Genomic DNA, 72,089 nt, shown 5'->3' with positions numbered 1-72,089 from the left:
AAAAGTATTATCGATTTTCGTTTTTTGCAAGACATATTTACTCGTTCGCTTTAACCATGACATTCAAGCATCAAGGGAAGTTCCAGATCGAGCTGCTGTTGTGTTTATATGGAAAATTTCCAGTTATCTCGCTGAGACAGAGCGGTAGAGCTTAATGCCTGTCCTTCCCCTAACTTCGTCAAAATGCTAAAATACTAACTGAAAAGTGTTCTTCTCCGATTTTAAGTCACATATCTTTCAGTTGGCTAAACCTCTCGTGCCCAATCTAAACGAGTTATGCCTAAAAGTTGACAACTGTCTGTCAACCCATTCACGCTTAAAAGGACACCTATAATACAACTTTTTCAAGTGTACATTTCTGGACTTTGTCGCTGACTTTTATATTTGTGCAAGGAACGCGTCTAATGAATGTCGCATTTGTGAGAATACCAGAAGATCAGGGCAACAATCTATCAGCTACAAACAGAAGCATTTAGGTTGGAAAATTGAGGGGGAGGGGTGGAGGGAGGAGAGGTGTAAGTAAAATGCAACCTTTTGACCCCTCTCCCCTCTCCCTAGCCCTTAGGTATACATCTCTCTCCTTCATCTGGTTTAACACCCCGTGCCATTCATTGTCTACATATCTTCAATTTCTCTCTCACATTTTAACTTTCTTTTGTGATTACTCATTACTGATTACCCGTTTTTCTCAGGTAAAAGACAATCAGCTTAGGTTATACATCACAAAAAAGCTGTATCAACACTTAAACTAAGAAATGTATTGGTTCAGGGAAAACTTCATCCCTAAAAACTTAACGTTCTCATAGAAAACTTTTGAAGGTCATTTAAAAATGGAATTTAATAAATTGAGAAAATTAGGAACATCTGCAAAGCTACTTCAAATGCTCTTTGAAAAGACAATGACTATTAATGTTACCCCACATTTCACAATTTTGAAGTTGAATTTGGACCCCCCAGTCCATATCCACTAGCGAATATGGACCCCCCTCCCCTTCGCAGATTTATAACCCCCTACTCACTGTTTCATGTAGCCCTAGCCCTAACCCCAACCCTAAACTAACGGCCTAAACCTAAACCCAGCCCTAACGCTAACTAAACCTTAACTTTAAACCCTAACCCTAACCTTATCCCTAACCCGAAGGTTTAACAAGTCAAGAATATTCTATGTAGTTCAGTGTTCTATGTCAGTGTTTCAGTCTTCCTCAGCTCTGTTTATTCTTCTTTGCACGATCGATGAAATGAAAAAAAAAAAAAAGGAAAAAACAGCTCAGCTCATTTTTCTGCACATTATCGCAAAATACAGGACAGTGTTAGATAGCTCACGAACTCTAATGGAATTCTTAAAGCCCCCATAGAGACATCCGGTTCCTAATAACCGTATTTGAATTTGGCTCTCTATTTCTGTTCATATTTCTGTTCAACTGAACTGAAACTTTATTTTAAAGAGGAAACCACATCACCCTTGGGTGTTCAAGTGGCCAAAAGGATAAGAGCATTACAAGACCTGTGGAGCCACCTGATATCTTGAGAATGATAGCGGGACTCCTACGCGCGCGAAGCACGCGTGGGGCAAAGCCCCATATCCATGGAATATGGTCAACCTCTTTTCGTTTGGTTGTCAGGTGACTGACCGAGCGTACGTTCGTACGTACGCACCTGCCCTCTGTCATGTATGCTATCACGAAAATTCAATATGATCAAATTTGAAAATGACGTCCGAGCGGCTTACCCTCAAAATTTTCAGGTCGGAATTTTCGTTCATTTGCGATCGAGTTAGACCTTGTGGAACTCAGAATGTAAACTATTTATTTTTATTTATTTATTTAATCGCTTTCACCATACTTACAATACTAAAAGGACTAAAATATACATATGAACAAGACACAGAGGAGAACGGAGGACAAAGGTGCGGGACACACAACAGAGCGAGGCTCCAAATTAAGTGTGCCCTTACGAGAAATATACAAATACTAACTATGTAAACAACAGACAGTGTAAAAAGTATATAAAAAAGTATATACAATAATAAAAGCAAAAACGAAAACGATATGAATAAATCCCTTATGCGGCCGATAGAAAGTCCTAATAGCAACAGTTACCATCTAATAGAAGATCACGTGACCTGCTGCATTTGCAGCAGATCGACTTCCAGGTGTTGAAGTTAGTGACGTCATAGTTTGTACGAAAAGCAGCGGAATAGCGTTGGAGTACGTGAGATTTAAACTGATTGAGAGAACTAATAATACGAGTGGATACAGGTAAGGTATTCCATAGTTTAGCGACACGATTAAAGTAACTAAATTGAAAGAGCTTTGTACGGCACTTAGGAATTAGTACGTCTAGATCAGAGCTATGACGAGTAAGACGAGTGCCTTTGGGCCTGACATAATCAGCTATGGGTAAGGTGTAGTGGCCAACGCGACACTTGAAATAGAAACTTAAGTCTTTTACTTCGTGCCAGTATGTTAACGGTAGCAGGTTGAGGCGGGAAAGCCGCTCATGATAAGAAATATCCTCTTGCCAGTGCGTGTTTAAGATGAATTTTGTTGCCCTGCGTTGAAGACTTTCTATTTTTTTTATGCCACCGATCGAACTGGGAGCCCATATCTCGCTAGCATAGCCAATATGTGATCTGACAAACGTGAGATATAGTAATTTCCTATGATCTGTAGTGAATGACGAAAGACTGTTGCGTCGCAAGAATGCAAGCATCCTATTGGCCTTAGCTAATATAGTGTTGGTGTGAGTGTCCCATGTGAGGTCGGAAGAGATAGACACTCCGAGGTCTTTTACTTGAGTGACGTGATTAAGTGAGATGTTGTTCAACTTATAATCGTAGCGAAGTGGGTAGCGCTTACGTGTGACGGTTAGTACCTCACATTTAGAGGTGTTAAACTTTAGGTGCCAATTATCACTCCAGCCCTGCAGCCTGTCCAGGTCTTTTTGGAGTGACTCACAGTCCTGTAGACTATCAATGACACTGGAACACTTTGAGTCGTCGGCGAAGAGTGCAAAATGATTCTGTATCACCGGCGGGAGGTCGTTCACATAAACTAAGAACAGCAGAGGACCAAGGATACTGCCTTGAGGGACTCCTGATGGAACTGGGGAACGACTAGAGGTGAAACCGTGGACCAAGCACTGCTCACCACGTCCATCTAGATAACTCTCAAACCACTGGAGAAGTTTCCCACTGACACCGTATGGGGAGAGTTTCAGAAGCAACCCTTGGTGGGAAACACTGTCGAAAGCCTTCGCGAGGTCCAGATACACTATGTCCGACTGCAGGCCCTTATCAAGAGACTGGCCAATCTCGTGATAGAACGTTAGAAGCTGGGTGACTGTAGATCGACCCTGAAGGAAACCGTGCTGTGCATTGTCAAACAAAGGACAAAGAAAATCATTAAAGTGCTTGAGTATACATCGTTCTAATACTTTGGACACAACGCACAGTAGAGAGATAGGTCTGTAGTTAGTAACGTCCTCCTTTTTTCCTTTCTTATAAACAGGAACGACAAGTGCGTTTTTCCATTCAATGGGTAGTTTACCCTCCTCAAGAGATAAATTAAAAAGGGCGCAAAGAGAAGGTGTTAATTCCCTTGCACACGTCTTTAGCACGGTTGTAGGGAGACCGTCAGGGCCCGGAGCTTTACTCGGGTCTAGATTCGAGAGCACTTTGTAGACCTCGTCCTCGCACAGCACTAAGCTGTCGAAGACGGGCAACCTGCCGTCGGGCGGCGTAAATGGCTTAAGGGGTACCTCAGGCGCATGCGTAAACGTAGAATAGAAAAACTTATTGAAGGCTTCTGCCATCTCCACCCCGGAGGATATCTGACGTCCACCGTACGTAACATTAGCTGGTATAGAGTTTGACTTGGTTCTGTGGCGGAAATAACTCCAGAAGCGTTTTGGATTGGCTTTCAAGTTGTCGCCGAGAGAAGTGAGATGTTCCCTTAACTTCCTGTTTATCAGTGCCTTAGATACTTTTCTTAAAGTCCTGAACTTTTCCAGGTTAAAAGCGTTGTTGTGTTTCTTCGCTGCACGTCTGGCAGATTCTTTCCTCTTCAGCAAGTGACGAACTTCTTTGTCAATCCACGGAGGTGTGTTTAAGTCCCTGACTCTGGCCTTAGGGATATTAGCATCGATAACATCCAGAAGGGCGGATTTCCAAATGAACCAGCAGGCGTCAACATCAGAGTCACGTAATACGCTATTACTAATAGCAGAGCTCTGCATAATCTGCAGTTTGAGGTTCTCGAAGTTAGCTGATTTAAATTTATAGGCATAGCGGGCAGGTTTCTTTACCCTACGAGGCCTAGCAACCAAGTTAAATTCAAGTAGGTCGTGATCGGTCACAAGGCCAGCCAGTAGAGGAGTTAAGGTCGCAATGTTCATAATGCGGTCAGGTGCATCAGTTATTATTAAATCCAAAATATTCTCCTTGCGGGTCGGAAAAGGGTTCACTTGCAGTAGAGAGTGGTCGAGTAAAGTTTCACAAAAAGGGGAATCGGCAGAGTTCGTAAAGTTCGAAAAGCCGCAGCCTTCAATCCACTTGATGGCAGGATAATTGAAGTCCCCAAGAATTAAGGAATCGCTCTTGAGGAAGCGAGCAGAGATATTGAGATGAGACATAAACTCCGTGACGGAGTAAAAATCATAGCTTGGTGTAGAGTCAGGTGGTCTATAAATAACACTGATTAATAATTTAGAAGAACACGCCAGGTTTAACTCGACGCATAACATTTCGAGCCCTGTTTCTAAGTCAGATCTGCGACGGCAATCAAGATTGACCTTTACTGCTATTAGCACGCCCCCGCCTTCACGTTCAACCCTATCGCGTCTAAAGATAGTGTAGCCGGCATCCAAAATCTCAGAGTCCAGGAAAAAATCTTTGAGCCAAGTCTCGGTAACACAAATGATGTCGTATTCGTTAGTGTAAGCCAGCTTTTGAAATGCATGAATCTGGCAGAACGATTCGCTGCGAGGAGACCTGTGTTTACTTTTTAGGCTTTGTGCATTAAATGAAAGGCATTTTAGGAGACGATCGTTGGTGGAAGGGCCGGGATTAACAGACACGTCCCCGCCTCTGAGAAGAAGCCGCCGCGATGCGGACGAGTTGGGATAGTAAAGACACGGAGCACGCTTTTTCTTGATCTTCATGTGGTAAAAGCGGGAATCTTTCAGCGGCAGATGGAATAAATGTCTAGAGTAAAGAGGAATGCCGTGATGAATTGAGCGGCAACCAACAATGCCGCGATGGACAATACCTCCAAACGACCAGATCAACGATGACAATAGCTCATCAAGTACGGAATTTGTCCCATTGTTCATATGCAAAATGGTTGGAAAACCACGACGCACAGTTGGAAAAGAGCAAGAAATAAATGTTGAATTTTCTGCAAATACTGTTGAAGTTCCAGCCACTAGACCCGCTACAGGAGCTGTCCAGGATCTTAGCCATATTCGTCTGTGATGTAGACTGCCGAAGGACCAAAAAGATAAGAGAAAAATAACAAAAACAGCAGAGCTAAAAAAACTTGAACCAGTGCGAATCATCACTCATTAGAATATTCTGCTTGGAAAAGAATGGATATCAAGGTCTTAAAGGTGACAGAATAAGCTCTCGAGTCAACGACACTACGATTCTCTAAGGCGATGCGAATTATGGACGTACATACATACATACATACATACATGCATACATATATACATACATCCATGCATACATAGATTTATTTGATAAAGCAGCCAAGGGCTGATGTGGACCTGCATCCAAAATTTATAAAAAGTCCATATGCACATATATTATAACAATATTGGTGATAAAAGATAGTCAAGTAAAAAGAAAAATAAGTTAAGATTATATAAAATGTAGAGGATAAAATTAAGTTCAAAATATACATAGTCCTTATGTTTGTTAACTCGAATGAGAGCTCTGAATGAGAAATTATTGATCTCCTTGGAAAATCTACGTAAAATTTGCTTGAAATGGTCTTTACTTATTGTATCATTTATATTGATTAATCTATTAAGAAATGTCCAAATTGTTGGTCCCCTGTATGGAATAGATTGTTCGCCGATTTCATATTTTACACGTGGAATAACAAATTGGCCGCCCCTTCGAGAAGATCTACTGCCGGACTTTAGAGTAAATAAAGATGCAAGGTTATGAGGAGCAATATCTATGATGACATCGAAAATGAACAGCAGTAAACGCCTATTGTAGAAGTATGACATGGGAAGCCAATTAAGACTTTGAGGATTATCTTGTTCATGTATTAGCCCAGCTGCTCTTTCATGTATAGGATTCAAGGAGTTGAGCATAGCAGTACTACAACCTCCCCACACACCTATAGCATATGTTACTGCTGGTATAATGAATTTGAAATAAATTTCATCTAATACTTTAGGGGGTAATTTATTTCTGCATACGTTTTAAGGTACCAACTTTTTGTGAGAAGTGTTTCTTTATATGGCAAATGTGCTTTGACCAAGACAAACGTAAAGTGAAAACCGAACTTTCGGACTTCAAGCAGGGCGTAGCGACGATTTGACGATTCGATGGCCCGGTAAATATTATGTTCGAGTAACAATGTGTTCAAAAAGATTTGTTTAATAGAGGATTTCGCGTCAAATCGAAGTTTTTTCAGAATTTTCAACATAACGCTGCGCAAACTCTGGCCTTGAAGGCAAGTAAACAACTATCTAAGCATGATAAATTTTACCGCGTGGGCTTTGTACACCTAAGAAACTCGTACGTTTTTCACTTCTAACAGCAAATCAAAAACTGTTTTGAATAAGTCTGTCGTCCCGAAATATTTCTTGGCCATTTTAGTCTTACTTCCTATTGACAGTTTCTATCTAACTTGAGATCTCTTCAATCACGGACAAATTCCATTTTGATATAAGAATAACTTCCCAGCATGGCGCGACATTTCAAATACATCATGGGTCACGGGGATAAGTTTTCTCAGTTTATAATCTCTTGGTGTGGTGTGCTCAGGGAGTAATCATCATTTCTGAAGATTTACGCCTTAGTAAGGTTCGAGAGATGATATTTAGTAAAATATTCAAATTGTCGAAAATACTATAAAACGTAGCAGAATAGAGCAAGGAAATCTTCGTAGATGTAGAGACTTGAAATTGGCTGTAATAGACTCATCACAATTTTCAAAGCCCGCGGAAAAAAAGGAAGAAAAATAATTAAACATTCCGTATTTCCAAAAGAAAGATCGAAGGCTTAGAGTCCTTATTTCGTGCTTTCCAACTCAAATATGCGAATCAGTTGGTTCCACTGCCGACAATGAAAATAATATGAATGCGTTAACCGTAAATTGGCCAAAACATCATCATAGAAATCGTGTGAAAGACATTTGTAAATTAATTGCCTCCTTTCCACAGGGTTAGGATCTAATTTTGCATTACTGCGCAGCACCTTTTTACGAAAAATTGTTACGCTATTTCAAATGCTCCTTGACAAAATGACTGTGTCCTCAGTTCATTTCTTAATGGTAAAGGAAATGCCACCAAAGAAAGCACGAACCCCCTGTGGATTCTCAAAAATAGGATTGGCCAATGGCTAATACATGTTGCATGGATGGATGTCTGATATATCGGCTCCGCGTGATCAACGAAATGTAATAATGCAGTGGACACGTTTGGCTCAAAATAGGAATCTCTTGCAGTATTAGTAGCTTTACTTCTTACCCAAAACATTTCTCACCACTTGAAGGTATTGATGATAACGATATTGCATTTATATGAGCAATGCAGCTGAACGCCCGTTACACAAACTAACTGCCATCATTTGTTGACAGGTACTTGCGCAACAACCAGTTGGAGGACTTACCAAAAGAGATATTCATGAAGAATACCAACCTAAGATATCTGTAAGTTAAAAGTGAAGACTATTCCTCATAATTTTAGTCCTGCAGGGAATGTAAAAGGACAATGCACAGGGAAAACGAAAGTGTTGAAGAGATAGTTGTAACAGTTACTACACTGAGATGATCAGACATATTCACCAAAGTTAAAAAAAATGTACTATTGTTCAAAATAGCATATTCATAGATAGGGCCACACTTTGTAGTCGTCAATCAGACAATCGTTATGATATACGTATATCAACCCAGTCCAAAGGTTCTTAGCCTAGTTACCCTTCGAGTTTTAGGGTAGAAGGAAGGAGGCGGGATGAAAAGTTGCGTAGTCACTCGAGGCTTATTTCTTCCATCCTAGGGGGGAGGAAACTCGTCCACTTCCGCTTAATTCTGCCGGCGTAAACTCTCTAGCGTCCTGTTCGGGGTAAAAGGCTTTACGGGTTACCAGGACAAGGACATGAAATGAATAATAATTCTCTTTCTGCTGTGTATTCAAAGTATTTTGTAGGGGGCATGGGCTGAAGGTTCAAAGGAAAAGAGGCTGTAGCCCAATATCTCTACCAATAGAAAATGAATTACGCTAATCAGTAACGCTTCAGATATCTTGTGACCAAATATATACGTAAGAGGTACTTGAGTCTTTCAATTTTACAAGAAATAAGGTGACCATGGTAAAAGGAGAATCAATTTAAATTGAATAAACCTATCTGAGACTCTCATGAGAAGAATATAATTAGTAATATAAGAGATATTGGTTAAGAACATTTTCATTTCTCAACTTAGAGTCAGCCCAAGGACATATAAACGGGGACAATGACACTTACAGTGTATATATCTAGTAGAATGTCATCCAATGTTACATCTTTCATATTATATTAGAGCCGTGATACCGCGTGGGATATTTTGTTTTGGTTACAATGCGAACAATTTTTCGAATAATATTTCCTTACTTGGTAAAAAAAATATTTAAAGTGATGACCGAAAAAAATACAGCGTGAGAAGATTAGTTGTGTTGGGTATCGGAGTTTTCAGAAGACACGGAAAAAAAGATCACCAATCATTTGGGCTCGAGAAACTCATAAGGGGTGGAAGAGGGGAGTTTTGCGGTTGGCAGAGCAGAAAAAGGTGACTTGTTTTCAAAAAAGAATGCAACATAGTGGCCCCGATAATGCTTGGGCAAAAGAAACGATAGTAGGCAAAAGGAAAGCTTCTTGATTACACTTTTTTCAGACTCTTAACTTACAAGGCAAGAAGAGCTTGGTTACCTTGTTTCCTTTTATTATAAGTTATTATGTTGTTTTCCAAGCCTTTTCCTTTTAAGTTTTAATTTTGCGCGGGGCGGTAGAAACATTCAACGTATTAAAAAGGTGTTCAATATTGAACCAGAAATATTTTGTTTAGATTCAGGTGTAAATTTAAAGAAAATTGTTCAAAAGCAATAGCGGAAAAAAAAACCAGGATAGTAGAAAATATGACAGCAGCCATATTTAAAACATTTAAACTTTCTGCTTGTTCTGATTTAGACAAATCCGTGTTCTAATAATCTTCTTATCCACCCTTAGGAGCGGACATCACTAATCTTAAAATATGCAGAGTTTGTCTAATACAGCTTGAATGCAAAGACTACAATGTCAGGTTTTTTATTTTATTTTAAAAGCTTGAGCTAAGTTAGCAGAGATACAAACTTTATTCCCTCCCTCTGTCTTGCGAAATAAGCCTGATCGTATCATATGAATCTGTGCGTGCGCATGCACAATAAAACAGGTTTTATTTAATCTTCAACAAACTATTTTCAGTATACGTTTCATATGACTATTCCAATATTTCCCGCTCCAAACCATTGCTGTTAATTTACCCACCCCTTATCCCCTACTCAGTGTTGCTTGGATTATTATGAGAACCACAATGCATGACAATGATGGCCTCATTTGTACAGAAGAACGTTGATGATACTCTTGTAAGAATGTCAAATACTGATGCTGCCACTAAGTTTCTTACTACTCTGAATGGCTTACACTGCACTGATGAGGCCCAGGTCTCGCATAGTAAGCGTTGCTTCATACTCTTGTAGTTTGAAGTTGGTTCTGGTGTTTTTCGAGGTCTGAGTTGGATAAGTGAGTACCTGCCGGGAGGGAAAACTTGCGACTTTTTCCTCCCTGGCAGTGGTTCTTTTCTTTGGTTCCGTTTTGGTCGCCCATCCCTTTTTTAGGATTTCTCGGTCGATCCGAACTTGCTTTCCTTTTTGCTTTTTCTCTGTTTCGGTCACCCATTCCTCTGACTTGTCTTTGGGTTGGGTCCGAGTTTCAGCATGGTCGTGTCCTTTAATAGGACCATCGACGTTGACTGTCAGGGGCTCCCTGAGGAGGTACTTTTCTCGGAAGCGGTTGGTTTGTTGCTGGGTTATTTTGACCGTGAGTCTGACCATCGGGTGGCTGCGGTGCAGGCATGTCCTGGCCGTGTTGCGAGAGTCACTTTTGCTGAGAACGGCGATGCTGCTAAGTTATTTTTTGAGGAGCTAGGTGTCATCAAGTTGGGCGATGTAGAGTGTAGGGTGGTTAAACCCCCTCCTCCTCCTCCCCAGCTTACTACTGTTGTAGTCTCTTGGTTTCCCTTTGAGGGATCAAACGACGCCATCAGCACAGCTTTGTCCGCATATGGTACGGTCAAATCTGTTCGCAATCAGGTTTGGCCCGGAAGGCCTTCAGTGTCCACCGGGTCACGCATTGTCCAAATGGTTATTAGGAATGTCATTTCACCGTTTATTTCTATCCGTGGCGTCCGCTGTAAAATTTGGTATAGGGGGCAACCCCTCCAGTGTACTACTTGTCATAAAGTTGGTCATAAGTCGGCGGAGTGTCCCCTTAGGGGCAAATGCTTCCGATGCCGTCAAGGTGGACATCTAGCTAGGAACTGTCAGGCGACCGTGGGTGCTCAACCTGCTGTAGACACATCAGTAGAGATGGACATACCCTCGTCTGTAGCTCAAGAAAATGATGTGACAGCTGAGACAATTGCTCCCGTCCCTAATGACGTTGTTGCTGAGTCTGAAGAGTGCGATTATAACCTTGAGGCCAGCGAGGTTTTCCAACCTGCACATCGGTTGACCAAGTACCATCAGACAATGTCTCCCGTAAACGCGCTGCTCCCCAGACTTCTCCGGTTTCAAAAGGAACTGTAAAGAAGCCTGCTACAACGGATACAACCCAGTCGATTTCCGTACCAGTCGCTAATAAGATAACCGCGCCACCCTCCGTTACGTCGGTCATTTCTTCCAAGTCCAGAAGTGAAATTCTCGAATTGCTATCCGCACCTCCTGGCCTTTTAGGTGATAGAGTAGACCTCCTACGGTTAACATCACACCTTCAAGTTCCTCCTGGTTCAATTGCCTTTGTTCTCAACCCGCAAAATGGTCCTCCTAGACATGTGCTAAAGTATACTCCTCCGACATAGTTTAATATTAGTTTAAAAATTTAAAACTTAAAAATGAAAACTAAAAAGTAGTTTAAGTTATTTAAGTTATCGAGTGTGTGTGTTCAATTTTTGGTGTGAGTGTGTTAATTTTTGTTGAGGTGGGGTTCGATTCCCCAGCGAGTTTGGCGTCTGGTGACCCTCGTTTCTGGTGGACCCCAACCCTAAGGCATTGCACGCAAGCCATGGGTGGGATTAGTCCTGTTGGTCGGCGGGCATTGCACACGCCTTTCATAGGGGGCCCGGCCGTCCACCTTAAACATAAAAAAAAAGAATGTCAAATACTGATGCTGCCACTAAGTTTCTTACTACCCTGAATGGCTCACATCCCAGTTTACTGTTCACGATGGAGCTTCCTGTTGATGATAGGATTCATTTTATCCGCATTGATATCATCAAGAATGGAACAAAACTTGAAACTCAAGTCTATAGAAAGCCAACTAATATTGCCTTGCTTTTACAATTCCACGGTCATACTGACAAACGCTATAAAGACTCTTTATTAAAGACAATGTTACACCGCGCTTATGCGCTATCCTCCACCTTAGAGGCTTTTAATGAAGAGAATGCGCCAAATTGCGCTCCATTTTTAGCCGTCCTGATTACCCTTGCAGTGTTACAGATTCTGTTATTTCCAATTTTGTTTCTCGTAAACCTTCTGTAGAGACAGCGGAGAGAAATGCTGACGAGAGCAACATAGTCAGAGTTAATCTACCATTCAAAGATCAGGTCTCAGCTCATTCTGTTTGGAGACAACTGTGTGATCTCAGTAATAAGATTGGCCTCGTTTTGCAGCCAGTTTTTGTAAGCAAGAAATTAGAACAAGACCTAAAACCTAAAGAACCCAAGCCGTCAATTATTAATCAGTGATGCGTTGTTTTGTATGTGTTCTGTGCGATGCACATTATGTCGGTTATACGGCCCGACACCTTTTTCAGGTGTCGCTAAACACAAAAACTCGGCAATTGGCAAGCATTTTCACGAAGCGCATGGTAGGAGGGATCGTTTGAGTAATAGTCATTTTAAGATTCTCAGAAAGTATCAAAGTGAATTTGATTGTTTAGCGTTTGAAATGCTTTATATTAAGAAATTAAAACCTAATCTGAACGTCCAAACGGACCCCATACGTGCTAAACTTTTTGTTTAACCCGCAAATTCTTTTTCCCTTATTGTTCGTTTTTAGTATTTATAGAACTTATTTTCATACAGTCTTGACTTGATAATGACGTTATGTTAACGTCAAAACGTCGTCGATTTTAGCTTTCTATAGCTTTTTATCGTTTTTAAATTTTACAATGTTAATTTGCATAACCGCCATTCCCCTATCATCCAATACTCGAGAAGTGAGCTGTTATCGTTACGCCGGAACTATGTTTTGAAGTTCGATCGATCATTCTTCGGTGGCCTCCGAGCTTGTGGGATATTTAAGTATAGAGGCAAGCGATCTGGCAAGAGAGTGAAGCTATCCAGGAATATTCCAGTCATTGTTCCGCGGCGTTTCGATAAAGCTTTATTTCATTGTAGGAATTTACATAATCTTATCCCAGTCAAGAAAGCAAACAAACTAGCTCCTGTTACTAGCCATCGATTCCCAGCCTCTTTACCGTCGGGCCTTATTTTTAATGCGAGATCGCTTCAGCCGAAAGTGGATGAATTAGAGTGCATTGCTGAAGATAAAAACGGTGATGTTATTTGTGTTACAGAGACTTGGCTATCAGAGCAAATTCCTGACACTGTTGTAAATATGCGGGATTATATTCTGTTTCGAAATGACCGGCCACCCCATGCTGGCGGTGTAGCCGCTCATGTCAAATGTAACATCCCATGTAAGCGGTTGATCGATTTTGAGCTTCGTGGCACTCTTACGGAAACCTTATGGCTTCAAATAAGACCTCATCGGCTCCCTCGCCATATCTCTATAATTTTACTCGGAGTTATATATCATCCACCGAACGCAATGGTTGCAGATAATGAGAAATTATATAATCATCTTCAAAGCGCAGTAGATGCGTACCTTTGGGACCACCCGGAATGTATGGTCATAGTCTCAGCAGACTTTAACCCAAACTCGACCAATGTTTCGGACATCTATATTCAGCGCACGTGCGGACTTACGCAAATAGTATCAGTTTTCACGCGAGACACAGGCACCCTAGACTGGTGCCTAACTAATCAGCCTAAGCTATTACCAGTTCCCCAACAGCTTCCGAAATGTGGATCCAGCGACCATTTCTGTGTGTATATTCACTCGCGTGTCTTTAAGACCACCCTGGCTAAAAGAACACTAACTCGCCGCGACACGCGTCATAGTCGTATGAGAGTTTTTGCCAGTGGCTTACGCCATTTTCCTGGGACAGCCTTTTCTCTTTAAGATCCTGTGCTGATATATTTGAGTTTTTTCATCAAACTCTTATGAACTCTGTTGACTGTTTCCTCCCGCTTAAAACATTTAAGGTCCATCAAAGAGATAAACCTTGGATAACCAACGCGATCAAGATTGCGATCAAGAAACGGCAGAGATATTTAGCGCAGCATGGGAAAGACTCCTTTCAGTTTAAGCTTTGGCGTGATAATGTTCAGTGGCTTATTCAGCACAGTAAAAAGGCCTTCTATAAAAACAAAGTTAAAAGTCTCAAGAGCGCGCATGTTGGAAAGTGGTGAAAATCGATCAAGAACTTGTCAGGTGTTTCGTGTAGTGAGAACTTGTGGTATAGTCAACTTATAGATACAGAGACTGTAGATACAGTGAATAATCTTACAGAAAATATTAATGACTTTTTTGTGCCTCTAACGTCTGGGCGCTCCTTCTTAACATCGGCTGATATCGCGCGCATACGTGTTGATGAGATACCAAGTCATTTATTTGTGACCAAACGGGAGGTGTATGTCGCGCTCCGCAGAATCGAGACCCAGAAAGCGCCAGGGCCTGACGGGATTCCCAACTCTATTCTTAAGACCTTCGCTTTTGAATTGGCTCCCGCCACTGCGGGCATTTACAACTCGTCATTAAGCGAGGGGTACCTCCCTCCCCTTCACAAGTCAGCGATTGTTCGCCCCCTGCCTAAGACGTCACCACCTCTGAAAATAGAAGAGGACATCCGCCCCATCAGTCTTACTTGTCAAGTGGCCAAGCTATTAGAAGGGTTCACGCTCACCAGGATTCTCCCTTCCATACTAGCGGATATTGACGTCAAGCAGTTTGCGGTTGCTGGGAAAAGTATGGAACAATTCCTTTTTTACCTACTCCATTTGATTCTCGAAGCCCTCGATAAAGGGAACTGTGCTGTACAATTGTTTTTCGCGGACTTTCGTAAGGGTTCTGACTTAATAGACCATAAAATCCTCATAGAAAAACTATCTAAGTTCAATCTAGACGCCAGTTTGGTACGTTGGCTTGCGTGCTTCTTACAAGGTAGATCTCAGGTTACGCGCATAGGTACGGTCAGTTCTACTTCCCAAGCTTTGTGCTGTGGGATACCACAGGGTACCCGTTTAGGGCCTATTTTGTTTGTTTGCATGGCTAATGACCTGATGGTTTCCTGAGGCTTGCGTATCAAGTTTGTTGATGACTTAACTATCATGGAAATTCTTCCAAGAAATTCTCCTTCTGTACTTAACTTCCTTGTGAATGACATCCAATATTTTGCTAACATCAATAACATGCGCCTTAATCCTACTAAATGTAAGTGCATGACTGTTGACTTCCTTCAGTATAATAGTTACAAGGCTCCCCAGGTCGTAATGGGGGGCGCTGTTATAGAAGAGATCTCGTCGTTCAAGCTCTTAGGCGTGAACTTGTCCAATGACCTCTCCTGGGGGACGCATGTTGACCACCTGCTGAAGAAGGCTAACAGACGGTTGTTTGCTTTAAGGCAGCTTCCATACTTGAGTACGCCTCTACTGCATTTGCCAATTTACCGTCCTACTTATCTGAGACCTTAGAGTCAGTGTAGAGGCGTGCTCTCACCATTATTTGGCCAGGTCATTCGTACTCAGATACCCTAATGCTAGCCGGTATTGAAACCCTTGATGCACGCCGTAGTGCTGCCTGTGAATCCTTTCTAAGTCGTATTCATAATGACAACCCTCTTTATACTGCAATGTATGCCGACGTTCGTAAATCTTCAGACCGCTACAATTTAAGATGAAATCGTACTCACTATCACTCAAAAGGGTCCATCGATCGTTTTAAGAACTTTGTGATAGTCAAATACTTGCCAGCTTAATCATACTGGTTTTTTTAAAATAAACATTATCATTTTCAGTTAGTATTATCATTTTTATGTAATTGCTATTTTTACTTGTATGTAGTTTAATGCATTTTGTACAGTTTTCCTCCTTTTTTTCCTATAATTCTTGTTGATATTATAAACCTGTAATTCAGCATTCTCTGAAAGAGGTTTGAATAAACGATATTATTATTATTATTATTATTATTAGTATTATTCTAAGCAATGTTCTGTCGCAAGTTTTTATCGTCAAATGTTATTCCACTCATTTAGGCGACAAAGGAATGGCAAAATTGAGAGGGTGAAATCGTACCTTGGTACATAGCATGGGGTTATACCAAGTTAATCCAGCGAAGAACAAGGCTTCTTATTCACAAAAATCCAATACAATTTTTGGCCTACTCAAGACTACGAAATTTTAGGACCTCAAAGAAAAGTAACACAGAGGTCAAAATACGCCATTCCTTGTCACGCAACTCGAGGTGAAAGATCAACAATGCGCACGTTCAAAAGACGTCAGGCAGTTTTGGGGCGAGAAATCGTTTCTACACTCTGGATAGAAAGCTAATTTAGTTCAACTTTCGTTGTTTCTGTTGCTCAGGTTACTTCATATTTAAAATGTTAGCGGTTATTCTCCAAACAAAACAAGCCAAAATGTAAAATCGTCCCATACGATACGGATACGATTTGAAACTGGTAATGAACCGTAAAATCAATATGTCTGCCATATTTACACTTTGATTTGAGTATTTTTCATGAGTTTGTACATACCATGCATTAGCGCCAAACATGGATTGTGCATTGGCTTCACAAGTTACTGCCGTGAACTGCATCCTGCTGTTCTCGGATTGCATGACATGCAGACCCACAAGTCCTGGGCCACAATTTTACAAACAATGGTATTCTTTCCTTATAATTCTTGCTCACTTTTACCAAATGTTAATTGCTCACGCGTGTAATCTATAGTCATCTTTTATAGCCATCTTTTTATCCTCTTTTTTTGTTTTGTCCAAACTGATGGTGTTTTAGAGAACGTGACGTTGTGTTACATGTACCGTATTTAGAAATGAGTGACAGGGATCAAATGTCAAGTACTTTTACTTAGTTCCAGGAGTTTTGCCCTTTTGTTCAGACCGAGTATTCGCCACGGAGGTGCTTTTTCTTGGTCAAAATAAAGTAAAACGTTGAGTTTAAACGCGGGTTTATTGAGTCGTTCTCAACAGATGGGTTCAGTGAGAGATCCAGTCTTTCCCGACCGTTACTTTTCTTTTGGAGAAATCTAAGCCATTCTTTTGTTTGAAGAAAAGCAGTCTCCTCTTCAAAAAACACAGAAGACATCGTTTAAGGAGAGGAGAAGTTATATCCATTGACAACAAACACGCTGATCTTTTGTTCTTTTTAAGTTGAAGAATACGTGAGTACTTTTCAGCACCGCTGCAACGTGTAGTGGCGGATACAGTATGGCAAGTGTATAATATAGAGGAAAGGCACTCGGTTCTCGACAAGGCAAAGATGCTTTAAATTGAAAAACATTAGGAATGATCTAGTGCACAGCCCAAACTGCCCCTTCTGAGATTGCAGAGTAAAATTTTCAGGCGTTACCCCAGAGCTGGGCGTTGCGATCTTCGAGAAAGACTGCCCGTCCACCGTGGCTAAGCAGATGGCCTTCCTGGAAGAATAATTAAAATAGGAAAACACACTGGATTCAAAGCAAATTTGTCACAGATGGCTCAAACTATGGGGCATGAAAATCATGAATATGGAGCCGCATATCAGTCATTGTAGATAAATTCCTAGCAGCCAAGGAAATGATGGTCGGTTGCCTAGAAAATAGGGTTTTCCTGAAGCACGCTGGCGCAGCAATCGTCAGCGGCAGTTGGCCCGAAAAGATTATATCAAAAAGTTTTATCGTACTTTTTTTCCTCTGAATAATCGAAAAGTTCAAAATACGCCCAAATGGCTGTTGCTGTCCCGCCCTAAAAGCAATGAAAAATTAGGCAGCTTCGGCAACTTCGTACGCTACAACGCGATGCAATACCGCTTTTAATTTTTGTATGCTAGCAGATGATCCTTTTATCTCTCGGAAAATATTAACTTCTTGTTCTGTTGTTACGTTTAAGTCTGAATAATAACCCGTTGGAATAAAGTACTTCTTGTCCCTTTCGCGGCGGTAAAATAAAATATGCAAAGCCTGCCTTATACAACTTTCGACTAATACTTTCAAGCAAAATATAATACAGATTGTATTTCCTGTCACTACCTAAGATATAGGCCTGAACGTAGCATGTGAATATGTGCCTGCACAAAGGAACAGGTCTCTTTAATCTTCAACAATATATAAAGATAAAGAGATTTTATGTGATTATTCCAACATTTCTTGTTAATTTACCCAACCCTTATCATCTTGTCAGTGTCCCCCGGCTTTTTACGAAAACCATAGTACATGACAATGTATAATGTAAAGCTCATTATATTACCAAGAGATTGTAATATTAGGATGATAGGTGATGAGAGGAGGAAGAAAAAGCATTTCAAAAGAATATATCTAAAAATATATGTTTATATAAATAAATTGATAAAAAAAAAAAACAGTGTAGCAGGCGCCGAAATGGACAAAAATGCCGTTTAGCAATTTTTCTTTCCAATTACATAAATATGTTCTAAACTGAAGATTTTTGTCCTCAGTTTACATATTAGATACTAACTTAGTGAAATATTTATGCTCTTTTTCGCCTTTATTTTTTTAACTCTTCAGTTGCATTCTAATTGCAAAGAAAATCCGCTACAAGTACAGAAAAATTATTCTAATTGAAATGTTTTAGATGTTCTAATGTTCTTATTATATTCTATTTTAAAAAATAAAGTATTCTAATAATGTTCTTTTCATGCCAAGTTTGAAAAAAAACTTTGCTCATAAGAATGATAAATTATCTTATTCTCAGTCAGAAAATACATGGTAATTGCAAAAAATACGTTGTAATTAGTATGCGAATTATTCTCAGTTAAATTGTTTCGTGGTAATTCAAACACGCTTCTAATTAACATGCAAATGTATGCTACACAAAGCGGTGTTGGGCAAGGGTATCACGGACGCCGATGTAATTGACATTTCCCCCTTTTTGCGCTAATTTTCAAGCTATGAATTGAAGACTATCTAAAAAGCTACGATATGCCTTTATACCGTCGAGGAAGAGGCGACATAGAGATAGCTAGAGATATTCTTAGAAAATACTCAAGCAGTTCTCTGTCAAATTGCTAACTTGAGTCAACAATGGGAACCCCAGAATACAAACCTGGACCACTTAGAAAACGCTGTTGATCGAATGACCGAGATCTGTACAACGTTTGGCGATCTTCATCAGAGTGTACCCACTAACAGCGCTGCAAATAGTTCAGTTGTTGGCCTGACGAGTAGTTTAGACGATATACCAACACATCTTTGACCGAGACTCAAAGGTTTAAATACAGAGAGTGCCTGTTTTTGTGAATGCCAATGCCCAGTGAGCAGCAGTGGCGAAAAAGGTCACCTTCGCTGGGCTAGCATTGCTAAATTACTGGGAATTTCTGATCATGAGAGAACTCTTAGAAGACGAAGGGAGGAATTTGGAATCTGTTACGAGTTCGATGTTTGAGTGACAGGTGATTTGCAGTCAAAACAGAACGCAGGGTTATCGGAACAGCAACAAGAAGATTTATTTCAAAATGAACGTAGTTTCACTTGATAAACTTTTCACTAGCCCGTAACTCAGTAAACTTTCACGGCCTCCGCCAACTTCGATCAACTTGAAAATACACACGGCCTCCGCCAACTTCAATAAACTTGTGGAAGGTAGTCTGGAAATTAAACCCGGAACTAATCCCGCCGGAATTTTTCAACGTCTGTTTTTTTTTTCATGACAGGACGGAAAATGTGTGCACTGTAACTCCCGTCGCCCCATACAAAGCCTTACAAAACGTTTCTAAGGCTTTGTATGAGGACAACGGAAGGTACTTACTGTGCACGCATTTGGCGTCCTGTCATGTCCAAAACGACTCCGATGATTTTCCGAAGAGTATATGAGCTCCGAAAATTCTCAGATGATTAACCCGAAGATTATTCGATGGTTTCCGAAGTTACCCAGAGAGCCCTGAATTTTTGAAGGCTTGTTTTTTTCAATTAAAATTAATAAATAAATATAATTGTAAATTTATATTGCGCAGTTTCCATGACGGGATGATCAACTGCGCATTACAACAATGTATGGAATAAATACTAATTACATCACTACAACAATGCATAAAATAAATACTAATTACATCATTACAACAATGCTTTGTAATAGATACCAGTTACATCATGTGTAGTATAAAATGTTAAAAGCTGAGCTAACTAAGAATAAAAACCCTTACTAAAAAAATGCGTCTTAAGGAGTTTTTTAAAAGTGTCGACGGATTTAGCCATTCTAATTTCCGAAGGTTAATCATTCCAGAGTTTCGGCGCCGAAGCAACGAAAGCACGGTCGCCTAGGGTTTTTAAAGTTTTTAAATTCGGGTAAGACAGTAGTATTCCGTCATTAGAATGCAGTCCATATCTTGAATTTAAAGGCTTCACTTTGAAAAGATCATCGATATAGGACGGTGCGGATTTCCGAATGGCTTTGAAAGTTAAAAGCAGAGCCTTAAAATTAATACGAAATGAGACAGGAAGCCAATGCAGCTGATGGAGTACCAGTGTAATGTGGCAAAATTTGCCCTGCATAACAACAAGTCTGGCGGCTGCGTTTTGAACTCTCTGCTATTTTGTCAATATGGCACTTGGACACACCGTATAATAGACTATTACAGTAGTAATAGTAGTAATATTACAGTATTAGTAGTCTATTCGGCTACTAATAAAGGAGTGAATAATTCTTCTTTTTTCTTTTTTCAAGTCTTTTTGGAAGAGTGTATGAGTGTACTTCGAGGATTAACCGACAACTATCCGAAGGTCTCCGAGGTTACCCGGATATTATTCGATGGTTTTCGGATGGTTTCCGGATTCGATGATTACCCGGAGAGCCCTGAATTTTTGAAGGCTTGTTTTTTAACCCCGAGTTCTAGTAGCGCGAAGGCACGTTTTAGGAGGACAATTTGAACCTTGAGAACGATTCATTTGTTCGTATTCCAGCTTTCGTAAACCTTTGCCTCGTTTACTGAGGATCTAACCCTAACGATCTGATCTCAATCTGCAGAGTCGACTGAGGTTAACTGTTTTATTCTTTGCAGGTATTCACTCTGTTACAACGGGTGTGCAAAGAGCTACTCTGACAACTAAACGGAGAGAACGCCTTTTTGATACTTGATTCTAAACAATCTGATTGGCTGATACTAGCCACTAGTGACATGACCAGGCAAGGTTTAAGGTCATGTCCATCGCAGAGAACAATGAAGTTAACATGTCTTATCTAATTAAGAGAGTGATTTCTAAAACTGACAAATATATCCGCTACGTCACTCTTTCCGATCACGTTCGTTGCAATTTGAACCAAAATCAACGAATATGGTATTTCCGCGTAACGCAATCACAATTGTAACTAATAGTTTCCAACGCAGCCTACCCAATTATGTATCAATGTAAAATGGGGTCGACAGGCCTACACAACTCCCCAGCGCGCGTCTATTCAAAGTTTGGCCCTCACGAGTTTGTCTTTGAGCGACCGTCCTCTTTTGTGAGATACAAGGGGCAGATTTTTTTTATATTTCGCTCAGTAGTGATTGTGTTTCTATTAAATGTCAGTTTCTCATGAGAATTTACTTTAGGTTTGGCCCTGATGGTTGGTCATGTAACAAAAGGCAAGACTCATTGGTTCGTCTTCTGTTTCTGTTGAAGAGCTAGTTTCTTGTTTTTGAAATCATAGTTAGTAGAGGAGACTGGTTATGAAACCCGGTAAACATCAAAGGGTTAAACAACAGCGCGGTCGGTGATGTTGAACAGACCCGTCACGTGACTCTGACCGTGCACAAGTTCATTCAAGATGGCGGACGGTGTAGACGATCTGTTTGTGTAGGGAGAAGATTTTGAAGCGATCTTGGGTATTTTGGAAGACCATGACGAAGTAGAAGAACAATTTTCCGTCGCAGTTAGAAATGTAAGTTCAAAAAGTTGCAATTTCGAGTTGTGATTTCGCACTACTGAGCTTAAATTTGCCACAGATGGGCTACTCGACGCGTGTACAAACGAAATTCAACAAACGCTGGTGTAAAAACCATGCTTTTATATTGCCGTTTCTTCGAAGGCAATCTTCTTTAGGGCTCCTGCCAAAAATATATAAATACCTATAAAAAGCTTCTAAAGAGCTCAAATTTCCGGAATGTAGTGATTTCTCGAAATTGTTTTAAGTGGTAAACCTTGTAATTGATGGAGCTTCGCGGCTTCACGATACTCTCTTGATCGAAAAAAGTGGCCACCGAATTTTTATTTTTAAACTCTTAAGTAGTTTATTTATTTTACAATGGTAATTTTTGTAATATCTTTGTAGGCTCAGCGTCAAGAAATTTTTTGTCACGACTGCGGAAAGAAATACAAAACAAGTGGAGGTTGTGACAGACACAGGGCTACAAAACACAAGAATCAAAAGGAAGGATTGGAGCAGGTGCAAGCCTGAGTGTTCTTGCAGAAATAATTGACCGTGCTGTCTGCAGTGTTAAGGAAAAGAAAGCTTTTGCAGAAACTTTAAGGAAGGAGCTCAGCAATTACTCATACCAACAGCTACAAAAAGACAGCAAAGAATTCTCTGCTATAAAAGCAATCTTTGAAGGATATACAAGAAATGGAGCTGCAGAAAAGTTTTATGGCAAATATTATGCAACAGTTGCCATAAAGTCAACCCAATTCATCAGTGGACTTTCCAGGAATGCAGCAACACTACTTGCAACCAAAGTTGCTGACTGTTTACTGACATACTCTAAGCAACAAAAACACTCTACTGAAAGTAGTCATAATATAAAAACTGTGTTCAGATAAGGAGAAAGTTGGGATGCAATATCTTGGAGGTTATGTTCTGCACAACTTACACAAAAAACATAGATGAACTAACTCAGTGAGAGCCAACAAGTTATGGCAATACTGAAAGCTGCGAAACTGAAGAGCATAATTGACTCTGGCCAGAAACTTGTCTCAGCCTTGAATCGTTGGGGACTTTGGTCAATTACTCAGCCTGCACAGCAAATATTTTTAAAAACAGAATGTCATTTTAGGCAATTCACATCAAAGCATGATTTGCAAAGATTGGATATTTCTGGCATCACTAACAAAGCAACCAGTGATAGTGACATCCTTGCTAACTACAATTTGATGATATCAGATGCAGAACTTGAACCGGACAGTCATGTTTGTAAGGATGTCTTGCGTGGCATTGTTAGTCTGTATGTACATGTACGTTCGTTCTCTTTTACCAAGGATGTCATTCAGCATTACAAGATCAAAGCAACCCAAACCAAAGCAAGGGCTTTACGCAAGGAAATGAGTAGAAGTTGTCAAGGTGATGACCAACAAAGGCAGGAATGAGACTGTTAATTCACATTTCTGATTTCTTAATTAGTAGCTTATGATCAGTACCACCATTTGCAGTGAGGAAAATAAATCGTGAGGAAAATTCAACCGCCTCCCGGTTAGCTCAATGGATAGAGCGCTGGACTGTTGTGCGGGAGGTCGAGGGTTCGAGCCCCGGACTGTTGTGCGGGAGGTCGAGGGTTCGAGCCCCGGCCGGACCAACACTCAGGGTCTTAAAATAATTGAGAAGAATTTGCTGTCTTTCTATAACCTCAAGAAATGGTTAGATATTCTAGTCTTCTTGGATAGGGACGAATAAGTGGAGGTCCCGTCTCCTGCAGGGTTGGGGAAGGAGACATTAATTTCCCACACACGAGATTACTGTGTGATGGATGTCCTCTCCTGGGGTGGGATGGGTGGGATATACATAGCCGTTCTGAAAACCACTTCTGTGAGAACGCACCCTGTCTAAAGATTATTATCTATTCTAAATGTATTGTAAACTTTGATTTTTTTTAAACTTTGATTCGAGTTTGTTAAAACAATGAAATTCATTCAAGTTACCAGTGACATAGATTATAAGAACTTGGGAATGGATTGTTAATAAATCATACTTCTTGTTTTATATGCTCCCAATAAAATCAAACTTTTATACCCTTTTGAAACAACTATTTCTACTTTCCTGAAACCCTAAAGTGTGTCAGCCAAGAGTATTTTATCAGTAGACACTAGTTGATGACCAATTAACTAAAAAGGGCCAATTAACTATTTTTCATGAAAGGGACTTTACTTAGACATAGTCCTTTTGTTGTCACTAAAACCTCCTACCCCTGTGACTGCATTAAAAAGTCAAATGAAATATAGATGGCTACAATTTTGCAATGACAACAGATTTAAAGGAAAATTGCTTTCTGTCATTATTAAGTGAACATGCATTAAAAAATCTTCATCAAATGACATGATATAATTGAGATATTATTCTATAATACAAAATGTATACTAGATGCTACGTGATTAATCTCCTCAATGATGAATTGACTTAATTGATTACAGTTTCAGTTTTTTTCTACATGCTTTTATGGTCTTTCTTGAGAAAAGCAGGTACTCCAAACATTGTGGGCATGCACCTTCCCCGACTTCTTTTTCGCACGTGAGATGGCAGTCCTTTGACTTCCAGAAACCTTTGTTGGGAAATTGCTCACCCCGCTAACATGCCTGAAGTGGGTCTTCATTTTATGGGAATTACATGATGAAACAACTGGCTTGTTAATTCACTGGCTTCCACTCCACAGCAAAGTTTATAGCACTCTAGCTCTCTTACAATTTCACATACTGAAATGTTTCTGACTGAACTATGGTGAGTAAAACAGATGGGATGACCAAAAGCTTTCAAAGTGTGTGCAAGACTGTCATCGATCATTATTTCTACTTCTGGGAGAAGGAAAGGTTCTATGATCTTTTTCAGAATAAGTCTGTCTGACATTGTTTTCAAGTTCCACCCTTTCAGGGTTTTCAAGCCAGTGATTCGTTGGCACAATTCACCAAACGACTTGTAACATGCCTTGGGTTGTTGATCGTGCTCCTCGACAACCGCTCGAGCAGGTCTTGGCGTAGGCCTTGCAGACTCGTGACTTTTTCTTGGCATGTTTAATGCAGGGATGGCGCCGAATCGTGGTTTCTCCTTCGTCATTTTCGCCGTTTGAACTGCATTTGAAAATATAGTAAAACACAAATAAGAAAGATGAAAATTAACCTTCAAGAAAATTTCACAGAGATCGTAAATAAACAAAACCATATGGAAAGCGAGAGGATGTCTTCAATTTCTGCTGTAAGCTTATATCGCAGCCGTACTTACATATTTCAAAATCTTCTACGTCGAAGTGTTTTTCACAGGTAAACACCTTGTCGTTTCGATCCTTTTTCGAAATTCATGGTCGATCTCACGCGTCTTTTTGATATCACTCTACCAATCATCTTGCCATTTCTTGTGTGCCTCGTCCTTCGCTGTGGGCAACTTCCAAATACCGATTCTTATCGTTCTTCTACAACTCCCACAGCCAAACACAGCGCGGTTATTTCCAGGCATGACGACTAATGAGTAGTGCAGCTATAACACTCATCGAATCGAGATTAATCTAAGCTAAAAATCCGGCGAAATACAGCGTAAGTCTCCGCGCATTCACGTCACTCCGATCGCCATGTTGATTTTCCTTGTGCACGGTCATGATCACGTGACCAAGGGAAAACCATAACAAAGACATCGGCCTTTGATGTTTACCGGGTTTCATAACCAGTTCCCTCTACTAACTATGTTGAAATACACCTCTGAGAGGGTTGTATTAATGAGGTCCTCTCGGTAGCCTCTCTTTAGCAAATGCGCTTTGAAATTTGCAATTTTCTCCTCAAATATTGTTTGAGAGGAGTTTGTCCTGAGAAGTCTAGGGGCCTCCCCTTTTATGAAGCCTTTTTTAACTCCTTGTGGGTGACAGGAACTATAATGTGTTTACTGAAATGTCTAAGTTTGTTCAAAATGAGTATGCACATCAAGGTTTGCGTCTTTTTCGAATCGTTAGCCTTTGTAGAGGTAGGTGTTCAGGAATGTTGCTTCCTTATCGGAAATTTCAGGCGTAAATTTTATTGTTGGATGATGATTGTTTGCTTTTTCGATGAAACGCTCTATTGTTGCTTTGTTTGTACTCCTTAGCGAGAAGATGTCGTCTATGTATAACGTTTCCAAACGAACGGTTTGAAAAGGCTTTTGTCAAGGATTTCTGTCTCTACCTTGTTCATGAAAATATTAGAAAAGGCGACTGCCATTTTCGTGCCCATGGCCGTACCATCTGTTTAAAGGTAGTGCTTTCCATTAAACTGGAAAGAATTTTCTTGGAGAATTAGTCTAGGCACTAGTTTTAGTCGTTGTGTAGGGATAGGAGTTCCATTTCTGTATAATACTTCGCATGCTCTGCATACAGTGTCTATTCCCTCTTCTTGTGGTATATTTGTAAATAAGCTCGTAACGTCCATTGAAATAAGTATTACGTTCTCCGGGACTTTCATATTTTCTATGAAATTGACGAAGTCTGTAGTATCCTTAAGATACGACTTTTGTTTTTGTGCTATCGCCTGAAGGAGTTTGTCGACAAATGATGACAGTTTCTCTGTAGAGCCGTCACACCCTGACACTATCGGTCTGCTGACCGGGGAAGGTTTGTGTATTTTTGTTAGGGTGTAGAATTCTGGAGTTCGAGGCGGATTTGGGGTTTGACGAAGCCATTTTATAGTCATTACGTCTATATGATTACCGTTGTAGAGGTCTTTAACCATGGGTGATGCAAGAGGCCTGTTGTTATCTTTGTTATCTAGTAGAGCTTGGCCTTCTAAAAATTTTGTCGCGATTGTTCATGATTACGGCTGTTGTTCCTTTGTCGGCCATTTTGAGGTTTATCTCAGAGTCGCGTTTCAAGGTCCTGAGCGCTTTGCGTTCGACCGGAAGCAAATGATCTTTTGGCTTTGTTAGTTCTATTTCTAAAAGGTCACTTTTAACCTCTTCTAAATAGCTTTCAAAGGCGACTGATTTTTGTATTGGTGGTAGCCATGCAGATTTGACGTGGCAGGGATGGGTTTTTTTGTCCTCCTCTCGGAATATGTAAATCAGACGCATTCTCCTTGCGAATTGATAAAAGTCACGCAATAGTTGTTGTCTGTCCTGTTTTTGTTTTGTCACGGGTGTTGGAATGAATTTAAGCCCTTTTGCCATTAAATTAAGCTGGTCGTTTGTAAGTTCTTTATTTGAGAGGTTTTTTATGTGCGTTTTGTTCGCCTCTATTTTGATAATTGAACGTGTTTGGCGTCTGACTTCTCTGCGCTCCCTGCGCTTGTTAGTTGCTAGCCGCTTGGCTTTTGAGATTCGTTTCTTGACCCATGTTTGTATTGGGAGTCAGAATACACGTGTGTACTTTTCAACTTCTTTATTCTCCACTGTTTCTAATCTTTCCATCATACTGCCCAACTAAGCGATTTCTCCCTGTAGATTAACAGCTATGTTTTTGACTGTCTCGATCGTTACATTGTCTTGATTGCTTTCAGCTTGCGCCACGCGCGCTGATTCGATTGTACTGCACTTCTTAGTGTTCAGTGTTCCGGCCGTTTTGACTCGTTTTCTTTTCGTTATTTCGGTCTTAAAACCACCGATTTCATATTGATGAAAGCACATGATCGCCTTTACTGTTTCTTGCTCCGCGTTGTTACGGATTTGCTTTTTTGATCTCTTTTTTGAAATCCTCGTCCGCTCTTATTTTGGCCCTTGCCCTATAATGTAGGGATTCTGGGCAAGTTCCTTTTCCTTTGTCTATATTCTTATACCTATGTCTATATTCTATATCCTTTTTCCATATCCGGAGCTTGTACGCTCTTCGAAAAGGTAAGCTGGAAGGATCAATGTTACTATAGGTAGTGTCGGCCGACATGGCGACCGACATGGCGACCGACATGGCGACAGACATGTCGGTCGACAGTCGGTCGATGGTCGGTCGATAGTCCGACAGAAAACCTGCAAGGTCTGTTGAGGAGGACTGAGAAAGGCCTGTCTCTAACGGAAGAGCTTATCAATTTTGCTAAGCACTGCTTTCCCGGAATTGAAACTGAATAAATGGCAGACTGACTTAGGCATTGTTATATTTTCTTTGTACCCTTGTAATGAATGACCGAGATCTCGATTATAGGGACGCTGACCATGTTAACCTATAGTTTGACGAATGATTTGCTGTTTATTATTTAGTTTCACGGCCGTTAAAAATAAATAAGTTAATAATGAAAGATAAATAAAAGATGAAATTAAAAAAATAGATAAAAAAAGATTAAGCTGGGGGTTCGATTGTTCTTCGAGGATCTCCGGGTAACTTCGGAGAAGATAAATGCGAAAAAGAGTATAAATATTTTACTAAGTTAGCATCTAATATGTAAACTGAGGACAAAAATCTTGAGTTTAGAACATATTTATGTAATTGGAAAGAAAAAAAATGCTAAACGGCATTTTAGTCCATTTTGGCGCCTCATATTTTTGTCCACTTTGGCGCCTCATACCCAGTGTGCCTCATTTAGTTTATTCCCAGATTGTAGTTTTTTATCCTCTCCGGGGACTTTAGATGTCAAACCAAAAAGAAAACAAGACTTCTTGGACAACATTAGTTCGATAACGTGCATACTTTAGTCCCTTATGACAGTAGGTTAAAAAAATATAACTTTTCCAAGCATACTTTATTTCTGAACTTTGTTGTCGAATACCATGCAATTGATCCTACATTTAATTTATTTTCGGTAGGCATTTGGGTAACAACAAGTTGAAGAAATTACCATCAGACATTTTCAGTAACAACACCCAGCTGCAGTGGCTGTAAGTTTGGAGTCTTATATTTGTGCAAGGAACGCGTCTAATGCATATCGCATTTGTGAGAATACCAGGAGATCAGGGCAACAATTTATCAGCTACAATCAGAAATAATAATTGTTATGATTTCTGAAAAATTGAAGAAGGGGGAGGGGTGCCTGAAATGCACCATTATGACTCTCTACCCATGCAAAGAACGGAACATTCTGGAATATTTTGGAGTATTCTAAAATACAAGTGTAATGAATGCTTCCAATCCAACTCGTATTGTTAAGAATAGCAGCAGATCACAGCAGCGATACATTAGCTCCAACTGAAAACAGTTGCAAGGTACAAATGTTGCCTTTCCTTTGTCCCCACCTCTAGCTACTTCAGTTCAACATCGGGTGTTAGTCATCATCTATGTAACTTTCATTTCTTTCCTACATAAAAAAACTTTCTTGCCAAACTGACCCTCTTTGCCAGAATAAAACAGGCGTTCAAGAGTGTGGTTTCTACGTCCCAATAAAGCTTGATTAACCCTTGGATTAGGACATTCTCTATAAAAAATGCATTTGACCAGGAAAATTTGTTGTTCGTTACATACATTATAAAAGAAAACAGTTGTAAAGAGAAGAATGCTGGGAAAGCATTTCCTTTAGACCACTCCCCTCTTTCCTGATTAGTCTCTTTACCAAGTCAACTGCACTGGTAAATTTCGCCCTTCACAAGTTTTTCTGCGATAAGTTTTCAATAAGCCAGAGAAATTCTGCATAATGCTTCAGTAAAAGAAAGCTTTCTCGCTTAAACTTAGACGTTAAGGCGACATTGTATGGACATCTTGCAACAGTTCAAAACAGGGTCGGGTCAAACGAACAGAGCTCACATCGTTATTTTACTCGTTGTTCTGTATGATAATGAGCATCCGAAAAGATCATAGAAAGTAAATATTTTCAATAAAATAATCATATCCTGAATATACTATGAAGCAAAGAGGGACAAGAAGCCTTAGTTCGAAGCTCTCAATAAAGCTGTCTTGTATGTGATGCAAATATTAACTTCGGGTACTAGTGGTATAGCTCACTGAGATGCTGTTTGCTCTAAAAAGTAGGAGTTGTATCTTGAAGCAGCCATTTTTAAAAGGAAGTTGAACGAAGGCAGGCTTTAAACCAAAATACAAGTACATCGGTGATCTCCATGAACATTCCGCCTGCACTGGATTCTATTTCGACTTCCGATCTACATACGATTGAGAACTCTGTCTTTAGGAAATAATTTCATTTCCTGTCAAATAAAAAAAAAATAATTAATATTCAATAAGATAATAAAGAAAAAGCCATTTACTATAGTAAATGGCTTTTTCTTTCTTTTATTTTTAGTGACCCAACTGCCTCTAATAACCCAGTCAGTCATTTAAAGCCAACTGCCTCGAGTGATCCAACTGCCTGAAATGACTAAATTACCTCAAAGGACCAAATTGGTTCCAGTGACCTAACTGTTTCAGATGACCCAGTCATTTCAAATGACTTTTACTTTCTTAATTAGCAGAACCTGACATGTGGCCATTGGCGAAAATGATCCAATAAATGCAAGTGACCCAACTACCTGGCGGAAATGACCCAATCATGGTCAATATTCTGTAGACCCCCGGTCCAAATCCGCTTAGAGGGCGGATTTGGCCCCCCAACAAAACTGAGTGAAAACATCATCCCTTACATACCTGAGCGAAGGCGCTGAGGATTAAGGTCTAGAGTTTAGGGTTAGGGTTAGGTTCTAGGGTTTAGGATTAGGGTTTTAGGTTAGGGCTATATGATACAAACGACGCTTAATGGAAAGTTCGGTAGGCGGTCCAAATCTGCGTAGGGGTTTCCAAATCCGCTGACGAACTTGGACCGGGGATTTAAATCCGCGGAGATTCCAAATCTACTCTGACATCGAAACACGTACAATTCGCTAGGGTTTCCCTTGAGCAAGAAAACAATTGAAAAACATCGTGTTTTCTTGACGTTAGCGATTAGTAATTCTAAGGTAAAACGCTTGGAAAATGAAGCGCTCTTGTGCTTTGGAAAAAAAAGAACTATAGCAAAAGAATGCAAATTGTTCAGAAGTGTTTCCATAGAGCAGGAAATCAAAAGACGAAAAACACGGCTTCATTGCTTAATTACGGTCATTAGTAATTCTGTGAGTACAGCATCGTTCGCGTGCTCGGGAAAATTAGAGAAAAACTTTCGGTTGAACTAGCTATACACTAGCGTTTCCATGAAGCAGGAAAAAAATCGACGAAGATAATTTTTTCATGCTATTAGTAATTCTCTGGGAATACGCTTGGAAAATGCAGCGGCCGCGCTCGGGAAAACTATAGAAAGACGTCCAGGAAAACAACATATCACTAGCACTTTCGTGGAGCAGGAAAACAATAGACGAACTTAATTTTTTATGGCATTTACCGTTCGCAATACTCCATTTTCGAATTCCTGACACAGTTCGCACACAGTCTCCCTCACGGCTGGCCGAGTCGTCAGATTGAGGCTAACACTGCGTGCTTCGTGTAGTTTTCCTGGCAAACTGTTGTTTAGAACTTCACACATGACTTCAAGCGATAATCGTAGCAATCTAAATCATTTCAAATCTACAAACGATGTAAGAAAACTCAAAGTAGAAGAGCTGAAGGCGATCTTCAGGAATTTTGGCGAGCCAACAAGCGGAAAAAAGAACATCTTGTCCTGCGTTGCTTTGTTCTTGTCGAACGATCTAAAGCCGGTCCTTTGAGTGATACAAACAACGATTCTGTGCTTTCTACATCCTATACAGCTGATGTTACTTTTGAAATAATCATCAGGGAAGCTAATAACTGCGTGTGGAGCAAAGACGTGAGAGAACTACCCGCATGTACGTTTGTCCAACTCTATGATTATCTTGTGAAGAAGACATCGAAATACAGCAACCTAAGTTCTGAAAAGACGTATTGTTTGGGCCAAGTCAAACTTGCACCATATAAAGGCAAGAAAAGCTAATAATACTACTGTACTTTTGGAAAGAGAATAACCCATCCATTATAGACGAGGTATTTGAGGCTCCCAAATGGCAAGTTTTATCTTGAAATCATAAAAAAATTCTTACTAGTACTTACTCCGCAGGACACTTGCAAGCTCCCTTTACTATATAGTTGTTAGTTCGATCAAAAACCAAAACAGACTTGTATTTCTGGGATTTCAAAGAGGCCAGAGCCTCTGCTGTAACAAATACATTGCTGCCTTTTTGGAAAAGTTGAAGATCCTTGTTGTAACCTTCTTTGAAAAAGTTGAAGGCTTTCAACTTTTTGTATCCAGCGCTTGCTGACACATCATCGAGTATTCTGCGGGAAAACTCTCGACAAATGCAGCGTTCGCACGCTCGGGAAAATTCAGTAAAATAACGTTCAGGAAAACGAGCTATACACTGGTGTTTCAGTGAAGCAGGAAAATAATCGACAAACATCATGTTTTCATGGCATTTTCGGTTAGTAATTCTGCGGGAAAACGCTTAAAAAATGCAGCGATCGCGCATTCCGGAGAACTATGGTAAATTGTTTAGTAAAACAAGCTATACAATAGCGCTTTCGTGGAGCAGGAAAACAATCGAAAAATATCCTGTTTTTATGGGATTCGCCGTCCGTTATTGTGTGGGAAAACACTTGGAAAATGCAGCGTTCGTGCGCACGGGAAAACTGTAGAAAAACGTTCATGTGAACGGGATATTCATTGGTATTTTCCTGGTGCTAAACAACTTGCGATGAAATTCGTGTTATTCTTGAGTTTTACTGAGGATGAGCAGTGAGTTTTCCGTAGGTTTTCAGATATCGGAAAACGTTGAAAGTCTCAATCATTCACCATTTCGGAACATTAATGGTGAACGACTGGGTTTTTTTTTTTGCTTTTCTGGGAAAGCACGAACACAGTGTTGATAAACTCATTACGGCATTGAAATCCTTTAGCTGAACACTAAAAACAGATTGACCAATGGCCTATTCATGGATTGATGTATAAACAGACGAAAAGGTAAGATGAGCAAAATCGAATGATGGAGAGTCCACAGATTCACCTCTGAGGGTCACAATGGGGTGATGGCTATTGCGGCTAGCAGCTAAAGCATTTGACTTGTTCTACGGATAATGGTAATTTCTTTCCGTTACGGTTAACGGATCCGGAAATGTTGAATAAATTGTTTTAATCATTTTTAAAAGTAATATCGATTTTCGTTTTTTGCAAGACATATTTACTCGTTCGCTTTAACCATGAAATTCAAGCAACAAGGGAAGTTCCAGATCGAGCTGCTGTTGTGTTAATATGGAAAATTTCTTGTTATCTCGCTGAGATAGAGCGGTAGAGCTTAATGCCTGTCCTTCCCCTAACATCGTCAAAATGATAAAATGCTAACTGAAGAGTGTTCTTCTCCGATTTGAAGTCACATATCTCTCAGTTGGCTAAACCTCTCGTGCCCAATCTAAACGAGTTATGCCTAAAAGTTGACAACTGTCTGTCAACTCATTCCACGCGGTTAAGAGGACACTCCTGGTTAGCGAAATAAGAATCTGCGGGACCTGAGCCAAAGATCTTTCTTCTCCGTATCAGAGTAGAATGTGCGTAATATGTTGTTTTCAAAGCCTTTTAGGTAAAAGAGGTTTTATTTTGTGTGGAGCAGTAGGAATATTTAATGCATAAAGAAGGTGTACAGTATTGAACCAGAAATAGGTTTGCTGAGGTTTTGTGTATATAATCTTAGGTGTAAATATAAAGAAAGTTGTATAAAACGAGAAGTAAAAAAAATAAAAGAATATAATAGGATATGGACGTAGCCTGACTTAACACAAATTTTCTCTTTATTCCGTTGTAGACAGCTCTGCGTACGAATAATTAAACTCATCCACCCTTGAGAGATCAAAACACAAAGACTGGACTTTACTACAATATGCAAAGTTTGCTTTATACAACCTTCGAGAAATTCTTTAATTTCAAGCACAATATACAGGTCGTATTTCCTGTTTATACCTTGCAATATAGGGCTGAACGTAGCATGCGAATATGTGCCTGAAGAAATGAACAGGATTTCTGTAATCTTCAACAATCTATTGATACATTTTATGCGATTATTCCGATATTTCCCAACTCCAGACATTCCTTGTTAATTTACCCACCCCTTATCCTCTAGTCAGCGCTTCCTGGCTCAATATGGATTGCAGTACGCGACAGTGTGTAATGTAAAGCCTCTTTATATTACCAAGAGATCATGAACTACCACCATGGGTAATGAGAGTGGGAGAAAAAACACTTGTAAAGAATCCAGATTTTTCAGAACTAGACGAAAAAGAAAAAGAAAGCAAAAGAAAAAAACCGAATGTGCCTAAATTAGTTTTGTCCCAGACTACAGCTTTCTATCCTATCCAGGTCCTTTAGATGTCAAACCAAAAAGAAAATATGAGTTCTTAGACTGGGTAGCCGAGTTTGATAACTTGCATATTTTAGCATCTCATATCAGTATCTGAGAAAATACTTTAATACAACTTTTTCAAGTGTACTTTATTTTCTGGACTTTGTCGATGACTTTATATATGTTCAAGGAACGCGCCTAATGAATGTGCCAGTTCTTCGATAAACGTGGTTACCCTACTTCCGTTGTTCAAGCGGTTTACCACCGCGCTCAACTTATTGATCGACATTCAGCACTACAAACGTCGCATAAGGAAGATTCCGACCGCATTCCATTCACTCTCACGTTTCACCCTCACAACCACTCAGTTAAATCCATCATTCTTAAAAACTTCAAATTACTTCAAAACGATCCAGAGACAAGCACTATCTTTTCGCAGCCTCCGCTCATTTCATTCAAACGCGACAAAAACTTAGGCAATTTTTTGGTCAGAAGTTCTTTTCAGACTAATGAGCAACCAGGCACTTTTAAATGCGCTCGTGCGCGATGCAAAACGTGTCCTTTCATTCACAACACTGATAAAATATCGGGACCTAAACGATCCATTAAGATCACCGATCACTTCACGTGCACCTCCGCTAATGTAATCTATTGCATAACTTGCACTTATTGCAAAAAGCTATACATCGGCGAAACGGGCAGAAGACTAGGTGACCGATTCCGAGAACACCTTCGAGACGTGGAAAGGAATGACAAGTACACATCTAAACCAGTCGCTAGACATTTTAATTTACCTAATCATTCTAAGCAACATATGGCAATCTGCGGTCTTTCCTTGCACTTAGGTGGCACGGAAAGCCGTAAAAATCTTGAACAAAAGCTCATATTTCAAACCGGCAGTCTCAATCCCACAGGGATCAATGAACGCTTTTCATTCCACTAATTTATTCATGTTTTTCTCGTTGCCATGCACCCACCAATAACGTAGCTCCATTTTCTGCCTTTAAAAGCACACAAAACCCACAATTCCTCTATTCGCTCCGACGAAGGGCTAACGCTCGAAACGTCAGCTTTTGTAGTCATTACGGTGGCCAATTTACCATTTCAACTTTGTTGATATATCCAAATTATTTCGCTACTCCCACCGACGTAGCCCCAAACAGTTTCTTTCGAAACTATCAGCCCTCTATTCTAATGAATGTTGCATTTGTGAGAATATCAGAAGATCAGGGCAACAATCTATTGGCTACAAACAGAAGTATTTAGGTTGGAAAATTGAGGGGGAGGGGTGGAGGGAGGTGAGATGTAAGTAAAATGCAACCTTTTGACCTCTCTCCCCTCCTCCTAGCCCTTAGGTATATATCTCTCTCCTTCATCTGGTTTAACACCCCATCCCATTCACTGTCTACATATCTTCAATTTCTCTCTGACATTTTAACTTTCCTTTGTGATTACTCATTGCTGATTACCCGTTTTTATCAAGTAAAAGACAATCAGCGTAGGTTATACATCACAAAAAAGCTGTATCAACGCTTAAACTAGGAAATGTATTGGTTTAGGGAAACCTTCATCCCTGCAAACTTAACGTTCTCATAGAAAACTTGTGAAGGTCATTTAAAAATGGAATTAAATAAATTGAGAAAATTAGGAACATTTGCAAAGCTACTTCAAATGCTCTTTGAAAAAACAATGACTTTTAATGTACCCCCACATTTCTTAATTTTGAAGTTGAATTTGGACCCCCAGTCCATATCCACTAGCGAATATGGACCCCCCTCCCCTACGCAGATTTATACCCCCTACTCACTCGTTTGTTTCATGTAACCGTAGCCCTAACCCCAGCCATAGGACTAACGGCCTAAACCTAAACCCAGCCCTAACGCTAACCCTAAAAAACCCTAACCCTAAACCCTAAACCCTAACCTAACGAAACCTTAACTTTAAACCCTAACCCTAAAACCCTAACCCAGAACCCTAACCCTAACCTTTTCCCTAACCCGAAGGTTTATCAAGTCAAGAATATTCTATGTAGTTCAGTGTTCTATGTCTGTGTTTCAGTCTTCCTCAGCTCTGTTTATTCTTCTTTGCACGATCGATGGAATAAAAAAAAAAAAAAAAAGAAAAAAACAGCTCAGCTCTTTTCTCTGCACATTATCACAAAAGTCCATATGCACATATATTATAACAATATTGGTGATAAAAGACAGTCAAGTAAAAAGAAAAATAAGTTAAGATTATATAAAATGTAGAGGATAAAAGTTAAAATATACATAGTCCTTATGTTTGTTAACTAGAATGGGAGCTCTGAATGAGAAATTATTGATCTCCTTGGAAAATCTACGTAAAATTTGCTTAAAATGGTCTTTACTTATTGTCTCATTTATATTGATTAATCTATCAAGAAATGTCCAAATTGTTGGCCCCTGTATTGAATAGATTGTTCGCCAATTTCATATTTTACACGTGGAATAACAAATTGGCTGCCCCTTCGAGAAGATCTACTGCCGGACTTTAGAGTAAATAAAGATGCAAGGTTATGAGGAACAATATCTTTGATGACATCGAAGATGAACAGCAGTAAACGCCTATTGTAGAAGTATGACATGGGAAGCCAATTAAGACTTTGAGGATTATCTTGTTCATGAATTAGCGCAGCTGCTCTTTCATGTATAGGATTCAAGGAGTTGAGCATAGCACTACTACAATTTCCCCACACAACTATAGCATATGTTACTGCTGGTATAATGAATTTGAAATAAATTTCATCTAATACTTTAGGGGGTAATTTATTTCTGCATACGTTTTAAGGTACCAACTTTTTGTGAGAAGTGTTTCTTTATATGGCAAATGTGCTTTGACCAAGACAAACGTAGAGTGAAAACGAACTTTCGGACTTCAAGCAGGGCGTAGCGACGATTTGACGATTCGATGGCCCGGTAAATATTATGTTCGAGTAACAATGTGTTCAAAAAGATTTGTTTAATAGAAGATTTCGCGTCGAATCGAAGTTTTTTTCAGAATTTTCAACATAACGCTGCGGAAACTCTGGCCTTGAAGGCAAGTAAACAACTATCTAAGCATGATAAATTTTACCGCGTGGGCTTTGTACACGTAAGAAATTCGTACGTTTTTCACTTCTAACAGTAAATCAAAAACTGTTTTGAATAAGTCTGTCGTCCCGAAATATTTCTTGGCCATTTTAGTCTTACTTCCTATTGACAGTTTCTATCTAACTTGAGATCTCTTCAATCACGGACAAATTCCATTTTGAAATAAGAATAACTTCCCAGCATGGCGCGACATTTCAAATACATCATGGGTCACGGAGATAAGTTTTCTCAGTTTATAATCTCTTGGTGCGGTGTGCTCAGGGAGTAATCATCATTTCTGAAGATTTAAGCCTTAGTAAGGTTCGAGAGATGATATTTAGTAAAATATTCAAATTGTCGAAAATACTATAAAACGTAGCAGAATAGAGCAAGGAAATCTTCGTAGATGTAGAGACTTGAAATTGGCTGTAATAGACTCATCACAATTTTCAAAGCCCGCGGAAAAAAAGGAAGAAAATTAATTAAACATTCCGTATTTCCAAAAGAAAGATCGAAGGCTTAGAGTCCTTATTTCGTGCTTTCCAACTCAATTATGCGAGTCAGTTGGTTCCACTGCCGACAATGAAAATAATATGTATGCGTTAACCGTAAACTGGCCAAAATATCATCATAGAACTCGTGTGAAAGACATTTGTAAATTAATTGCCTTCTTTCCACAGGGTTAGGATTTAATTTTGCATTACTGCGTAGCACCTTTTTACGAAAAATTGTTACGCTATTTCAAACGCTCCTTGACAAAATGACTGTGTCCTCAGTTCATTTCTTAATGGTAAAGGAAATGCCACCAAAGAAAGCACGAACCCCCTGTGGATTCTCAAAAATAGGATTGGCCAATGGCTAATACATGTTGCATGGATGGATATCTGATATATCGGCTCCGCGTGATCAACGAAATGTAATAATGCAGTGGACACGTTTGGCTCAAAATAGGAATCTCTTGCAGTATTAGTAGCTTTGCTTCTTACCCAAAACATTTCTCACCACTTGAAGGTATTGATGATAACGATAATACATTTATATCAGCAATGCAGCTGAACGCCCGTTACACAAACTAACTGGCATCATTTGTTGACAGGTACTTGTACAACAACCAGTTGGAGGACTTACCAAAAGAGATATTCATGAAGAATACCAACCTAAGATATCTGTAAGTCAAAAGTGAAGACTATTCCTCCTAATTTTAATCCTACAGGCAATGTAAAAGGACAATGCAAAGGGAAAACGAAAGTTTTGAAGAGCTAGTTGTAACAGTTACTACACTGAAATGATGAGACATATTCACCAAAGTGAAAAAAAAATGTACTGTTGTTCAAAATAGCATATTGATGGATAAGGCCACAGTTTGTAGTCGTCAATCAGACAATCGTTATGATATATGTATATCAACCCAGTCCACAGGTTCTTAGCCTAGTTACCCTTCGAGTTTTAGGGTAGAAGGAAGGAGGCGGGATGAAAAGTTACGTAGCCACTGGAGGCTTATTTCTTCCATCCAAGGGGGGAGGAAACTCGTCCACTTCCGCTTAATTCTGCCGGCGTGAACTCTCTAGCGTCTTTTTCGCGGTAAAAGGCTCTACAGGTTACCAGGACAAGACATGAAATGAATGATAATCCTCTTTCTGCTGTGTATTCAAAGTATTTTGTAGGGGGCATGGGCGGAAGGTTCAAAGGAAAAGAGGCTGTAGCCCAATATCTCTACCAATAGAAAATGAATTACGCTAATCAGTAACGCTTCAGATATATTGTGACCAAATATACATGTAAGAGGTACTCGAGTCTTTCAATTTTACAAGAAATAAGGTGACTATGGTAAAAAAAGAATCAATTTAAATTGAATAAATCTATCTGAGACTCTCATGAGAAGAATATAATTAGTAATATAAGAGATATTGTTTAATAACATTTTCATTTCTCAACTTAAAGTCAGCCCAAGGACATATAATCCGGGACAATGACACTTACAGTGTATATATCTAGTAGAATGTCATCCAATGTTACATCTTTCATATTATATTAGAGCCATGATACCGCGTGGGATATTTTGTTTTGGTTACAATGCGAACAATTATTCGAATAATATTTCCTTACTTGCTAAAAAATTAATATTTAAAGTGATGACCGAAAAAAATACAGCGTGAGAAGATTAGTTGTGTTTGGTATCGGAGTTTTCAGAAGACACGGGAAAAAAGATCACCAATCATTTGGGCTCGAGAAACTCGTAAGGGGTAGAAGAGGGGAATTTTGTTGTTGGCAGAGCAGAAAAAGGTGACTTGTTTTCAAAAAGAATGCAACATAGTGGCCCCGATAATGCTTGGGCAAAAGAAACGATAGTAGGCAAAAGGAAAGCTTCTTGATTACACTTTTTTCAGACTCTTAACTTACAGTGTAAGAAGAGCTTGGTTACCTTGTTTCCTTTTATTATAAGTTATTTTGTTGCTTTCCAAGCCTTTTCCTTTTAAGTTTTAATTTTGCGCGGAGCGGTAGAAACATTCAATGTATTAAAAAGGTGTTCAATATTGAACCAGAAATATTTTGTTTAGATTCAGGTGTAAATTTAAAGAAAAATGTTCAAAAGCAATAGCGGAAAAAAAAACCAGGATAGTAGAAAATATGACAGCAGCCATATTTAAAACATTTAAACTTTCTGCTTGTTCTGGTTTAGACAAATCCGTGTTCGAATAATCTTCTTATCCACCCTTAGGAGCGGACATCACTAATCATAAAATATGCAGAGTTTGTCTAATACAGCTTGAATGCAAAGACTACTATGTCAGGTTTTTTATTTTATTTTAAAAGCTTCAGCTAAGTTAGCAGAGATACAAGCTTTAATCCCTCCCTCTGTCTTGCGAAATAAGCCTGATCGTATCATATGAATCTGTGCGTGCGCATGCACAATAAAACAAGTTTTATTTAATCTTCAACAAACTATTTTCAGTATACGTTTCATATGACTATTCCAATATTTCCCGCTCCTAACCATTGCTGTTAATTTACCCACTCCTTATCCCCTACTCAGTGTTGCTTGGATTATTATGAGAACCACAATGCATGACAATGATGGCCTCATTTGTACAGAAGAACGTTGATGATACTCTTGTAAGAATGTCAAATACTGATGCTGCCACTAAGTTTCTTACTACTCTGAATGGCTTACATCCCAGTTTACTGTTCACGATGGAGCTTCCTGTTGATGATAGGATTCATTTTATCCGCATTGATATCATCAAGAATGGAACAAAACTTGAAACTCAAGTCTATAGAAAGCCAACTGATATTGCCTTGCTTTTACAATTCCACGGTCATACTGACAAACGCTATAAAGACTCTTTATTAAAGACAATGTTACACCGCGCTTATGCGCTATCCTCCACCTTAGAGGCTTTTAATGAAGAGAATGCGCCAAATTGCGTTCCATTTTTAGCCGTCTTGATTACCCTTGCAGTGTTACAGATTCTGTTATTTCCGATTTTGTTTCTCGTAAACCTTCTGTAGGGACAGCGGAGAGAAATGCTGACGAGAGCAACAGAGTAAGAGTTAATCTACCATTCAAAGATCAGGTTTCAGCTAATTCTGTTCGGAGACAACTGTGTAATCTGAGTAATAAGATTGGTATCGTTTTGCAGCCAGTTTTTGTAAGCAAGAAATTAGAACAAGACCTAAAACCTAAAGAGCCCAAGCCGTCAATTATTAATCAGCGATGCGTTGTTTATCATTTTGTATGTGATCTGTGCGATGCACATTATGTCGGCTATACGGCCCGACACCTTTTTCAACGTGTCGCTGAACACAAAAATTCGGCAATTGGCAAGCATTTTCATGAAGCGCATTGTAGGAGGGATCGTTTGAACGATAGTCATTTTAATATTCTCAGAAAGTATCAAAGTGAGTTTGATTGTTTAGTGTGTGAAATGCTTTATATTAAGAAATTAAAACCTAATCTGAACGTCCAAACGGACCCCATACGTGCTAAACTTTTTGTTTAACCCGCAAATTCTTTTTCCCTTATCGTTCGTTTTTAGTATTTATAGAACTTATTTTTATACAGTCTTGACTTGATAATGACGTTATGTTAACGTCGAAACGTCGTCGATTTTAGCTTTCTATAGCTTTTTATCGTTTTTAAATTTTACAATGTTAATTTGCATAACCGCCATTCCCCTATCATCCAATACTCGAGAAGTGAGCTGTTATCGTTACGCCGGAACTATGTTTTGAAGTTCGATCGATCATTCTTCGGTGGCCTCCGAGCTTGTGGGATATTTAAGTATAGAGGCAAGCGATCTGGCAAGAGAGGGAAGCTATCCAGGAATATTCCAGTCATTGTTCCGCGGCGTTTCGATAAAGCTTTATTTCATTGTAGGAATTTACATAATCTTATCCCAGTCAAGAAAGCAAACAAACTAGCTCCTGTTACTAGCCATCGATTCCCAGCCTCTTTACCGTCAGGCCTTATTTGTATTGCGAGATCGCTTCAGCCGAAAGTGGATGAATTAGAGTGCATTGCTGAAGATGAAAACGCTGATGTTATTTGTGTCACAGAGACTTGGCTATCAGAGCAAATTCCTGACACTGTTGTAAATATGCGGGATTATATTCTGTTTCGAAATGACCGGCTACCCCATGCTGGCGGTGTAGCCGCTCATGTCAAATGTAACATCCCATGTAAGCGGTTGATCGATTTTGAGCTTCGTGGCACTCTTAAGGAAACCTTATGGCTTCAAATAAGACCTCATCGGCTCCCTCGCCATATCTCTATAATTTTACTCGGAGTTATATATCATCCACCGAACGCAATGGTTGCAGATAATGAGAAATTATATAATCATCTTCAAAGCGTAGCAGATGCGTACGTTTGGGACCACCCGGAATGTAAGGTCATAGTCTCAGGAGACTTCAACCCAAACTCGACCAAAGTTTCGGACATCTATATTAAGCGCAAGTGCGGACTTTCGCAAATAGTATCAGTTTTCACGCGAGACACAGGCACCCTACACTGGCGCCTAACTAATCAGCCTAAGCTATTACCAGTTCCCCAACAGCTTCCGAAATGTGGATCCAGCGACCATTTCTGTGTGTATATTCACTCGCGTGTCTTTAAGACCACCCTGGCTAAAAGAACACTAACTCGCCGCGACACGCGTCATAGTCGTATGAGAGATTTTGGCCAGTGGCTTACGTCATTTTCCTGGGACAGCCTTTTTTCTTTAAGATCCTATGCCGATGAATTTGAGTTTTTTCATCAAACTCTTATGAACTCTGTTGACTGTTTCCTCCCGCTTAAAACATTTAAGGTCCATCAAAGAGATAAACCTTGCATAACCAACGCGATCAAGATTGCGATCAAGAAACGGCAGAGATATTTAGCGCAGCATTGGAAAGACTCCTTTCAGTTTAAGCTTTGGCGTGATAATGTTCAGCGGCTTATTCAGCAGAGTAAAAAGGCCTTCTATAAAAACAAAGTTAAAAATCTCAAGAGCGCGCATGTTGGAAAGTGGTGGAAATCGATCAAGAACTTGTCAGGTGTTTCGTGTAGTGAGGGCTTGTGGAATAGTCAACTTATAGATACAGAGACTGTAAATACAGTGAATAATCTTGCAGAAAATATTAATGACTTTTTTGTGCCTCTAACGTCTGGGCGCTCCCCCTTAACATCGGCTGATATCGCGCGCATACGTGTTGATGAGATACCAAGTCATTTATTTGTGACCAAACGGGAGGTGTATGTCGCGCTCCGCAGAATCGAGACCCAGAGAGCGCCAGGGCCTGACGGGATTCCCAACTCTATTCTTAAGACCTTCGCTTTTGAATTGGCTCCCGCCACTGCGGGCATTTACAACTCGTCATTAAGCGAGGGGTACCTCCCTCCCCTTCACAAGTCAGCGATTGTTCGCCCCCTGCCTAAGACGTCACCACCTATGAAAATAGAAGAGGACATCCGCCCCATCAGTCTTACTTGTCAAGTGGCCAAGCTATTAGAAGGGTTCACGCTCACCAGGATTCTCCCTTCCATACTGGCGGATATTGACGTCAAGCAGTTTGCGGTTGCTGGGAAAAGTATGGAACAATTCCTTTTTTACCTACTCCATTTGATTCTCGAAGCCCTCGATAAAGGGAACTGTGCTGTACAATTGTTTTTCGCGGACTTTCGTAAGGGTTCGGACTTAATAGACCATAAAATCCTCATAGAAAAACTATCTAAATTCAATCTAGACGCCAGTTTGGTACGTTGGCTTGCGTGCTTCTTACAAGGTAGATCTCAGGTTACGCGCATAGGTACGGTCAGTTCTACTTCCCAAGCTTTGTGCTGTGGGATACCACAGGGTACCCGTTTAGGACCTATTTTGTTTGTTTGCATGGCTAATGACCTGATGGCTTCCTGAGGCTTGCGTATCAAGTTTGTTGATGACTTAACTATCATGGAAATTCTTCCAAGAAATTCTCCTTCTGTACTTAACTTCCTTGTGAATGACATCCAATATTTTGCTAACATCAATAACATGCGCCTTAATCCTACTAAATGTAAGTGCATGGATGTTGACTTCCTTCAGTATAATAGTTGCAAGGCTCCCCAGGTCGTAACGGGGGGCGCTGTTATAGAAGAGGTCTCGTCGTTCAAGCTCTTAGGCGTGAACTTGTCCAATGACCTCTCCTGGGGGACGCATGTTGACCACCTGCTGAAGAAGGCTGACAGACGGTTGTTTGCTTTAAGGCAGCTTCCATACTTGAGTACGCCTCTACTGCATTTGCCAATTTACCGTCCTACTTATCTAAGACCTTAGAGTCAGTGCAGAGGCGTGCTCTCACCATTATTTGGCCAGGTCATTCGTACTCAGATACCCTAATGCTAGCCGGTATTGAAACCCTTGATGCACGCCGTAGTGCTGCCTGTGAATCCTTTATAAGTCGTATTCATAATGACAACCCCCTTTATACTGCAATGTATGCCGACGTTCGTAAATCTTCAGACCGCTACAATTTAAGATGAAATCGTACTCACTATCACTCAAAAAGGTCCATCGATCGTTTTAAGAACTTTGTGATAGTCAAATACTTGCCAGCTTAATCATACTCTTTTTTTATAATAAACATTATCATTTTCAGTTAGTATTATCATTTTTATGTAATTGCTATTTTTAATTGTATGTAGTTTAATGCATTTTGTACAGTTTTCCTCCTTTTTTTCCTATAATTCTTGTTGATATTATAAACCTGTAATTCAGCATTCTCTGAAAGAGGTTTGAATAAACGATATTATTATTATTATTATTATTAGTAGTATTATTCCAAGCAATGTTTTGTCGCAAGTTTTTATCGTCAAATGTTATTCCACTCATTTAGGCGACAAAGGAATGGCAAAATTGAGAGGGTGAAATCGTACCTTGGTACATAGCATGGGGTTATACCAAGTTAATCCAGCGAAGAACAAGGCTTCTTATTCACAAAAATCCAATACAATTTTTGGCCTACTCAAGACTACGAAATTTTAGGACCTCAAAGAAAAGTAACACAGAGGTCAAAATACGCCATTCCTTGTCACGCAATTCGAGGTGAAAAATCAACAATGCGCACGTTCAAAAGACGTCAGGCAGTTTTGGGGCGAGAAATCGTTTCTACACTCTGGATAGAAAGCTAATTTAGTTCAACTTTCGTTGTTTCTGTTGCTCAGGTTACTTCATATTTAAAATGTTAGCGGTTATTCTCCAAACAAAACAAGCCAAAATGCAAAATCGTCCCGTACGATACGGATACGATTTGAAACTGGTAATGAACCGTAAAATCAATATGTCTGCCATATTTACACTTTGATTTGAGTATTTTTCATGAGTTTGTACATACCATGCATTAGCGCCAAACATGGATTGTGCATTGGCTTCACAAGTTACTGCCGTGAACTGCATCCTGCTGTTCTCGGATTGCATGACATGCAGACCCACAAGTCCTGGGCCACAATTTTACAAACAATGGTATTCTTTCCTTATAATTCTTGCTCACTTTTACCAAATGTTAATTGCTCACGCGCGTAATCTATAGTCATCTTTTATAGCCATCTTTTTATCCTCTTTTTTTGTTTTGTCCAAACTGATGGTGTTTTAGAGAACGTGACGTTGTGTTAAATGTACCGTATTTAGAAATGAGTGACAGGGATCAAATGTCAAGTACTTTTACTTAGTTCCAGGAGTTTTGCCCTTTTTTTCAGACCGAGTATTCGCCACGGAGGTGCTTTTTCTTGGTCAAAATAAAGTAAAACGTTGAGTTTAAACGCGGGTTTATTGAGTCGTCCTCAACAGATGGGTTCAGTGAGAGATCCAGTCTTTCCCGACAGTTACTTTTCCTTTGGAGAAATCTAAACCATTCTTTTGTTTGAAGAAAAGCAGTCTCCTCTTCAAAAAACACAGAAGACATCGTTTAAGGAGAGGAGAAGTTATATCCATTGACAACAAACACGCTGATCTTTTGTTCTTTTTAAGTTGAAGGACTTTTCAGCACCACTGCAACGTGTAGTGGCGGATACAGTATGGCAAGTGTATAATATAGAGGAAAGGCACTGTTCTCGACAAGGCAAAGATGCTTTAAATTGAAAAACATCAGGAATGATCTAGTGCACAGCTCAAACTGCCCCTTCTGAGATTGCAGAGTAAAATTTTCAGGCGTTACCCCAGAGCTGGGCATTGCGATCTTCGAGAAAGACTGCCCGTCCGCCGTGGCTAAGCAGAAGGCCTTCCTGGAAGAATAATTAAAATAGGAAAACACACTGGATTCAAAACAAATTTGTCACAGATGGCTCAAACTATGGGGCATGGAAATCATGAATATGGAGCCGCATATCAGTCATTGTAGATAAATTCCTAGCAGCCAAGGAAATGATGGTCGGTTGCCTAGAAAATAGGGTTTTCCTGAAGCACGCTGGCGCAGAAATCGTCAGCGGCAGTTGGCCCGAAAAGATTATATCAAAAAGTTTTATCGTACTTTTTTTCCTCTGAATAATCGAAAAGTTCAAAATACGCCCAAATGGCTGTTGCTGTCCCGCCCTAAAAGCAATGAAAAATTAGGCAGCTTTGGCAACTTCGTAGGCTACAACACGATGCAATACTGCTTTTAATTTTTGTATGCTAGCAGATGATCCTTTTATCTCTCGGAAAATATTAACTTCTTGTTCTGTTGTTACGTGTAAGTCTGAATAATAACCCGTTGGAATAAAGTACTTCTTGTCCCTTTCGCGGCGGTAAAGTAAAATATGCAAAGCCTGCCTTATACAACTTTCGACTAATACTTTCAAGCAAAATATAATACAGATTGTATTTCCTGTCACTACCTAAGATATAGGCCTGAACGTAGCATGTGAATATGTGCCTGCACAAAGGAACAGGTATCTTTAATCTTCAACAATATATAAAGATAAACACATTTTATGTGATTATTCCAACATTTCTTGTTAATTTACCCAACCCTTATCATCTTGTTAGTGTCCCCCGGCTTTTTACGAAAACCATAGTACATGACAATGTATAATGTAAAGCTCATTATATTACCAAGAGATTGTAATATTAGGATGATAGGTGATGAGCGGAGGAAGAAAAAGCATTTCAAAAGAATATATCTAAAAATATATGTTTATATAAATAAATTGATAAAAAAAAAACAGTGTATGAGGCGCCGAAATGGACAAAAATGCCGTTTAGCAATTTTTCTTTCCAATTACATAAATATGTTCTAAACTGAAGATTTTTGTCCTCAGTTTACATATTAGATACTAACTTAGTGAAATATTTATGCTCTTTTTCGCCTTTATTTTTTTAACTCTTCAGTTGCATTCTAATTGCAAAGAAAATCCGCTACAAGTATAGAAAAATTATTCTAATTGAAATGTTTTAGATGTTCTAATGTTCTTATTATATTCTATTTTAAAAAATAAAGTATTCTAATAATGTTCTTTTCATGCCAAGTTTGAAAAAGACTTTGCTCATAAGAATGATAAATTATCTTATTCTCAGTCGGAAAATACATGGTAATTGCAAAAAATACGTTGTAATTAGTATGCGAATTATTCTCAGTTAAATTGTTTCGTGGTAATTCAAACACTCTTCTAATTAACATGCAAATGTATGCTACACAAAGCGGTGTTGGGCAAGGGTATCACGGACGCCGATGTAATTGACATTTCCCCCTTTTTGCGCTAATTTTCAAGCTATGAATTGAAGACTATCTAGAAAAGCTACGATATGCCTTTATACCGTCGAAGAAGAGGCGACATAGAGATAGCTAGAGATATTCTTAGAAAATACTCAAGCAGTTCTCCGTCAAATTGCTAACTTGAGTCAACAATGGGAGCCCCAGAATACAAACCTGGACCACTTAGAAAACGCTGTTGATCGAATGACCGAGATCTGTACAGCGTTTGGCGATCTTCATCAGAGTGTACCCACTAACAGCGCTGCAAATAGGTCAGTTGTTGGCTTGACGAGTAGTTTAGACGATATACGAACACATCTTTGACCGAGACTCAAAGGTTTAAATATAGAGAGTACCTGTTCTTGTGAATGCCAATGCCCAGTGAGCAGCAGTGGCGAAAAAGGTCACCTTCGCTGGGCTAGCATTGCTAAATTACTGGAAATTTCTGATCATGAGAGAACTCTCAGAAGACGAAGAGAGGAATTTGGAATCTGTTACGAGTTCGATGTTTGAGTGACAGATGATTTGCAGTCAAAGCAGAACGCAGGGTTATCGGAACAGCAACAAGAAGATTTATTTCAAAATTAACGTAGTTTCACTTGATAAACTTTTCACTAGCCCGTAACTCAGTAAATTTTCACGGCCTCCGCCAACTTCGATCAACTTGAAAATACACACGGCCTCCGCCAACTTCAATAAACTTGTGGAAGGTAGTCTGGAAATTAAACCCGGAACTAAACCCGCCGGGTTTAGTTCCGGGTTTAGTTCCTTCTTTTCCGGGTTTAGTTCCTTCTTTTCCGGGTTTAGTTCCTTCTTTTCTAAGGCTTTGTATGAGGACAACGGAAGGTACTTACTGTGCACGCATTTTGCGTCCTGTCATGTCCAAAACGACTCCGATGATTTTCCGAAGAGTATATGAGCTCCGAAAATTCTCAGATGATTAACCCGAAGATTATTCGATGGTTTCCGAAGTTACCCAGAGAGCCCTGAATTTTTGAAGGCTTGTTTTTTTCAATTAAAATTAATAAATAAATATAATTGTAAATTTATATTGCGCAGTTTCCATGACCGGATGATCAACTGCGCATTACAACAATGTATGGAATAAATACTAATTACATCGCTACAACAATGCATAAAATAAATACTAATTACATCATTACAACAATGCTTTGTAATAAATACCAGTTACATCATGTGTAGTATAAAATGTTAAAAGCTGAGCTAACTAAGAATAAAAACCCTTACTAAAAAAAATGCGTGTTTAGGAGTTTTTTAAAAGTGTCGACAGATTTAGCCATTCTAATTTCCGAAGGTTAATCATTCCAGAGTTTCGGCGCCGAAGCAACGAAAGCACGGTCGCCTAGGGTTTTTAAAGTTTTTAAATTCGAGTAAGACAGTAGTATTCCGTCATTAGAACGCAGTCCATATCTTGAATTTAAAGGCTTCATTTTGAAAAGATCATCGATATAGGACGCTGCGGATTTGCGAATGGCTTTGAAAGTTAAAAGCAGAACCTTAAAATTAATACGAAATGAGACAGGAAGCCAATGCAGCTGATGGAGTACCGATGTAATGTGGCAAAATTTGCCCTGCATAACAACAAGTCTGGCGGCTGCGTTTTGATTTCTCTGCAATTTGTCAATATGGCACTTGGACACACCGTATAATAGACTATTACAGTAGTAATAGTAGTAATATTACAGTATTAGTAGTCTATTCGGCTACTAATAAAGGAACGAATAATTCTTCTTTTTTCTTTTTTCAAGTCTTTTTGGAAGAGTGTATGAGTGTACTTCGAGGATTAACCGACAACTATCCGAAGGTCTCCGAGGTTACCCGGATATTATTCGATGGTTTTCGGATGGTTTCCGGATTCGATGATTACCCGGAGAGCCCTGAATTTTTGAAGGCTTGTTTTTTAACCCCGAGTTCTAGTAGCGCGAAGGCACGTTTTATGAGGACAATCTCAACCTTGAGAACAATTCATTTGTTCGTATTCCAGCTTTCGTAAACCTTTGCCTCGTTTACTGAGGATCTAACCCTAACGATCTGATCTCAATCTGCAGAGTCGACTGAGTTTAACTGTTTTATTCTTTGCAGGTATTCACTCTGTTACAACGGGTGTGCAAAGAGCTACTCTGACAACTAAACGGAGAGAACGCCTTTTTGATACTTGATTCTAAACAATCTGATTGGTTGATGCTAGCCACTAATGACATGACCAGGCAAGGTTTAAGGTCATGTCCATCGCAGAGAACAATGAAGTTAACATGTCTGATCTAATTAAGAGAGTGATTTCTAAAACTGACAAATATATCCGCTACGTCACTCTTTCCGATCACGTTCATTGCAATTCGAACCAAAATCAACGAATATGGTATTTCCGCGTAACGCAATCACAATTGTAACTACTAGTTTCCAACGCAGCCTACCCAATTATGTATCAATGTAAAATGGGCTCGACAGGCCTACACGACTCCCCAGCGCGCGTTTAGAATAACCTATTCAAAGTTTGGCCCTCACGAGTATGTCTTTGAGCGACCGTCCTCTTTTGTAAGATACGAGGGGCAGATTTATTTTATATTTCGCTCAGTAGTGATTGTGTTTCTATTAAATGCCAGTTTCTCATGAGAATTTACTTTAGGTTTGGCCCTGATGGTTGGTATTATGTAACAAAAGGCAAGACTCATTGGTTCGTCTTCTGTTTCTGTTGAAGAGCTAGTTTCTCGTTTTTGAAATACACCTCTGAGAGGGTTGTGTTAATGAGGTCCTCTGGGTAGCCTCTCTTTAGCAAATGCGCTTTGAAATTTACAATTTTCTCCTCAAATATTGTTTGAGAGGAGTTTGTTCTGAGAAGTCTGGGGGCCTCCCCTTTTATGAAGCCTTTTTTAACTCCTTGTGGGTGACAGGAACTATAATGTGTATACTGAAATGTCTAAGTTTGTTTAAAATGAGTACGCACATCAAGGATTGCGTCTTTTTCGAATCGTTCGCCTTTGTAGAGGCAGGTGTTCAGGAATGTTGTTTCCTTATCGGAAATTTCCGGCGTAAATTTTATTGTTGGATGATGATTGTTTGCTTTTTCGATGAAACGCTCTATTGTTGCTTTGTTTGTACTCCTTAGCGAGAAGATGTCGTCTATGCATAACGTTTCCAAACAAACGGTTTGAAAAGGCTTTTGTCAAGGATTTCTGTCTCTACCTTGTTCATGAAAATATTAGAAATGGCGACTGCCATTTTTGTGCCCATGGCCGCACCATGTGTTTAAAGGTAGTGCTTTCCATTAAACTGGAAAGAATTTTCTTGGAGAATTGGCCTAGGCACTAGTTTTAGTCGTTGTGTAGGGATAGGAGTTCTGTTTCTGTAGAATACTTCGCATGCTCTGCATACAGTGTCCATTCCCTCTTCTTGTGGCATATTTGTATATAAGCTCGTAACGTCCATTGAAACAAGTATTACGTTCTCCAGGACTTTCCTATTTTCTATGAAATTGACAAAGTCTGTAGTATCCTTAAGATACGACTTTTGTTTTTGTGCTATCGCCTGAAGGAGTTTGTCGACAAATGATGACAGGACCATCACACCCTGGCACTATCGGTCTGCTGACCGGGGAAGGTTTGTGTATTTTTGTTAGGGTGTAGAATTCTGGAATTCGAGGCGGATTTGGGGTTTGACAAAGCCATTTTATAGTCATGACGTCTATATGATTACCGTTGTAGAGGTCTGCAATAAGTTGTCTGACCTTATGGTCCGTCTCTTTAACCATGGGTGATGCAAGAGGCCTGTAGTTATCTTTGTTATCTAGTAGAGTTTGGCATTCTTAAATTTTGTCGCGTTTGTTAATGACTACGGTTGTTGTTCCTTTGTCGGCCTTTTTGAGGTTTATCTCAGAGTCGTTTCAAGGCCCTGAGCGCTTTGCGTTCGACCGGAAGCAAATTATCTTTTAGCTTTGTAATTTCTATTTCTGAAAGGTCACTTTTAACCTCTTCTAAATAGCTTTCAAGGGCGACTGATTTTTGTACTGGTGGTATCCATGCAGATTTGACATGGCAGGGATGGGTTTTTTTGTCCTTCTCTCGGAATATGTAAATCAGACGCATTCTCCTTGCGAACTGATCAAAGTCACGCAATAGTTGTTGTCTGTTCTGTTCTTGTTTTGTAACGGGTGTTGCAATGAATTTAAGCCCTTTTGCCATTAAATTAATCTGGTCGTTTGTAAGTTCTTTATTTGAGAAGTTTTTTTATGTGCGTTTTGTTCGCCTCTATTTTGATAATTGAACGTGTTTGGCGTCTGACTTCTCTGCGCTCCCTGCGCTTGTTAGTTGCTAGCCGCTTGGCTTTTTAAATTCGTTTTTTGGCCCAATGTTTGTATTGGGAGTCAGAGAATACACGTGTTTACTTTTCAAATTCTTTATTCTCCACGGTTTCTAATCTTTTCATCATACTGCCCAACTAATCGACTTCTTCCTGTAGATTAACAGCTATGTTTTTGACTGTCTCGATCGTTACATTGTCTTGATTGCTTTCAGCTTGCGCCACGCGCGCTGATTCGATCGTACTGCAGTTCTTAGTGTTCAGTGTTCCGGCCGTTTGGCTCGTTTTCTTTTCGTTATTTAAAACCACCTGGTCTTAAAACCACCGAATTCATGTTCATGGAAGCACATGATCGCCTTTACTGTTTCTTGCTCCGCGTTGTTACGGATTTGCTTTTTTGATCTCTTTTTTGAAATCCTCGTCCGCTCTTATTTTGGCCCTCGCCCTATATTGTAGGGATTCTGGGAAAGTTCCTTTTCCTATGTCTATATTCGTATATCTATGTCTATATTCTTATATCTATGTCTATATTCTTATATCTATGTCTATATTCTATATCCTTTTTCTATATCCGGAGCTTGTACGCTCTTCGAAAAGGTAAGCTGGAAGGATCAATGTTACTATAGGGAGTGTCGGCCGACATGGCGACCGACATGGCGACCGACATGTCGGTCGACAGTCGGTCGATAGTCGATAGTCGGTCGACAGTCGGTCGATAGTCGGTCGACAGTCGGTCGATAGTCTGTCGATAGTCCGACAGAAAACCTGCAAGGTCTGTTGAGGAGGACTGAGGAAGGCCTGTCTCTAACGGAAGAGCTTATCACTTTCGTTAAGCAGTGCTTTCCCGGAATTGAAATTGAATAAATGGCAGACTGACTTAGGCATTGTTATATTTTCTTTGTACCCTTGTAATGAATGATCGAGATCTGGATTATAAGGACGCTGACCATGTTAACCTATAATTTGACGCATGATTTGCTGTTTATTATTTAGTTTCACGGGCGTTGAAATAGATAAGTAAATAATTATGGATAAACAAACGATAAAATTTAAAAAATAGATAAAAAAAAATTAATCTGGGGTTTGATTGTTCTTCGAGGATCTTCGGGTAACTTCGGAGACCCTCAGATATTTATCGGTTAATCCTCGGAGTACACATTTGGAGCTCGTACACTCTTCGGAAAAATCTTGAAAAAAGAAGAAGAAGAATTGAAAAAACGATCCCTCAAAATATCAGAGCTCTCCAGGTAACTTCGGAAACCATGGAATAATCTTCGGGTTAGTCATCTGAGTATTTCTGGAGTTTCTACACTCTTCGGAACATCATCGGAGTCGTTTTAAATAAAATAACAGGCGTTGAAAACTTCCTGCAGGATTCCGGCAGAAGTCCAGTGGAATTCCGGATTCCAGATTTTCCAGACTACCATTGAGAAATACTCACTGCCTCCCCCAACTTCGCTAAACTTGAAAATACTCACGGCCTCCGCTAACTTCAATAAACATAAACTTGAAAATACTCACGGCCTCCGCCAAATTCAACAAACACTGCCTCGTCACATTTGACTGATCACGACCAACTCCCTTCGCTTGTGAAAACTTGGTTGAAACTTAATCTAACCTGTCCTACTTATATACTTACTCTATAAAATTCTAGAACTTTCTAAAAAAGGTCTAATTATAGCAACATTATAAAATATACCAATTTTAGAAACGATTACATAATTGACTAAAATTAACAGGCCATGACCTTTCGCGAACCTTCCAGAAGGTCATGTATGTCACGCAACATTATTTTTCGTAACAGACTCGAAACGGACGGTTTTACTAAGATTTCAGAGAGCAACCTTACAGCTGTCGTTCAATCAGTGAAATCGCTTTACTCCCAATATTGGCCAATATTGGCCAGAGTCGCACGCTAGGTGCATTGAGGAGCAGAGGTCAGCACGTGCAGCACTGGTGGGTGCGCGAAATAATGAGGTAAATAGACTGAATTATTTGCAGCGCTGTTAGTGGTACACTCTGTGGAAGAACGCCAAACGTTGTACAGATCTCGCTCACTCGATCAACAGCGTTTTCTAAGTCGTCCAGGTTTGTATTCTGGGTCTCTCATTGTTCACTGAAGCCAGCAATTTGACCGAGAACTGCTTGAGTATTTTCTAAGAATATCTCTAGTTATCCCTATGTCGCCTCTTCCTCGACGGTATAAAGGCATATCGTAGCTTTTCTAAATAGTCTTCAATTCAAAGCTTTAAAATTAGCACAAAAAGGGGGAAATGTCAATTACATCAGCGTCCGTGATACCCTTGCCCAAAACCGCTTTGTGTAGCATAAATTTGCATGTTAACTAGAAGCGTGCTCTAATTAGCACGAAAAAATTCAACTGAGAATAATTCGCATACTAATTTGAAAGTATTTTTTGCAATGGCTATGTATTTTCTGACTGATAATAGGATAAAGGCCCGGTTCAGACGCCGAACTTTTCATGAGCCGAACTAAATTCGAATTTGGACCGACCCAAACTAACAAAAATACGCCTGCTGATTCAGACGCCGTTCTTTTCGGCCGTTCCAAATTCAGTTCCAGTAAAACCAGTCAAACTGCTTGTAAAACACATTACAACAATTTATGCACTAGGATCGGCACATGAAAAGTACGGCGTCTAAATTAAAGCCGTTCCAAAGGCGTTCTACAGGCGAAATTCTCGGCCAAGCCAGCCGGGAAGAACGTGTGAGCCGTTCCAAATTGAATTAGCTGTTCCAAATTGATTCAGACGCCGATCTTTTCATGTACTTAATTCAAGGAATTAGGTTCGGCTCATGAAAAGATCGGCGTTTGAACCGGGCCTAATTTATCATTCTAATGTGAAGAGTTATTTTCTAACTTTGCATGAAAATAACATTATTATAATACTTTATTTTTTAAAATAGAATGTAAGAAGAACATTAGAACATCTAAAACACATTTCAATTAGAATAATTTTTTTCTGTACTTGTAACGCATTTTCTTTGCAATTAGAATGCAACTGAAGAGTTTAGAAAATAAATGTGAAAAAGAGTATAAATATTTCACTAAGTTAGGATCTAATATGTAAACTGAGGACAAAAATCTTGAGTTTAGAACATATTTATGTAATTGGAAAGAAAAATTGCTAAACGGCATTTTAGTCCATTTTGGCGCCTCATATTTTTGTCCACTTTGGCGCCTCATACCCCAGTGTGCCTCATTTAGGTTATTCCCAGATTATAGTTTTTTTATCCTCTCCGGGGACTTTAGATGTCAAACCAAAAAGAAAAGAAGACTTCTTGGACAACATTAGCTTGATAACGTGCATACTTTAGCCCCTTATGACAGTAGGTTAAAAAAAAATACAACTTTTTCAAGCATACTTTAATTCTGAACTTTGTTGTCGAAAACCATGCAATTGATCCTACATTTAATTTATTTTTGGTAGGAACTTGTATAACAACAAGTTGAAGAAATTACCATCAGACATTTTCAGTAACAACACCCAGCTGCAGTGGCTGTAAGTTTGGAGTCTTATATTTGTGCAAGGAACGCGTCTAATGCATATCGCATTTGTGAGAATACTAGGAGATCAGGGCAACAATTTATCAGCTAAAAAGAAGGGGGAGGGGTTTCTGAAATGCACCACTATGACTCTCTACCCATGCAAAGAACGGAATATTCTGGAATATTTTGGAGTATTCTAAAATACAAGTGTAATGAATGCTTCGAATCCAACTCGTATTGTTAAGAATAGCAGCAGATCACAGCAGCGATACATTAGCTCCAAATGAAAACAGTTGCAAGGCGGGTACAAATTTTGCCTTTCCTTTGTCCCCACCTCTAGCCACTTCAGTTCAACATCGGGTGTTAGTCATCACCTATGTAGCTTTCATTTCTTTCCTACATTAAAAAACTTTCTTGCCAAACTGACCCTCTTTGCCAGAAAAAAAAAAACAGGCGTTTAAGAGTGTGGTTTCTACATCCCAATAAAGCTTGATTAACCCTTGGATTAGGACATTCTCTATAAAAAATGCATTTGACCAGGAAAATTTGCTGTTCGTTACATACACTATCAAAGAAAACAGTTGTAAAGAGAAGAATGCTGGGAAAGCATTTCCTTTAGACCACTCCCCTCTTTCCTGATTAGTCTCTTTACCAAGTCAACTGCACTGGTAAATTTCGCCCTTCACAAGTTTTTCTGCGATAAGTTTCCAATAAGCCAGAGAAATACCGCATAATGCTTCATTAAAAGAAAGCTTTCTCGCTTAAACTTAGACGTTAAGGCGACATTATATGGATATCTTGCAACAGTTCAAAACAGGGTCGGGTCAAACGAACAGAGCTCACATCGTTATTTTACTCGTTGTTCTGTATGGTAATGAGCATCCGAAAAGATCATAGAGAGTAAATATTTTCAATAAAATAATCATTTCCTGAATAGTCTATGAAGCAAAGAGGGACAAGAAGCCTTAGTTCGAAGCTCTCAATAAAGCTGTCTTGGATGTGATGCAAATATTAACTTCGGGTACTTGTAGTATAGCTCACTGAGATGCTGTTTGCTATAAAAAGTAGGAGTTGTATCTTGAAGCAGCCATTCTTAGAAGGAAGTTGAACAAAGGCAGGCTTTAAACCAAAATACAAGTACATCGGTCATCTCCATGAACACTCCACCTGCACTGGATTCTATTTCGACTCCCGATCTACATACGATTGAGAACTCTGTCTTTAGGAAATAATTTCATTTCCTGTCCAATAAAAAAATAATTTATATTCAATAAGATAGTAAAGAAAAAGCCATTTACTATAGTAAATGGCTTTTTGTTTCTTTTATTTTAAGTGACCCAACTGCCTCTAATAACCCAGGTAGTCATTTAAAGCCAACTGCCTCGAATGATCCAACTGCCTCAAATGACTGAATTGCCTCAAAGGACCAAAGTGGTTCCAGTGACCTAACTATTTCAGATGACCCAGTCATTTCAAATGACATTTACTTTCTTAAACAGCAGAACCTGACATGTGGCCATTAGCGAAAATGACCCAATAAATGCAAGTGACCCAACTGTCTGGCGGAAATGACCCAATCATGGTCAATATTCTGTGGATCTCCCGGTCCAAATCCGCCCTCTAAGCGGATTTGGATCCCCAACAAAACTGAGTGAAAACATCATCCCTTACATACCTGAGCGAAAGCACTGAGGATTAAGGTCTAGGGTTTAGGGTTAAGATTAGGGTCTAGGGTTTAGGATTAGGGTTAGGATCTAGGGTTTTAGGGTTAGATTTCACGTCGGCTCGTGTGTAGTGTTTTATACGCATATCATTTTAAAAAATAATGGTACAAAAAAGTACCATGGGAACAAAATTATCTAAGATGGTGGAGGGATTAACTCCAACACACTCTTGTCGTAGACGTAATGTTTACTGTCACACAACACAGGGAAAAGAGAATGGACCCTATATTACGCATTTGGGTATCGTGGGTTATACATACTAATCTAACCGACTAAGACTGTGAGCAGAAGTTGTATTTATAAGAGTCCGAAAAGGTTTTTGCACGCATGTGGTGCAGGTTATTCAGGACGCATGACTTTTACGTTTAAAAAATGAGTCTCGTTTAAAACGCAAGTTTGGTAAACAAGAATAGACATGCAAGATTTTTGCATATTTCACAAAAGACGGTTATTTGTCACACAACACGTTGTCATACAAGGTCTTTAGAGCGAAGAACTTGAAAATAATAAGAGCACTCTAGAAACCAAAGTAGTAGACGAAATATGAGTGTTTCTTATGAATGATACACAGTATCACGCAACTACCCATACCATAGGACAATAGAGTATCCACACTTGAAAACTAGAAGGAAATGTATGAGAGATGTAGGAATTAAAAGCGTTGAATAAATCCTGGTTTAGGGTTAAATTACGTAGGTTATAGGGGCGTGATTTTTCATAATTTGAAAAAATTAAGGTCATCTAAGATGGTGTAAAAACAATAAAAATAATAAAACCTAAGATGGTGTTTAATCCTCTCTTAGGGAAAATGATTTCAAGAGAAAATGAATATTAAAAAAAACCTTGATTTTAGAATAAAAGAAAAAAAAATTGTCGTGACCAGGATTCGAACCTGGGTTATTGCGGTCACTCACACCCTTAACTCTTTGATAACCCATATCAAAATCAAAATAAAGACCCTAACAGTCAAACATCAGACAAACAATGGAAACAATAAAACGCAAGAGGGTGACTCATGCTTCCAATGGTAAAAGTGATTTCAAGATGTCATTAGCATTCGTATCGTGTAAAAAAAAAATCGAGAATAAAAGAGGTTTGTTTCCGCCTAAACCCTATGATGGGATGTGAATAATTCATTCCACTCCAACAAAATGAGAATAGTTTGGATGGTGATCACTCAGTTCATGAATATTCAAAATTCTCTAAAAATAAACAATTGTCCATTTGAGGTATAAACATGCGATAGCTTTTTTCTCAATAAAAATGTTTACTTTAGTTCAAATCTTAATTAAAAATAAATTGTAACGCGCGAGTGTGATCACTAGCAGTGACGAAAGTGTTTTAAATTCTATACAAAATTCCGCAAGTGAGGAAAATAACAACGATAATCGGCGCAATTCAATGACAATGATTCGAAGAGAAATAATTAAATCTCCCATTTTACAAAAAATTATCAGAAAAAAACCGAACGAAAAGGGTATTCAAAAACGCAACACCATGCTCCTGAACATTCCCATTTCTCGGGAAAAATGAACCATAGAGCATACAAACCGGGGGAAAATACGGAATGCCAGCAGGCGTTGTAACTGTCTCATGATTATCTGTCCATCAAATTTTAATCAAGTCATAGCATCCTTACATTTTTTCGGATCAAAGTCAATGACCTGTCTGTCCAAATTGTTACCGAGTTATGACGTGTGTCAATCAATGATAGACCAATGGAAACCTAGCAATGGGTGTATAAGAGTGGCTATGAGTCGGAATGCTATGATCATACGTGGGACCAAAGTGAATCACCAGATAGGCGCCCTAAACTACTAATAGGTGTAAACGACTAATTGAAAATGTGTCCCCTAATTTCTCTCCAAGCGTCTATGAAACATTATCACGGTATACGCGAGATTTACAAATTTTGTTGATCTGAAAAAGATGTTCAAGACGTACTTTGGAACCACGAACCACGTTTCTTCAGCTCAATGAAGCAACAAAATACCAGTGGTGAACACCTCAGCTCTTTTCTCTGCACATTATCACAAACTACTGGATGGTGTTAGATATCTCACGAACCCCCACGGATTCTTTAAGGCCTTTATAGAGACATCCGGTTTCTTATAGCCGTACTTGAATTAGACTGTTTACTGTTGTCTATATTTCTGTTAAACTGGATTAAGGGATGGGCTAGAATTAGGGTGCAATTGGGGTCTGGTGTGTTGTTTCTACTTTGTCATTTTTCCAAGTCTTTTAGTTGAAATTGTTTTTCAAATCTGATAGAAATATTTCGTGGATGAGAAAAGTGCGCAACATTGAACAGGAAGAAGCCTTTTTCTTTTTTTAAGAAATTGAGCTTATAACTTCGGATATAAATACAAAGAAAGTAATAAAATAGCATCACTCAAAACAAACTTTTACATGGTGAGCGACTTTGGCCGAATTTGTTCGCAGATCAAATTAAATTTAATTACTTTAGAGCGGCCAACACTAAATATCGCCTGGAGGTGTGCAATATAAAAAAGTCGAAAGTCCCCAAGCCTTGCCAGAATATAGGTCTCGATGAACTATTTTTAGACAAAATGCTTTAAGTTCCATGACATTTTTATTTTACGCGAACGGCGGGAAAATCGGTTTGGTGGCTTTCATTTCAGAGTTCACTAGTATAGGTCCAGACAACCCACAATTTGAACGTCGCTTGAGAATAAACAAACTGGAAAATGTGACCAACGATTTTCTCAATGGAAAGAACACGTATTTACGAACAGTCTGAAGTGTTATCTGTCCAATTGTCGCGAACTAAGTTTTTGGACAATTTTTGTAATTTTCATTATTCCACTCATATAAGCGGACAAAGAAATGGGAAAATTGAGAGGGTAAATAGCATCTTGGGATATGGCCTGGGGTTATACCAAGTTAATCCAGGAAAAGAACAAGGCTTCTTATTCACAAAGATCCAATAAAATATTTGGGCTACTCAAGAGTACGAAATTTTTTAGGACCACAGACAAAAGTAACACAGAAAAGACATGAGACCGTTGTGGGGTGAAAAATCGTTTTAACACTGGATAGAAAGCTGATTTAGTTCAACTTCCGTTGTTTCTGTTGCTCAGGTTACCTGATATTTAAAATGTTAGCTGTTATTTCCCAGACAAAACAAGCCAAATGCAAAATCGTCCTGTACGATACGGATACAATTTGAAACTGGTAACCAACCATCAAATCAATATGTTTGCCATATTTACACTTTAATTTGAGTATTGTTAATGAATTTGTACATACCATGCATTAGCGCCAAACATAGATTGCGCATTCGCTTCACGAAATGCTGTCGTGAACTGCCTTCTGCTTCTCTCAGATTACACGACATGCGGACCCCCATGTCCTGGGCCACAATTGCAAAGCACACGTCAGTTACCACAAACACTGGCATTCTTTCCTTATAATTCTTGCTCACTTTTACCAAATGTTAATTTCTCACGCGCGTTATTTATATTTATTTTTTATGGCCATCTTTTTATCCTCTCTTTTTTTTTTTTGCTCAAACTGATGGGTTCAGAGAGGGATTCAGCCTTTCCCGACAGTTACTTTTCTTTTGGAAAATTCTAAGACATCCTTTTGTTTGACAAAAAAGCAGTCTCCTCTTCAAGAAAAGACAGAAGATATCGTTTAAGAAGAGAAGTTCCATCCATCGCCAACAAACACGCCGATCTTTGTTTCTTTTTGAGTTCAAGGATGCGTGAGTGCTTTTCAGCACCACTGCAAAGAGTTACGGCGTATACAGTACGGCAAGTGCATATTTACAGAGGAAAGGCACTCGCCTCTCGACAAGGCAAAGATGCCTTTGAAAAATATCAGGAAGGATGAAGTGCACAGCCCTATATTGCCACTTCTGCGATTGCAGAGTAAATAATTCAGGCGTTACCGCAGAGCTGGGCATTGCGATTTTCGAGAAAGGCTTCCCATTTTAATGCTAAGCAGAAGGCCTTCCTAAAAGACAAATTTAAAATAGAACACACTGGAATCATAGCAGATCCGGCAGAGGTGGCTCACGATATGGGGCATGGAAATCATGAATATTGAGCCGCAGATCAGTCATTGTAGATGAATTCCTAGCACCCAAGCAAATGATGGTCAGTTGCCTGGGGTTTTCCTCCAGCAACTCTGATGCGCGCTGGCGCAGAAATCGTCAGCGGCAGTTGGCACGAAAAGTAAAGTCCTCTCCAAGAGTAGCGGCAAATAATGACAGTGCGAACGCATCAAACAAACTATATTAAAGGCATTTCGGCATGGAGGATGAAACAGAGAAAGGAAACCGGTTTTGGAATACTAAGATTAAGTATTCTCTGGAGAAACAATGCGTAATGAGGGTTCGTTTTGCAGAAACTAAACCTAACTACGGGATAAGAGACCAAGAATGGTGAGAAAATCGCGCTCAGTTTCCTAAGGCTCGACACAGCAGAGAAAATTTCGGCGAGATTTAAGGGAGAGAATTTTCTCAAGAAGCGGCACTTCGAGAAAATTCCCGAGGATGGTCGCGTGCTTCAAAGTTGAGGCGGCGAGTCAATTATTGTTGTCACGCAAACTACGCCGCTTCAAATTATTTATTCAGTAAACCATCAAAGGGTAACAACCTCATTTTACGTGCTGCGCTATGATCGAGAAGGATTTGGAAAAGACTCAAATTTACAAAAGCTATTGAATTTGAATTGATGTTCTGGGAGGTAAAATGAGCGAACATAATTATTTGCCACCATTTACCAGTGGTGGTGCTTACATTTGACTGGTCAAATCTTCCCTCACTCCAGAATGTTTGCCCTCTTTAGCCTGCAAAGAGACAATGCCATAACCCACCCTATACCTTGTAAACACCAAATTTGCATGATAGGGAATGGCATATCCAACTGTCCATGTTGTGACATTAACACAACAAATGTACCAAACTCATGGGGTACACTATAACTCACGTACTCGAAAATTGTCCTTAACAAATCCTGTTTTATTCTCCTCCTAGTTTTCACAATGTCTCTCTTAATTTCTGCTCTCACACACAAAAACTAATTTATCATCTCCCACGCGTCTCCTGTTACAACCTCGTGATCTAGCCTACACGTGCTTATGCAACTTTCGCATTGCATCACCTCTGAAAGCATCTCCTGTGTGCTTATGCAACTTCCGTTCAACTGGATGAAAAAAGTAAAGACATCAAGTTAAAATACATACTACACATTTCTTCCATTTCTGCAACCTGGGCAGAATTGGTCTCTATTCTATTAAAAAGTCCCCCTGCATTCTTCAGATACTCACCTATGATAATGGTAATATCAAGCCAATGCAATGGCTTCATTGCCATTAAGCCTAACTGGTAACTTGTTATACCTGTTCTAGCTTCATCACTAAAATGTTCTTTTACTCTTGAAGTCCAGTATCCCAGTTCACACCCCCCCCCCCCCACGTGGTGATGTATGCCTTACATGAGGAAAACTTCTCTTCTGCAGGTATTGCTTTAGGTCCACCTCTGACTTCTGTAACATCTCCTGCTTCCTAGCACGCTCCCCAACACTGTCTTTACCAGAAACCCTCAAAAGAGTCTCTATTCCGTATAGGTGCTCCCAGAGCAGAAACAAAAGGATCAAATTTTCCTCTTTCCATGGTCTCTAAGTACAGGAGATCAATATAATGTTGCAAGGCATTGATCTTACAATGCATGGGTTCTGGCCTTAACTTGTCTGGAAAATGCCCAATCCAAGGAAGATCAAACTGTTGGATGCCATTTTCAGCCATGAACTGTAACTTTCTGGAATTTCAATTTTTTTTCTGAAAGGTTTTAAGGAAGAGAGGCAAGAAAATCGTTGTTTACCTTTTCAGTATTAGAGGTTCTCATTTCCTTAGTGTAAGGTTTCCAGGTGTCATCTTTACCCATTCCAAAACTACTCCCCTTAGTGTTCATGTTTCCTTTATGAACATTTGCATTTGAGGAAGGATATGTAGCTGCCTGGTTGAGTTCACTAGCTGCCCAGCTCTGTCAGGACATGCCTGCTCCTGGCTGAAATTCAACAGTGCACCCTTTATCACAAACAGTAAAAACATTACCTTCAAACATTTTCATCTCTTCAGTGAGCTGCTTCCAGAGGTTATGCATTATTTGATCTTTCTCTTTTACACTTACACTTGATCACCAAAGTTCCAGCACACCATACTTCCAATTGACATTGTCAGCTCATTTGTTTCAGGAGCTCCATCATCTGAGAACTGACAAATTAAATGATTTTCATTTTCATTGAACCAGACAAGCTTACAAGAAAGATGGGGAACTCTCATGCGCAAATCAATAATCAGAAACACCTGATGCCCCTGAGATCTGTTTGACATGACCAATGTCTAAACTTTTAACAAACTTGTCAACATTATCATCTAAGAAACTGAGCTTGGGTAACCTTAAGTCAACTCCAAGACATTTAATGTTACGTAGCTGCCACACCTCTTTTTTAGTATTAAAAAAATCAACTTTGTGTTTTACAGACAAGATTTATATATTTAAGTGGCACGGACTGTTTAAGTACATCTTCTGAATATTGATAATCATTAATGGCTCTCTCAGAAATACCCAGAAGAAATTAGCCCCACATAGACCACTTTCATAAATGGTTGCCAGATTAATATTCTTTCGTTTAAATTTAAATTAGCCTTTGTGGCCTCGTTCTCCAGTACAAAATTCAAAAGAATACATTATCTCAAGCTAGGCCAGAAAGGTTAATTTAAATTTAAACAAAAGAATATTAATCCGGCAGCCATTTATGAAAGTGGTCACTGGTTTTGTAGCTTGCATTGGTAGCCAAAAAATCCCATGCCCCATCCAATAGCGTATCTATTGTAGAGGAGTCGTTTCGTGGAGCAGTCAGTCGAAAAGCCTGATTTTTCTTTCTTCTGCCATGGAAGTGAAAGGCCATAGCCACTCAATATATATAAAAAAAAAAGGTTGGGAAGCTTTATCCAATGTGAAATAAACGACTGAAAAAAGCTCTTTAGTATAGAGAAGCGCACATAGAATCTCGTGCGACGTCGTTAAAATTATAAGACCTATTAAAGATCTCTAAAGAAGTGTAGGCTCTGGAAAGACCCTCTTTACCAGGCCAGAAAAGTGGAGCTTGGGGACCAAGTAAATGCAGCCTGGGAAAAGATGCCCAATTGTGTTATAAAAGATGTGAGGTCAAGGTTTCCTAACCCTCCATGCATTCCTTACATGGGGCATACAAGGGAATAAGCAAATTCTCATACAAATGCCCATGTCAAGGAGAGCAATTATAAATAACAATCGAATATTAGTTCATGAAACATACACAGTCATAAGAAAATTAAGAGCTGGAAGCATCAATTAAACTGCATGGAAAGTCCCTTGACTAATACCTAATACTTATGAATGCTTCACTACTTAGTACCAGCAGTTGCTGTAATTATTCTTCCCTGGTTACCTCACACCTTTTAGAAGACATTTGGGCTCACATTTATTTAGTTATCACAGGAAGTCAGAATCACTGGTAAGCAGAATGGACATTAGTTATTTAGATAAAAAAAAGGTACACCAGATGGTTTCCCTAAATTTGAATGTTTTTGCAGTAAGCACCCTGATCTCTGCCGGACGATTCGGATGCCTGGCATGTTGGTACATCTGCTGAGACAATACTTCTCTATTCACATTTTCATTCTGCAAGAGAAATAAGTCAATAAGAAAGAGTAAGCATAGCATTCAAAAAGTGCCAAAGCAATTGTGCAGAATTAACAACAGCACAAGTCTTTTACCCAATCAAGAAAGCCTAGTTCCATGTGCATGTTGTAGGTGTCATTCCCATAATGGATCTGCTTAGCAGCATAAATGAGCATCACTGAATGGAGAGATTCAATCCAGTATGTTTCCCTACACTGCAGAAGGTAACAGATTTGGAGTGGCTTTTTCTGTAACTGGAACATGCATTTTTTGCAGCTCTTTCAAATCCTTTACTGTAACATGGCTAATTTGGAAAAGGCAAACTTTTTCATGCAAAGAAACAAAGACATACAGTGGCATGTGCTAATTAATTGACCGCTTGTAATCATAATTTATGCATCTCTATATATTGAGGTGCCCGTAATGGCTTTCCTATATGCAGCTACAGCTTCAGGTTTAGTTAAAACCTTTTGCTCATTACGTAGCCATTCTGCTTGCACCGTGACTTCGCATGGCAATTGACATGATTTCCCTGAGTCATAAATAAAGAAAATTATAGAAAAACAAATTAATAGATCACTATTAATAATAGTAAGTATAATGCTTCTGGTTTTCCATTTTTACAGAAAATTCTGTAATCTTTGAGTTCATGAATTATGCTATGTCTTGTTGGAATTACATAACACAATGTGTTCATAACAACAAAAATTAATAGTAATAATTTTGGTTTCGTGAAATCGTTCTTTTGAAGGTGTAGCCTGAGAAAAACTATTTGTACCTTATGACTACTACGCATTCTCTCAATAAACAGTCATTCAAATTACCTGATAATGGTCAGCAACAATCAGCAGGTTAGCATGGAATTCTTTCTCACTGAGTGGACTGTTCTTCATGCAGAAGTTCACATGAGAAATAAATAAACAAACAAAAAAAAAGTAGAATTACTTTAGTCACACTCTAAAAGATTTTCCTGTCCTCCATACTCATATTACATCAATGGTAGGATATTATTGAGGATGCAAATGTATCATACCTTGGGTCTCAGTTAGAAAAGTCAGCAGCTCTTTTGTCATAGGGACTTCACTGCTCACTGCTGAAGTTTCACTAGTCTCCTTCGCAGCTGCTCGGGCCGGAGTCACGCAACGCTCCCCGTCCCCACGCCCTACTCCAGTTTACGACCCCTAAAACTTTTTTGGTTCTAAACAGAATCAGTAAAAGTAAAAATATTTTTTGGAAGAGCATTGAGTGTATCAAGGTTCAACATATCATACAAAGATTTTAAAAGCGTCTTAATACATGTAGAAAGAGGCCTACACCGTGATGTCTGCTGCTGATCTACTCGAATCATGCCTTGCATCTGTAATAACACACTACAGGAAGAAATCGTAGATATCAAAACATAACATTGAACACATTTCTGTACTCACAAATCTCTCAGGGTTTGCAATTTGATATCAGATATTGTATGCTTAGATGTGCTAGTCAGCAGAACTTTGCAGAAGTCTACTAGATCCCATGCATCAAACTGATTGCTTGCAGAGATCCTGGCTTGCAGAAAAGAACAATTACACAAAACAAAGACTGGTGTATAAGTATGTGGCCAAAGACAAATTAAAATTGAAACCAACTTGTACCTCTCCATTTGCAACATAACCAGGGGTGTTTTTCACTTCTTCCTGGGCAGCAGACATGGACTGATTGCAAACCCTATTCATAATGGTTGCATAACAATACTTTTTCAAGACTGTTGAAGTAATTTAAAAAGGAGGTATTTTAGAATTCAGGTAAGAGAGAAACCAAATAAGAAACTTCTCAGTCCATTTGAGGTATTTTGGTGGAGAGATCATCATTTGGCTTCCTGTAAACTGTTGTTGACTGCCATTTGCTTGCAAGAAGAAATACAACACGAGTTTAGGAGCATTAGAGAAGTGCATTAATAACCTGTGTCAAAGCTTTTTTCTCCCTCTGACCCAATGTTGGCTACTCGAGAGAAACTTGTGTACTGTGGCTCTGTCACGCCACAGGACAATACTCCATGAATCAATCTATGAAAAAGAGAGGCAGATAAGTGACCAGTTACAACAAAACTCAAGAATACTGGGAGAGCGAATTTCAGAAAATTTCCCGCTGAAAACGAAAAGGTACTTACCTCAAATTTACATAGTACTTTGGAGGAGATCCTTCCATAATAGAGGAGGAGAGCCACTTGAATGAATCTCCACATACACATGAAACTGTTAAGGACACAACAGGACTTTGTCCATTGAAGATTAGTGAATCGCAATCGATGAGTTTTCCACAATAACAGCATACTGTGGAGAGAGTGTTACCAAAAAAAAGAATGCAAAGTTCGCAGAGCTCCCTCGCTGCAGAGATATATGGGGTCGTTCTCTGCTAAAGGCGCAGTGATCTACATTCTTTGTGGTGTATGTTCTGAATGTGGAGTGAAAATTGGAGAAACAGGATCAGAGAAAGGCAAAGAAATACGCGAAGATGGAGTGGAAGACGCTAAAGGAAAAGAAAAGCGTGTGAGAGATTGTGTAGAAACAAGAAAGGGGTCCGGACTAGCTGTGCTTCCAGTTGATGATAAGCTCAGTTGGCTCCATGCAAGTCCTTTCCTCTCCATTTTCTCCTCAAAAGCTAACAGAAGAGCCTCCATCAGCTCCACATTATGTGTACTTGAGGTCGCTTTTGTTAGATTTAACGCGCATTTTGCCATTTTGACTCAGTCTTTGACGCCAAGACGTCTAGTCTGTTCTCTTGAGTTCGAGGAAGCTCTATGTTGAAAGAGAACTGAAGAGCTCGATCTGTTGGCTGCTTTTTCTTGGGCATAGAAGGGTTATTTCCGTCAGCCTTGACGCACAAATTCCACAATAAATATCCTTCAAGCAGCGACACCTAAGAATGTTGCCGAACAACCACTAGAGTTGTGAAATTCTGGCTGCTAATCGCATTTACTTGCGAACTTATTCATTCTTTAGATGTATTGTCACAGACAATATTGCGCATGCAGTATTTATGACGCCGCTAGTTTCAATTGGAATAATCTGAAGGCTCAGCCAACCGATGTGTACAAGGGGCTTGGGGATGTAAGCCGAAGTTACACGGTGCGAATTTTGAAAAGACAACTGTACGACTGCATAGTCGACCGTAGATCGCACTTTGAACGGCCGAGCGATGTGTTGGTGCCAAATAAAATCAAAATAAGCTAAATTCTGGGAACGAGAGTCAACAAGACTCAATATATTCTAATTTTTGACCCAAAATAATACTTTTAGTGTCTTCCATGCACACCGTTTCTCTTATGGTGGGACCGTTGGTCGCAATATTGCATGATTCTTTCATTTGAGCTGAAATCAAGGAGCGGAGCCAACCTTTTTATAGCGCGCCTTCGAGTTTGAATCTGCTCAAGCCGTGAACGCCTCGTCACGTGAACTCTAACTCTAAGATAGTAACGTGAGGAATTGACCTAGCAACGACCATCGTATTTATATAATTAATAAATAAATTATTTTATTGAACGAAGATTATTTTTACTACTTTATATCTGCAACGATTACAATATTTCCGTTTAAAAATTCTGAAAATTATTCCAATCTTTTTTTTTTTTTTTTTTTTTTTTTTCACACCAATATCTTTTAAGCACAAAAGCTCACGAATAAAATAGATACCGGAATAGTACGAGAGTGCACGGTGTGCAAAATATGAAACGTTTATGCATTTTTTTTTCATTGTCTCCTTACTCGGAACTGGTCAGCTCAGACGACCACCACAAACCGTATAATATTATCCAAACTTTAATGATTATTCAATGTAAGAGAAGTACATTTGTAATTGGAAATCAGCAAACGCAAATTTAGTCTTAGTCTCATGGCAAAACTCAAGAAAACATAACTGGAAAGTTACCTCGGTGGCGGGTCGTAAAAACAGGTTTCTCACTTCAGGTTAGCAGATTCGGGTAAGCGAACAGATACAAAAATCGACTTCTCTCTCTTACTGATTCTTCTGAAAAACTGGTTTAAATCACGACAAGCTTACACTTTAAATCGTTGTGAGGAATTAATGTAAATCACGAGTTGTGTTAATTAAAATATATCTATCATGATAGGCAACGGCTATTTACTAAACGAAACATTCAGAATTTATCATAATTGTACACCGTTCACCGTCCCCCATTCAATTCTTTATGTTAAAAATCCCTGTGGTATTTAGTAAATAAACCCCTTCGGGCGGCTTGTATGTCGGCTGATAATGTCCGCGACTGAGAGATTGTCCGAAAAATGAAAATTTAGCCGAGAAGCGAAACTTCGAGGGCAAATATGAAATTTTGAGGATAATCTCTCAGCCAACGACATTATCAGCCGACATAGCAGAAAGTCAGAACGGGGTTTATTTATTTCATAACCTTCCCATGATCAATTTTCATTAATTTTTGAGCAAGAGAGCGCAGGCGCGAGCCTGTGTTCACGTACGGTAATCCTCCGCAGCTTTTTAATCTCTTTCGCCATCTGATTCTGTGACTATGCTGACAGGAATAAAGAGATTGTTTGGATCTAACAATTGTCAACGGTCTTCGACTCAGGCCTCAATGCATTTCTCCAGAGAAAGGCTTGATCTGAAAATTACTGGAGAAATGATTTATGTTAAAAAACAAAAAGTTTTGATATCTTCCTAATAAAATTCAACCGTCAAGGACCTAGAATTAAACCATCAACCATGAAAATAGAGAACGATTCGTCGTAAATTGTTAAAGTTAACGTCTTCTCCCCCTTAATTACAACTCTTTGATACATTCTGTCACCTAAAGAAAAACTCCGTGAAATATTTACATTTGTACTACAGAGACGAAAGGATTCCACAGAACTTTGTTGTCTGTGAGGACGGAAAGTAATAAAGTTTACCTAAATCAATTACGGGTTAAGCAATCATAAATCCTAGGGGGAAAATAAGGCGATGTCCGCAGGTATCCGGAAAGGATACGATATCCTTATCCGGAAATGATACTTTAGAAAGGAATCTAAAGGCACCAAGTTTAGTATCAATATTGCTCTTTAACTTGACAAAGATTCGATCTACAAGATGGGTGATAAGTTCTAAACCGTAATAGCTTCTCCGCGGGGTCATTCAAATGTGCTCACATCCAGATGTATCGCCAGCAGCTGGGTTCATTTTATAAGGGTAGGAATTATCGTAGCCGTATACACTATCTTAAATCTGCAAACCTGGGGTGAACACTCTTGCACATGACCTTTTTATCTACTTGATTAAATTACAACTCACTGTTAGAATGTGTAATAAATTCTCGTCAGGAAATATAAGAAAATACACTTGCATAAATGTGCCCTCCGACGAAAGGAAAATTTATATTCTAGATACATGTAGGCCTGAATGAAATTCACTGTGTTTACTTTGCGGATTGATATATCAAGGAAATATCATATCAAATTTAAAAGAAAAATCATTTTCGCTGCAAATGTTTCTTTTGAAGCTGGAATTGAATCTCGAATTTCCGGGTTGATACACACACGTGCGATAGACCATGAAACCAAGGATCTTTCTTTCTTTCTTTCTTATCCTATTCTTTGGAACGTTCTTATATCAAAGCAGAGAACTGGAATCTATACTTGAAGAAAGTACCAGAGTATTGTGCGAACATATATAGTGTAATACACCGCGGTTAAATTGAAAACCGTTCACTGGCGTCGTTTACACACTGTCTTACTCTTAACCAATAAAGAACGACTGCAATAAATTAAATACATGCTACATGTATACATGCAAATCCGTGGGTACCGAGTGTATTACATCCCTTGCATTCGTTTCCACACGTGAATACTACTACACTACTCATTGATTTAAAAATAGTCTCGACTTTGGAAAAGAACAAGTGACAATTAAAGGAACCAAAAGAAAGGTAAAGTGTCGTTTTGAAACAGTATGTGACATAATCATAAACTAAGTTACTGCTTACTGTTGCCCGTGGGTCTTGATTACTTTATCGAGAATTACGGTCTAAAGTTGTCTTTTATTCCAAAAAGGAACTTCATTACACGGGGTCCTATCCTGAATTAAATCTTTAACTATCATTTTCTATCTAAAAAGCAATGAGTAAACACGGAAGTGTGAATCTAACCAAACTATCAAGAGACCAAAACGCGATTAGTAAAGTAACCAGCTCATTCGGCTTAAATAAAGACCTCGAAAACCTCATAAAATTCTAAATTAATGGATAAAAACTGGCGTAAACGAAAAGTCAAAAGGAAAAAAAGAAACCAAACTAACTCCGTAATACAATGTATATATGAAGTTCATATATTTTTTTTTTTTGAACTGCGGTATTACATACGTATGATGCACGATCCACGCAGTAGAGAGCGCTATTTATGCAATAGCGAAAATCAGACTTGATTTTCAACAACAACAACAACAACAATAACAGCAATCAAGAAACCTGGCAAACGTCCACGTCAGTTTTAATGTCAGGGTTAAAGTTCTTTAACGGAGGGGGACATAGGGGGTTCTGAATACCACAACACCGCAAACAAAATAGACTCTATTCTGTTTGCGGTATTCAGATCCCCCATTTGTTCGGAACAAACACCGCATCTCCGCAAGGGATATTATCAACACGCCGACAGTGTGATATAGTCACAGGTTTTACCTGATCCGGTTTCAATCATCTTTACCACGCGCTGGTCTGTGGCTGGCCCATAATGCGTGTTGCAGTGGTCCAGAGGTCAAGTAAGATATTAACGAACACAACCTGGGGTTAATCAGTCAACGTTTACTAAAGATTAGCTAGTTTTGCCCGACAATAAACTACAGGTTAAAAAATCTAACGAAGTTATTCTCCAACACTGGAACTTGCAACACTGGAAATGTTCTATTTTACCGAACACCGTCAATTTAAAATTACAAACATTGTACATCGTAAGCTTTGAGATCAGTGCAAAACCGCAATGTGAGTTGTTCTTCACCGCAATACAGCATTAAAAAAGGTCAAGACCGCAACACCGCAAACCCCAATGTCTCGGCCTTCTTAAAGTGATTGTTTTATTTGTACAATCACACGCACCATGCATGAATACGGAAATTGAGATTTGAGATTTAAATGTCTACACCTGCCATGATCCAGCTCAAGAGAAGGATTGCGTGGAGCGGACCTACAAAGTTCATGAATTTTTTTTACAATGAAGACCATTGAGAGTGCAAAAAAGGCGAAGAACAAAGAAAACATTAAACCACTCTCATGGGGTTTATTGCGTTACAAACAACCTCGTTCCCAGGGCCTTTTCCCTTTGTTGGGGGTGGGGCGGGAAAAGGGCCTGGCATCGGCCGGTCAGATCAACATTTTGATTGGTTGATTGATTTAAATAATTTATGTAACGAGGTTCCGTTACAAACACTGTTTGATTTCTTTTCCGGCTCTCGAAGTAAACAACTCATTGCTTATTCTTATTATGTCGAACATTTTTTGCAACCTACCAAATCCGTTATTGACCAAATCTGTTCGGTCAAGATGGCTGGATATTGGCCTTATTCTTTTTTTCGCGTTTTTATGGATTTCAATTTTGTCTCGGTCCACAAAAACGCAACAAATAAAAAAGGACGAGCAAAATATCCAGCCATCTTGAACGAACAGACTTGGTCAGTAATGCATATGTATTCCAATGGTGAGGCAAGCATTTTTAAAGTTGTCATCACAATGAGGAG

At 39.3% G+C, this 72,089-nt stretch overlaps 3 protein-coding genes, 1 long non-coding RNA gene and 4 pseudogenes across 6 annotated transcripts; 3 read left to right on the top strand and 5 right to left on the bottom strand.

The window, feature by feature from the left end:
- Positions 1-21,422: 21,422 nt before the first annotated feature.
- On the top strand, positions 21,423-23,245 carry LOC111323035 (uncharacterized; annotated as a pseudogene). Its single transcript, XR_015997060.1, has 2 exons — positions 21,423-21,681; positions 22,072-23,245. The product of XR_015997060.1 is annotated as an uncharacterized LOC111323035 (transcript).
- A 333-nt stretch (positions 23,246-23,578) lies between these two features.
- On the bottom strand, positions 23,579-25,401 carry LOC148737840 (uncharacterized). Its single transcript, XR_015997061.1, has 2 exons — positions 24,940-25,401; positions 23,579-24,788 (listed from the first exon to the last, which is right to left on the bottom strand). It is a non-coding gene; the product is annotated as an uncharacterized LOC148737840 (long non-coding RNA).
- Positions 25,402-25,647: 246 nt separating this feature from the next.
- Positions 25,648-31,929, bottom strand: LOC148737839 (uncharacterized; annotated as a pseudogene).
- Positions 31,930-39,993: 8,064 nt separating this feature from the next.
- Positions 39,994-40,945, top strand: LOC148737838 (uncharacterized; annotated as a pseudogene).
- Positions 40,946-41,542: 597 nt separating this feature from the next.
- LOC148737837 (uncharacterized) lies at positions 41,543-43,342 on the top strand. Its single transcript, XM_088749345.1, has one exon. The coding sequence runs from the start codon at positions 41,543-41,545 to the stop codon at positions 43,340-43,342; it is 1,800 nt and encodes a 599-aa protein (XP_088605471.1).
- A 6,072-nt stretch (positions 43,343-49,414) lies between these two features.
- Positions 49,415-54,673, bottom strand: LOC148737836 (uncharacterized; annotated as a pseudogene).
- Positions 54,674-61,649: 6,976 nt separating this feature from the next.
- LOC148737835 (uncharacterized) lies at positions 61,650-65,253 on the bottom strand. Its single transcript, XM_088751322.1, has 2 exons — positions 62,841-65,253; positions 61,650-62,717 (listed from the first exon to the last, which is right to left on the bottom strand). Exons 1-2 carry the CDS (start codon positions 63,041-63,043, stop codon positions 62,618-62,620), a joined length of 303 nt encoding a protein of 100 aa, XP_088607448.1. The 5' UTR covers positions 63,044-65,253; the 3' UTR covers positions 61,650-62,617.
- A 90-nt stretch (positions 65,254-65,343) lies between these two features.
- LOC148737834 (uncharacterized) lies at positions 65,344-67,373 on the bottom strand. Of its 2 annotated transcripts, XM_088749836.1 has the most exons (5): positions 66,526-67,372; positions 66,318-66,421; positions 66,011-66,120; positions 65,691-65,746; positions 65,344-65,574 (listed from the first exon to the last, which is right to left on the bottom strand). In XM_088749836.1, exons 1-5 carry the CDS (start codon positions 66,561-66,563, stop codon positions 65,481-65,483), a joined length of 402 nt encoding a protein of 133 aa, XP_088605962.1. In that variant the 5' UTR covers positions 66,564-67,372; the 3' UTR covers positions 65,344-65,480. The 2 variants fall into 2 exon arrangements, with proteins under 2 accessions (XP_088605962.1, XP_088605963.1); XM_088749837.1 differs by lacking the exon at positions 65,691-65,746 and having other exon boundaries at positions 66,526-67,373.
- Between the last annotated feature and the right edge of the window lie 4,716 nt (positions 67,374-72,089).

This window comes from Stylophora pistillata, chromosome 2 (genome assembly GCF_964205215.1).
Source record: "Stylophora pistillata chromosome 2, jaStyPist1.2, whole genome shotgun sequence".
NCBI lineage: Eukaryota > Metazoa > Cnidaria > Anthozoa > Scleractinia > Pocilloporidae > Stylophora > Stylophora pistillata.
The sequence above is the reverse complement of the archived record's forward strand: the minus strand, read 5'-3'. Positions and strand labels throughout refer to the sequence as shown.

Excerpts from the sequence above, each read along its gene's own strand:
- LOC148737837 (XM_088749345.1), top strand. The coding sequence starts at position 41,543 with ATGCGGGATTATATTCTGTTTCGAAATGACCGGCTACCCCATGCTGGC.
- LOC148737835 (XM_088751322.1), bottom strand. The coding sequence starts at position 63,043 with ATGTCAAACAGATCTCAGGGGCATCAGGTGTTTCTGATTATTGATTTG. Across the intron at positions 62,718-62,840 it reads TGGAACTTTGGTGATCAAGT|CCAGGAGCAGGCATGTCCTG; the intron begins GTAAGTGTAAAA and ends GTTGAATTTCAG.
- LOC148737834 (XM_088749836.1), bottom strand. The coding sequence starts at position 66,563 with ATGGAAGGATCTCCTCCAAAGTACTATGTAAATTTGAG. Across the intron at positions 66,121-66,317 it reads AGAAAAAAGCTTTGACACAG|TCTTGAAAAAGTATTGTTAT; the intron begins GTTATTAATGCA and ends TTACTTCAACAG. Across the intron at positions 65,747-66,010 it reads GTTATGTTGCAAATGGAGAG|TGTGTTATTACAGATGCAAG; the intron begins GTACAAGTTGGT and ends TTCTTCCTGTAG.